Source organism: Castor canadensis, chromosome 8 (genome assembly GCF_047511655.1).
Source record: "Castor canadensis chromosome 8, mCasCan1.hap1v2, whole genome shotgun sequence".
Classification (NCBI taxonomy): domain Eukaryota; kingdom Metazoa; phylum Chordata; class Mammalia; order Rodentia; family Castoridae; genus Castor; species Castor canadensis.
This window is the reverse complement of record NC_133393.1, coordinates 95,718,734-95,790,822: the sequence shown is the minus strand read 5'-3', so window position 1 is coordinate 95,790,822 and position 72,089 is coordinate 95,718,734. Positions and strand designations below refer to the sequence as shown.

General features: G+C 35.4%; 4 pseudogenes; 1 reads left to right on the top strand and 3 right to left on the bottom strand.

The window, feature by feature from the left end:
- Positions 1-23,143: 23,143 nt before the first annotated feature.
- On the bottom strand, positions 23,144-24,060 carry LOC109674721 (olfactory receptor 2AP1-like; annotated as a pseudogene).
- A 10,264-nt stretch (positions 24,061-34,324) lies between these two features.
- On the bottom strand, positions 34,325-35,263 carry LOC109680632 (olfactory receptor 2AP1-like; annotated as a pseudogene).
- A 13,974-nt stretch (positions 35,264-49,237) lies between these two features.
- Positions 49,238-50,201, bottom strand: LOC141425943 (olfactory receptor 10A7-like; annotated as a pseudogene).
- A 9,462-nt stretch (positions 50,202-59,663) lies between these two features.
- LOC109680633 (olfactory receptor 10A4-like) lies at positions 59,664-60,624 on the top strand (annotated as a pseudogene).
- The last annotated feature ends 11,465 nt before the right edge of the window (positions 60,625-72,089 follow it).

Below are 72,089 nucleotides of genomic sequence, written 5' to 3'. Positions count from 1 at the left end.
TGATATAGGAAGTAAATATTAAATTGTATGCTTGCTCCACTTGTAGGAAACTGTTCTATTACTACCATATATTAATTGTACAAAGTAATGGATCTCACTATAGACATTTCCAAAATGCAAACATTATGCTTTCACCATACTCACCCCCTGTTACCCTTTCTAATCCTCCTCCCCATTCTCCATTTTCCTGTTACATCCCTAGTAACCCCTATTTTATTATCATGTCTTTTTCTTTTTCCTTTAAATTTCACAGGTGTGAGAAAATGTGATACTTGTTTTTTGTGAATCTGGTTTATTTTGCTTAAAATTACCGCTTTTCCCTTCTATTTTTATGGTAAATAACCTAATTTTGTTCCTCTTTATGATTGGATAAAAGTCCATTCTGTTTAGGTATCACAGGTAACTTTCATTATAAATAAAATGCAACCTGAAGAGATCACTCTTGATGTTGTTTGGCTGTTTCTTATTCATATTGGAAATAATTGTGTTCCTAATATTACACACTTGTAATATAACAATGAATTTTATTATTTTGATGTTTAAGGCTAATTTGAAAGTATGAAATTACTACTAGATGAAGATATTAATGTTAAGTATGAATTCATTTATATTATTAACTATATTTAACATATCTATTAGGAAAAATAATATCAGTTATGTCACAAAAGCTCCTTTCTTTAGAAGAGTATGAGCTACTTGTAAAGAAAAAATATATTTGAAACCGAAAGCCAATAAGTATGTTTAATTGTACTAAGTACTCATAACAGTGATCAGTAAAGTTTAGTAAAAGTCTTATCTCTATTTTTAAATATCATTTTATAAGAAAATGAAAGAAATGTTAAATGATATCATTATGAGGCAAACCATCCAATTCAGTATATCATATAGGCAATAACAAAACCCAACTTATTGAAAAATCAAAAGGATAGAAAAAAGAGTAGGAAAAATTGTTATAGATTATACAAAATTAAGAGAAATTTATCAAGTGCAGTGTATAGACTTCACATTGATATTAATTTAACCAAAGAAATTGCAAAATGGTATTTCTTAACTGTTTAAATCATTTTTAAAAATGTATCAATAGGAGGGAGAGGGGAAAGGGAAGTATTTGGGATGAAGAGGTTAAAGTCTGTTACATATCTTTTTTACAGTTTATTTTTACCATTTTTGCATTTACTTACATGTGTATACATTATTTGGGCCACCCTCCATCTCTCTCCCCAGTTGTGGGCAGAACCTGTTCTACCATCTTGTTCTCTGATTTTGTTGAAGAAAAAAAAAGATAATAAAAAAAGCCATGGCATTTTTGATAGTTTGAGATAAAGAAGCTATATAGGGAGATTCCTTGTGTTGCTTCCATGCACATGTATATTACAACCCCCATTGGTTCATCTCTACCCAGACCTCTTCACTACTTTCTGGTCACATATCCATAGCAGCCTCTGCCAGTTTAAGATTAGTATATTTGCTCCTCTACAGTGAGCACATCACCCACTTTCAAGTTTTGGTTTCCTTCCCTTTCCCTATGCCTCCTGTGCATGGTCTCCACTTAGTGTGTGACCCATCTCCAACAAGATTACTGATATTTGTTTTAGGTCTATAATTTGCATATGAGGAAAAACGTGATTTTTGGCCTTCTGAACCTGACTAGCTTTGCTTAAGATGATGTTCTCCAGTTCCATCCATTTACCTATAAATGACAAAATTTCATTCTTCTTTGTGGCTGAATAAAATTCCATTGTGTACAAGTATCACATTTTCTTAATCCACTCATTGATAGTGGGGCATCTTGGCTGTTTCCATAGCCTGGCTATTGTGAATAGTGCTATAATAAACACTGGCATGCTGGAAACCTTGTAGTAACCTGAGTCACATTCCTTCGAGTATATTCCTAGGAGTGGAATTGCTGGATCATATGGCAGATCTATTTCTAGTTTTTTTTTAATTTTTATTTTATTCATATGTGCATACAATGTTTGGGTCATTTCTCCCCCCTTCCCCCTCCCCCTTCCTTATTCCCCCACGTCCCTCCCTTACCACTCTTACCCCTCGCTACCAGGTAGAAACTATTCTGCCCTTATCTCTAATTTTGTTGAAGAGAGAGTATAAGCAATAATAGGAAGGACCAAGGGTTTTTGCTAGGTGAGATAAGGATAGCTATACAGGGAGTTGACTCATATTGCTTTCCTGTACATGTGTGTTACCTTCTAAGTTAATTCTTCTTGAACTAACCTTTTCTCTAGTTCCTGGTCCCCTTCTCCTATTGGCCTCAGTTCCTGTAAAATATCTGCTTTAGTTTCTCTGTGTTTACCACAACAAATGCTATCCAGTTTTTTGGGTATCTTACCTATCCTCATACCTTCATTGTCCTCTTGTTTTATCATGTGATCAAAGTCCAATCCCCTTATTGTGTTTGCCCTTGATCTAATGTCCACATATGAGGGAGAACATACGAGTTTTGGTCTTTTGGGCCAGGATAACCTGACTCAGAATGATGGTCACTTGTTCTATCCATTTACCTGCGAATGATAACATTTCATTCTTCTTCATGGCTGCATAAAACTCCATTGTGTATAAATACCACATATTCTTTATCCATTCGTCAGTAGTGGGGCATTTTGGCTGTTTCCATAACTTGGCTATTGTGAATAGGGCTGCAATAAACAAGGGTGTGCAGGTGCCTCTGGAGTAACCTGTGTCACATTCCTTTGAGTATATCCACAAGAATGGGATTGATGGATAATGTGATAGATCAATGTTTAGATTTTTAAGTAGCCTCCAAATTTTTTTCCAGAGTGGATGTACTAGTTTACATTCCCACTAGCAGGGTAAGAGGGTTCTTTTTTTTCCCACATCCTCACCAACACCTGTTGTTAGTGGTGTTGCTAACAATGGCTATTCTAATGGGGGTGAGGTGGAATCTTAGTGTGGTTTTAGTTTGCATTTCCTTTATTGCTAGAGATGGTGAGCATTTTTTCATGTGGTTTTTGGTCATTTGAATGTCTTCTTTTCAGAATGTTCTGTTTAGTTCACTTGCCCATTTCTTTATTGGTTCATTAATTTTGGGAGAATTTAGTTTTCTGTGTTCCCTATATATTCTGGTTATCAGTCCTTTGTCTGATGTGTAGCTGGTAAATATTTTCTCCCACTCTGTGGGTGGTATCTTCAGTTTAGAGAACATTTCTTTTGTTGAGCAGAAGTTTTTTGGTTTTATGAAGTCCCATTTACCTATGCTATCTCTTAGTTGCTGAGCTGCTGGGGTTCCATTGAGAAAGTTCTTGCCTATAGCTATTAATTCCAGAGTATTTCCTACTCTTTCCTGTACCATCTTTAGAGTTTGGGGTCTGATATTAAGATCTTTGATCCATTTTGAGTTTATATTGGTATAGGGTGACAAACATGGATCTAGTTTCAGTTTTTTGCAGACTGCTAACCAGCTTTCCCAGTAGTTTTTGTTGAAGAGGCTGTCTTTTATCCATTGTATATTTTTAGCGCCTTTGTCAAAGACAAATTGGTTATAGTTGTGCAGCTTCATATCTGGGTCCTCTATTCTGTTCCACTGGTCTTCATGTCTGTTTTTGTGCCAATACCATGCTGTTTTTATTCTTATTGCTTTGTAATATACTTTGACATCTGGTATTGGGATACCTCCAGCATTGTTCTTTTTACTGAGAATTGCCTTGGCTATTCGTTGCCTCTTGTGTTTCCATATAAATTTAATGGTAGATTTTTCAATCTCTTTAATGAATGTCATTGGGATTTTGATGGGAATTGCATTACACATGTAGATTACTTTTGGGAGTACAGACATCTTTACTATGTTGATTCTACCAATCCATGATCATGGGAGATCTCTCCACTTTCTATAGTCTTCTTCAATCTCTTTCTTCAGAAGTTTATAGTTTTCCTTGTAGAGGTCGTTCACATCCTTTGTTAAGTTTACATCTAGGTATTTGATTTTTTTTGAGGCTATTGTAAATAGAATTGTTTTCATATATTCTTTCTCACTTTGTTCATTATTAGTGTATAGAAATGTTAATGATTTTTCTATGTTGATTTTATATCCTGCTACCTTGCTATAGCTATTGATGGTGTCTAGGAGATTTTGAGTAGAGTTTTTTGGGTCTTTAAGGTATAGGATCATGTCATTTGCAAATAGGGATATTTTGACAGTTTCTTTACCAATTTATATTCCTTTTATTCCTTCTTCTTGCCTAATTGCTCTGGCTAGGAATTCCAGTACTATGTTGAATAGGAGTGGAGATAGTGGGCATGTTTGTCTAGTTCCTGATTTTAGAGGGAATGGTTTCAGTTTTTCACCATTAAGTATACTACTGGCTATAGGTTTGTCATATATATCTTTTATAATGTTGAGGTACTTTCCTTCTATTCCTAGTTTTCTTAGAGGTTTTATCATGAAATGGTGTTGAATCTTATCAAAGGCTTTTTCTGGATTTTTTGACAATATCAAGTGGTTTTTGTCTTTGCTTCTCTTAATGTGGTTTGTTAAGTTTATTGATTTTTGTATGTTGAACCACTCCTGCATTCCTGGGATGAAGCCTACTTGGTCATAGTGAATGATCTTTTTGATGTGTTCTTGAATTTGGTTTGCCATTATTTTATTGAGGATTTTTGCATCAATGCTCATTAAGGAGATTGGCCTATAGTTCTCCTTTTCAGAGATTTCTTTGCCTGGTTTTGGGATAAGTGTAATACTGGCTTCATAAAATGTGTTAGGCAGTTTTCCTTCCCTTTCTATTTTGTGGAACAGTTTAAGGAGGGTTGGTATCAGTTTTTCTTTAAAAGTCTGATAGAATTCAGCAGAGAATCCATCAGGTCCTGGACTTTTGTTTTTAGGTAGACTCTTGATTTCTACTTCAATTTCATTTTGTGTTGTAGATCTATTCAGGTGATTAATATCCTCTTAGTTCAGTTTTGGGTGATCATATGCATCTAGAAATCTGTCCATTTCTTTAAGATTTTTGAATTTATTTGAATATAGGTTCTCAAAGTAGTCTCTGATGATTTCTTGGACTTCCATGGTGTTTGTTGTTATCTCTCCTTTTGCATTCCTGATTTTACTAATTTGGGTTTTTTCTCTCCTCATTTTAGTCTGGTTTGCCAAGGGTCCATCAATCTTGTTTACTTTTTCAAAGAACCAACTTTTTTTTTCATTAATTCTTTGTATGATTTTTTTGGTTTCTATTTCATTGATTTCAGCTTTTATTTTTATTATCTCTCTCCTCCTATTTGTTTTGGGATTTGCTTGTTCTTGTTTTTCTAGGAGTTTGAGATGTTGCATTAGGTCACTGATTTGAGATCTTTCAGTCTTTTTAATATATGTATTCTTGGCTCTCAACTTTCCTCTCAGGACTGCTTTTGCTTTGTCCCATAGGTTTCAGTAGGTTGTATTTTCATTTTCATTGAGTTCCAGGAACTTTTTAATTTCCTCTTTTATTTCATCAATGACCCATTGTTCATTAAGCAATGAGTTATTCAGTTTCCAGCTATTTGCATGTTTTTTGTCTTTATTTTTGTTGTTCAGTTCTAGTTTTGTTGTATTGTGATCAGATAGAATGCATGGTATAATTTCTATTTTCTTATATTTGCTGAGGCTTGCTTTGTGCCTTAGGATATTATCTGTTTTTGAGAAAGTTCCATGGGCTGCTGAGAAGAATGTATATTTTGTAGAAGCTGGATGAAATGTTCTGTAGATAACAATTAGGTCCGTTTGATCTGTGGTGTATATTAGATTTAGGATTTCTTTAATGATTTTTTTGTTTGGATGACCTATCTATTGATGATAATGGGTTGTTAAAGTCTCTCACAACCAGTGTGTTGGAGTTAATATGCTTTTAGGTCCCTCAGGGTATGTTTGATGAAATTGGGTGCATTGACATTGAGTACATATAGGTTGATAACTGTTATTTTCTTTTGGTCTGTTTCCACTTTTATTAGTATGGAATATCCTTCTTTATCTTGTTTGATCAATGTAGTTGTGAAATCTACTTTGTCAGATATACGTATTGCTACTCCTGCCTGTTTTCAGGGTCCACTGGCTTGGTAAATCTTCTTCCAGCCTTTCATCCTAAGCCTATGCTTATTTCTGTTGGTGAATTGGGTCTCCTGCAAGCAACAGATTGTTGAATCTTCCTTTTTAATCCATCTCATCAAACGGTGCCTTTTGATGGGCAAATTAAGTCCATTAACATTAAGTGTTAGTACTGATAGGTATGTGGTGATTCCTGTCATTTAGTTGTCTTAGTTGTTTGAAAGTTTGATTGTGTGTACCTAAGTTGAGGTTACTCTCTACTGTCCTGCTTTTTCTTTTCCTGTAGTTTGGTGCTGCCTGTCCTTTCATGGTTATGTTGGATTTCACTTTTTGTGTGCAGAATCCCTTGAAGAATCTTTTGTAGTGGTGGGTTTGTGGTCATATATTGTTTTAGTTTCTGCTTACCGTGGAAGACTTTTATTGCTCCATGTATTTTGAATGATAGTTTTGCTGGGTAGAGTTCCTAGGGTTGATGTTATTTTCATTCAGTTCCTGGAAGATCTAACCCCAAACTCTTCTTGATTTTAATGTTTCTGTTGAGAAGTCTGCCGTGATTTTGATGGGTTTGCCTTTGTATGTTATTTGTTTTTCTCTCACAGCCTTCAATATTCTTTCTTGAGTCTCTGTACTTGTTGTTTTAATGATAATATGCTGTGGGGTAGTTCTATTTTGGTCAGGTCTGTTTGATGTTCTGGAGGCCTCTTGCATCTGTATGGGCATAGATTTCTCTAGATTTATTTTGTTCATTGTATTATGCATTCCCTTTGCTTGCACCTCTTCTACTTCTTCAATGCCCATGATTCTCAGGTTTGATCTTTTGATGGAGTCAGTGAGTTCTTGCCTTTTCTTTTCACAGGTCTTGTGTTGTTTTGCTAATAGTTCTTTGGTTTTTCCTTTAATTACCATTTCATCTTTGAGTTCTGAGATTCTGTCTTCTTGTAGCTCTATTTTGCTGGATTGGCCTTCTATTTTGTTTTGCATTTCTGCTTTGTTCTTTTTTCTGAGGTTTTCCATATCCTGAGTTGTTTCCTCTTTAATGTTGTCTATTTTTGACCTGAGTTCATTTATCTCTTTATTAATCGTGTTCTTTGTTTCACTTTGGTGTTTATGCATGCTTCTATGGTTTCTCTTATTTCTTCTTGTGCTTCCTCAATTCTCTATTTTTGTTGTCTTGGAATTTCTTGAGTGTGTCCTGTATATTTTGGTTGACCATACCCAGTATCATCTCTATAAAATTCTCATTGATTACTTGCAGGATTTCTTCTTTCAGTTTGTTGTGGGCTTCATTATGTTCTTTGGCATAGTTTATCTTCATTTTGTCAGAGTCTGGATCTGAGTATCTGTTTTCTTCATTTCCCTCTGGTTCCTGTACTAATTTTTTGCTGGGGGGAAACTGGTTTCCCTGTTTTTTCCATCTTCCCATCATTGCCCTTGGTATTGTTACTGTCCCTGTACTGTGTGCAGTTAACTATTTTCTAGCTTGTAATAATAGCACTGGTGATATTTAGAATGGAAGGGTGAGAGGAGAGGGAAAGCAAAGAAGGTAAAGAAAAAGGGAAAAACAAATAAACAAACCAGTAAAAACAAGCAAAATAAACAGTGTCAAAGAAATAGACAGGGAGAGATAGTGTACTAATCAACAGTAAACTAAACAGGCATTAGTGAGACAGAGAGGATTAAAAAAAATTCCCAAGTTCAAATGCAATTAAGTTTCAGTCTTAATAATTTTGGTGTTAGTCCCTCAGCCTCCAATCCTGGGGATGGTGTCTCAGAAGTAGTTCTGTCATGTCTCATCAAACGGGAAAAAAACCAAAAAAACAAAAAACACAACAAAGTATCCCAAATTCAAATGCAATACAGTTCAGTAAGTCTTTCACCATGCAGGTGTAGTTCAGTTGTTGTCTCATCAAAGGAAGAGAAAAAAAAAAGAAAAAAAAGGGTCTGGAGATAGTTCTGTGAATGTCTATTTGAGGCTGCAGCTCACCTGCCCTCTGCTGTCAGCTGGCTGTTGCTGGAGGCTTTATTGATTGCAGATCTCACGAGTGAGCTTAACACTCACCTAGCACTGCAAGATTTGTTTATTTAGGGTTCTTCTGGGCGCAACCACCACTGTTACAAGCTTTCCCTTTTCCAAGCACACTGGGAGAAGTGGTGCTACACCTGTCTTCTCCAGATGGCTTGTTTATTTACAGTTCATGTGGGAAGCATCCTTTCCCCCTTCTCCAGTGGAGTGTTCCTCACACCACCACTTTTACAAAATTTCCCACTCCTGGTTGCTGGGCAGATGCTGCCACTCCTGCCTTCTTCAGCCGTCTTGTTTATTTACAGTTCCTGTGGGAAGTGCCCCTTCCCTGCTCTCCAGTGGAGTTTTCCTCACATTGCCACTTTTACAAGATTTCCTGCTCCAAGATTGCTGGGCAGGTGCAGCCACTCCTGCCTTCTCTGATAGGCTTGTTTATTTACAGTTCTGTGAGGGATTGCCCCTTCCCCCCTCTTTGGTGCTCAGGGCACCCCATCCTCTTTGCTACATGTCTTTTTTTTGTTGTTGTTATTCAGTTTGTTTTCTTTCTCTTTTTTTCCTGGGTGGGAGTCAGTCTATCCAAGGGGCTATGTTGATCTGGCCCAAGGTTTGCTGTAAGAGTACCACATGCCGCTTACCTCACCTGGTGGTCTGCATCTCTCAAGCCAGTAGGAAATGGCATCTGGCAGCATGGGAGCCCTCCTGGTTTATCCATTTACAAAGAAGTGGGGATGCTATGTGCGGCCTGGGAGTGTGGAGGAGTCAGAGGTTTGCCTCTTCTTGGTGGTTTTTCCTGTAAGGTTTATCTCCAGTGTCATCCAAGATTTTATTTTGGAAGCATGCTTTCTGCTTCCTCCCTCTGTTCGCCATCTTGGAATCTCCCTATTTCTAGTTTTTTAAGAAGCCTCCATATTGTTTTCTATAGTGATTGTACTACTTACATTATCTCTATCTATCTATTTATTATCTATCTATCTCATCTATCTATTGTCTTCTGTCTGTCTATCCACATAGTTCTATATGAGGACAGCATAATAAAACTCACCAAACACCATTTGAAAAAGAAAGAAGGAAGTGGGGGATCAGGGGAATGTAATAGAGGGGCTGAACTTGTTCAATGTACACTGTACACATCTATGGAATTCTCACAGCTAAATCCCCTTATGCTATTAATTTATGCTAGTTAAAATTTTTAAATGTGCAGTGTGTTAATAGTATTAGAATTATATTTTTTTAATTCCTTGTTGTTTATATTTAAACAGCCAGTTATTTGTTAGTGAAATCATGTATGTGACTTGTTTTAGAATTGTGCACCCAAAATATTAAGGAGAAATGCACTAAATAAGAATAACATCATGTTTATGATCTCAAATCTGAATGATGGATTCATGAATGTTCATTATACTATTCTATCTACAGTATATATATATATAAATTTTAATAATAAATATTTTATAATAAAATCTGCCTTAGGAAAAATTTTACAATAAGGAAGACAACCATCATAAGACTATTGTAGAAAAAGTGAAAGCCAAATTGCATTATTTGTATGAAAACTCTTACTCCTTTTTGTAATGCTTATTTGAATCAGTAACCCCAAATTAAAAGCCCTGGATAGCCTCACTTCTATACCTATTACATGTGATTCCAAGATAGATACATATGAATAGTAATCACAGGCAGTTTTTGTTTATGAACAAAGCTTCCCTCCCAAATCCTTAACTGCAGCTTCCTAGGATGAGGTATATTAGAAAATGTTACCTGGATTACTAATAAAAATTATTTCTTAAAGATCAATCTGTACTAGCATCATCCTGGATATAAATATATTCTACTGAAAATATCAATAACTAGAGAAAGTAATACAAATTTTCTTCGGTTTTTTGCTTGAATTTTTTTCTTTGTATTTTTTATTTCTATTGGCATGTATTAATTGTATGGGGGCTTAATGATGACATTTGGTACTTTGATTACAATGTATCTTTTTAACATTTTTCTGTGTGTGGGTACATTTTACATTGTGGCATTTACAAAGTTCTTGTAATTTATCAAATATATCTTACTTGACTTCACCCCCTCCACCCTATGTCCTTTATCCCCCCATTCCTGAAATGGGTTCAGCAGGTATCATTTTTGCACTTACATACATGTGTACACATGTTTTGAGCTATATGCATCCTCCTGCTCTTTTTCCCCACCACCTCCCCCTCCCATTGGTACCCCTCCCCAACTTGGGCAGGGCCTGTTTCTCCCTCTTGTTCTCTGATTTTGTAGAAGAAAAAAGAAAAAAATGACATTTTTTTTGGTTGTTTGAGAGAAAGGTAGCTACCCAGGGATTTTCTTTGTGATATTTCCATGTAAATGTGTATTATAATCCCAATTGGTTCATCTCATCTATTTTTCTTCATTCTACCTTAGTCCCTTTGTTTTTTTTCTTCAGTTCTGGGGTTTGAACTCAGTGCCTCAGGCTTGCTAAGCAGGCATTCCACCACTTGAGCCACTCCACCAGCTGCATACATTAGTCCCTTTCTTATGGTAGTTTCAGTCAGGTTTTTTTGTTTTGTTTGTTTGTTTGTGAGTGATACTGGTTTGAACTCAAGGCCTTCACATTGATCCAGTCCACCAGCCTTATTATGGTGAAGGGAGTTTCAAGATAGGGACTTGCAAACTATTTGCCCAGGCTGGCTTCAAACAGCAATCCTCCTGATCTCTGATTCCAAAGTAGCTAGGATTACAGGCATGAGCCACCAGTGCCATGCTTCAGTCAGTTTAAGAATTATGTATTCATTTATATATACAGTATATCAACCAAATTTATCTCCTTAGTTTCCTTCTTTTACCCTATCCCTCTCATATGTGACCTCCTCCCCTTAGTGTGAGCAGTTATTCATAATACAGCTTTTTAAAATTAGGTCTATATTTTACATATGAGAGACAACATGCAACTTTTGGTCTTCTGATACAATGCATCTTAATGAGATTCACCCTTTCCATCATTATCCCTCATCACCATGCCCCCTTCTTAGAACAATTTTAACAGATTTCATTGTTCTATTTTCATACACAAATACACTATACGTTGACCATATCTGCTCTCCTTTACTCTTTCCATCTACCCTCCCCTGTCTCACTGATACCCACTCTCAGATAGGACCTGTTTTATCTTCCTGCCCTTCATTTAAAAAATGTGTATATTGCTGTTAAATGAGGTTTTGCCAAGGTATTTTGCAAATGTGTGCATTGTACTTTAATCAGATTAACCCTTTCTATTGCTTGCTCTTTCTCTATCTCCCTGCTCCCCTATATTATTCAACAGTTTTCAACGAATTCTCTTATGCTATCTTCATACACAGATGAAATATATTTTGATATTATTCACTACCATTCTCTTTTCCTGTCCCGCCTCCCTCTAGTTCCTGCAGACAAACCCACTATTACAATCATGTTCAATGTCTCACTCACTCATAGATGTATGTTTATGCTAATTAAAATTTTTAAATGTTCAGTGTTTTAATGGTATTGGAATTATATTTTTAAAATTCTTTATCTTTTTATTTGAATATATATACATACATGCATACATATACACATATATATTTGTGTGGTGTGTATATATACATGATCATATATGTATACATACATTTATCTTTTAGGTCAAGCTTCATTTATGAGGGAAAAAAATCTGATCTTTGCCCTTCTGAGCCTGGCTTACTTCACTTAACATCATGATATCCAGTTCTATCCATTTACCTGAAAACAACATAATTTCATTTTTCTTTATGGTTGAATAACTCACCATTGTTTATATATCACCTTTTCTTACTCCATTCTTAGTTGTGGGGTATCTGGGTGGCTTCCAAATTGTGGTTATTATGAGTAGTGTTGCCATAAATATTGGTATGCAAGTGGCTCTATTGTGTTCTGGCTTACATTCCTTTGGGTATATTCCCAGAAGAGGTATTGCAATCATCTGGTAGGTCTATTTTGTTTTTGAGGAACTTCCATACTGCTTTCTACCATGGTAACAATAATTTACATTCCTACTAATAGAAAATAGGGATTCCTTTTTCCTGGCACCCTTGCCAGCATCTGTTGTTGTTTGTGTTATTGATTATAATAACCATCCTTACTAAATGGAGGTGAAATCTCATTGTATTTTAGATTTGAATTTCATTTATGGCCAAGGATATTGAGCATTTCTTCACATATTTATTAGTCATTTGTACTTCTTGGAATTGTCTATTAAGTTCGTTTACTCATTTGTTCATTGGGTTGTTGATTCTTTACAGGATTAGGGTTTTTTTAGCTTCCTGTTTATTCTGGCTATTAACCTCTTGTCAGATGTATAGCTGGCAAAGATTTCTCCCATTTTATAGGTCGTGTCTTCAATGTAGTGACTGTTTCCTTTGCTATGCAGAAGCTCTTTAGTGAGATGCAGTCCCAGTTGTCAATCCTTTGTCTTAATTATAGAGCTATTTGAGTTCTATTTAAGAGGTTTTTACCTATGTCTATATGTTCATTTTTCCTAGTTTCACAGTTTCAGATATTACATTAAGATCTTTGATACATTTTGAATTGATACTCTTATAAAGTGAGAGACTGCTATCTAGTTTCAATCTTCTACAGGTAGATATCCAATTTTCCCAGCACCATTTGTTGAAGAGGCTGTCTTTTATCCAACACACAAGTTGGGTTCCTTTATCAAATAGGGCATTCTTATCTATTCCATAGATCCTCACATCTGTTTTGGTGTCAGAACCATAACTGTATTACTATGGCTTCATAGTACAGTTGGAATTCAGGTATTGTGATTCCTCCCACATTTCTCTTTTTGCTCTGGATTGTATTGGCTACTTTAGGTCTTAGTGCTTCCATATAAACTGTGGATTTGATTTTTTCTATCTCTATGAAGAATGCCATTTTAATTTGAGTGAGATGTGCATCTAACATGTAGTTTGCTTTTGGTAGTGCAGCCATTCTCACAATACTGATTCTTTTAATCCATGATCATGGGATGTCCTTTCATATTCTAGTATCTTCTTGGTCTTCTTCTTACATGATTTATAGTTTTCATTGTAGAGGTCTTTCACTTCCTTCATTAAATTTGCTCCTAGATATTTTCATTTTTTCATGCTGTTATAAATGGTATTGTTTTCCTGATTTTTCTTCAGACTGTTCATAGTTGGTGTATTGAAATGCTACTGACTATTGTGTTTGGATGTTGTATGCTGATTTGCTGACTGTGTTTATGAGCTCTAAGAGGTTTTTTGGTTGAGATTTTAGGGTCTTTCAAGTACAAGATTATGTCATCTGCAAATAGGGATAATTTGACTTTGCCAATACAACAGTTGCTAACGTATGGGTCTGACTCACCCATACGTTATCTGGATATCTGGATGTAAACATTCATTTCTTATTGAATTACTCAGGGGTCAGAATTTCATTCCATTCTGATGATGGAGTGCTACATGACTAGGAGGATCAGACAACATCTGGTTCATGTTGGGCAAGTCACATGGAAACTTGGTTAAACAATTATTCTGTACCCAGTCCCAATAGCAATCCAAAAGTGGGTTTTGAAAAGGAAGATAAATATCCATAGAAGATGGCATGGTTTTCTCCAAATCCTAAATTTCTGTACTGTGATTCACCTATAAGGAACTGTAAAAGAATACATACAACATGCATGTTTGCCAATGCAACTTCATGCAGCATCGAATCTACTGGATCATAAGATCCACATGGCATAAGTGCTTGCACAGAAGCCTGGACCTGAGGGAGAGAATTCTCTTATTCTGGATGCCACACATAAAAGTATCAAAGAGTTGTGGTATTCATGACTCTCGGTGAAAGGGGGCCCAATGGGTGGTGTAGCACTTTCCTGGTAGTAGGAGGGACCATATATAGTAACTTGTACTTCAGTTTTCAATGGATATCTTAACATCTTCCAGAACAAGAGATCTCTAGAAATTTCACTAAAGTGACAGAACCATTAATTGTTGAGTTATACTCCACCTTTCAGCTAATCTGTGTTTTATAAATGTGCTGGATTCCTTACCACTTCCTGCTCACAAGGTCTATTCAGTATACACTCATCAACCAAATGAAAAATCTGAAGAAAAAAAGGCAATCAGTTTCCCTAAGATTAGATTATGAGATATACTGGAGTTGATATGCATTTGTGGTAGGGTGGGGCAATGCATTGTTGTGTTAACCTTCCCAGCTGAACACTAGCTACTGATCATGGTATTTAATAAAACGTACAGATTGAGAAAACATTTATGTATTGATTTCCAGTGTGATGTATTGATTTTTCCTGCCACAAAGACACAACTTGAGCATAAGATTCAATGGAAGCCAACACCTGATTAAGTTTATGACAATTAGCTGTCATCCTCCAGGATTTATTGTTCTGATTCATAAGACACTTTGGAAATCTGAACGCAGAAATAAATGGAGAAAACACATCTACATTTTTCAAGACCTTGATGGTGACATTAATCTTTGTAATTTCTCCTAGAGTGCTATATATTTAATGCACTATTTTTTATTAGAAGTAGTTCTATTGGATTACACATGACCCTTCCTTCTGTAATCAACAAGAATTCAGAGCTCTAACAGAAACTACTTTGCAAAGGAGAGTTTTCAAGATATTGTCAAAGTTAAACACATTTGAGAGAAATTCTTGAATCATACAGGAATGTTAAAATTAATTCAAACATTCCCACAATGAAATATATTAATTTAATCTTGTGAATAATATCTATTACATGCATACTGATTGTTTTTAAAGACACACAGGCAATATACTCAAAGGCAGAATAACCTGTAATCATCATTTTCATATTTTCCTAATTTGTAAGCTGAAATGTAGCTTACATATAATTTTGAATAACATTTATTACTGCTTAAAGAATGTCTGGCTAATCAAGTTGATAGACTTAGTACTAATTCATCTTTTCTGTAATTTTTATTGGCTACTAGTTTTCTTCCAGATGAAAGTATAAGTTCAGTTAATTATAATTTCACTAATATATATTAATTGTACATATTAATGGAATTCACTGTGTGATATTGCAATATATGAATATAGCATTCACTAAATTGGCTACTTTGACTTGGCTTTCAAAATGTGTTTGGGTGTACATGCACTTGTGTGTTTTAAAAGAAAAATCTCTATTATTAAAATGCATAGGTACTTTTAATTCCTAAATCTGTCTTTTAAAACAGAATATTTTGGGTGGCTATAGTTAATATACTGATTATAGTGTTTAAAACAACAAATAAACCAATGAGTGAATTCATGACTCAATTATGTGTCTGTCTAAAACAAAAAGTAACAAATTAACTCATTAACATCAACTATATGTTAGATATTTATATGACTTTATATATTTATGGCTAGTGACACTGGAATTGTCAAATACATTTTTTGGTTTATTTATTCATTTATTCAAACGTGCATACATTGTTTGGGCCATCTCTCCCCCTTTCCCCCCACCGCTGCTCACTCCTCCCTACCCCTTTGCTTGCAGACAAAACCTGTTCTACTTTCTTCTCCAACTTTGTTGAAGAGAAGAAATAATCAACAATAAGACATAGCGTTTTGGGTAGTTTGAGGTAAGTATAGCTATACAGAGTGATTCCTAGCATTGCTTCCAGGCATATGTGTATTACAACCCAAATTGATACATCTCTACCAAACCTCTTCACTACTTACCAGTTACCCTCCCATAGTGACCTCTGTCATTTTAAGGTTGATATATTAGCTCCTCTGCAGTGGGGACATCAAACACTTTCAAATTTTTGGTTCCCTATCTTTCCCTATTCTTCCTGTATGTGTTCTCCCCTCAGCATGTGTCCCATGTCCAATAATATTACTGTATTTATTTTAGGTCTAAAGTCTGCATATGAGGGAGAACATATGATTTTTTGGCCTTCTGAGCCTGGCTAACTTTGCTTAAGATGATGTTCTCCAGTTCCAACCATTTGTTGGTGAATGACAAGACTTCATTCTTCTTTATGGCTGCGTAAAATTCCATTGTGTATAAATACCACATAGTCTTAATCCATTTGTCAGTAGTGGGGCATCTTTGTTGTTTCCATAACTTGGTGATTGTAAATAGAGCTGCAATAAACATGGATGTGCAGGTGCCTCTGGAGTAAACTGAGTCACATTCTTTTGGGTTTGCTGGGTCATATGGCAGATCTATGTTTAGATTTTTAAAGAAGCCTCCATATTGTTTTCCAGTGTGGTTGTACTACCTTACATTCCCATCAGCAGTGTACAAGGGTTCCTTTTTCCCCACATCCAATCCAACATTTGTAGTTGGTAGTGTTTTAATGAAGCTATTCTAACAGGGGTGAGGTGGAATCTTAGTGTGGTTTTGATTTGCATTTCCTTTATGGCCAGAGATGAGGAGCATGTTTTTTGGCCATTTGAATTTCTTCTTTTGAGAAATTTCTGTTTAGTTCAGTTGCCCACTTCTTTATTAGTTTATTGATTTTGGGGTAGTTTAGTTTTTTGAGCTCCCTCTTTATTCTGGTTATCAGTCCTTTGTCTGATGTATAGGTGGCAAATATTTTCTCCCACTCTGTGGGTGGTCTCGTCAGTTTAGACATCATTTTTTTGTTGTGCAGAGACTTTTTAATTTCATGTAGTCCCATTTGTCCATCCTTTCTTTCTCTTAGTTGCTGAGCTGCTGGGGTTCTATTGAAGAAGTCTTTGCCTATACCTATTGCTTCCAGAGTATTCCCTGCTCTTTTCTGTAGTAACTTCAGAGGTTTTGGTCTGATATTAAATGAATCAAGTGATCCATTTTGAGTTGATATCAGTACAGGGTGAAAAACATGGATCTAGTTTCAGTTTTCTGCTGGCAGATAATCACTTTTCCCAGCAACATTTCTTGAAGAGGCTGTCTATTTTCTATCACGTGTTTCTGGCACCTTTGTCAAAAATAAGATGAGCATAGATGTTTGGATTCATATCCGAGTAATATGTTCTGTTCCACTGGTCTTCATATCTGTTTTTGTGCCAATACCATGCTGTTTTTATTGCTATTGCCTGGAATATAATTTGAAGTTGGGCACTGTGATACCTGCAGCATTGCTCTTTTTTCTCAGAATCGCCTTGGCTATTCATGGTCTCTTGTGTTTCCAAATGAACTTTTGGGTAACTTTTCAGTCTCTGTGATGAATGTCATTGGGGGATTTTGATGGGAATTGCATTAAACTTGTAGATTGCTTTTGGTAGTATAGCCATTTTTACTATGTTGATTCTACCAATCCATGGGCAAGGAAGATCTTTCCACCTTCTGTAGTCTTCCTCAATCTCTTTCTTCACAGGTTTGTAGCTCTCCTGGTAGAGGTCATTCACATCCTTTGTTTACTCCTAGGTATTTGATTGTTTTTTGAAGCTATTGTAAATGGAATTGTTTCCATATATTCCTTCTCAGTTTGTTCACTGTTGGAGAATAGAAAAGCTAATGGTTGTTGTAAGTTGATTTTGTATCCTGACACCTTGCTGAAGCCGTTTATGGTGTCTAGGAGTTTTGGCACAGAGTATTTCAGTTTTTGAGGTATAGGACCATGTCATCTGCAAACATGGATATTTCGACTGTTTCTTTACCTATTTGTATTCATTTTATTTCTCCTTGTTGCCTAATTGCTCTGGCTAAGAATTCCAGGCCTATGTTGAATAAGAGTGGGGATAGAGGGCACCTTTTTCTTGTTCCTGATTTTAGGAGAAATGGTTTCAGTTTTTCTTGATTATGTATGATGTTGGCTATAGGTTTGTCATACATTGCCTTTATAACATTGAGGTACATTTTTCTAGTCCTAATTTTCTTAGAGTTTTTATTTTGAAGTGGTGTTGAATCTTATCAAAGCCTTTTTCTAAATCTATTGAGATGATCAAATGGTTTTGTCTTTGCTTTTGCTAATGTGCTGCATTACATTAATGTATTTTCATATGTTGAACCACCCCTGCATCTCTTGGATGAAGCTGACTTAGTCTAGGTGAATGATGTTTCTGATATGTTGTTGAATTCAGTTTGCCATTATTTTATTGAGGATTTTTGCGTTGGCATTCATTAAGGAGATTCGTCTATAGTTCTCCTTTTTGGAGGTGTCTTTGGTTTTGGGATGAGTGTAATATTGGCTTCATAGAATGAGTTAGGCAGTTTTCCATCCCTTTCTATTTCATGGAAAACTTTAAGAAAACTTGGTATCTGATCTTTTTTTAAAGGTCTGATAGAATTCAGCAGAGAATCCATCAGGTCCTGGACTTTTCTTTTTTGGAAGATTCTTTATTGCTTCAATTTCATTTTGTGTTAAAGATCTATTGAGGTGGTTAATATCCCCTTGGCTCAATTTTGGATGGTAATAAGTATCAAGGAATTTGCCCATTTCTTCAAGATTGTCAAATTTATTGGAATATAACTTCTCAAAGTAGTCTCTGATGATTCCCTGCATTTCCATGTGTTTACTGTTATCTCCATTTTTGTGTTTCTGATTTTCCTGACTTGGGTTTTTTCCCCTCCTTTTTTTAGTTGGATTTGCCAGAAGTCTGTCAATCTTTTTTATTTTCTCAAAGAACCAGCTTTTTGTTTCATTGATTCTTTGAATGTTATTGTTCTTTCTTTCTTTTTGGTATCTACTTCATTAATTTCAGGCCTTATTTTTATTATTTCTCTCCTTTTGCTTGTTTTGCATTTTGCTTGTTCTTGTCTTTCTAGGAGTTTGAGCTGTACATTGATTTGAGATCTTTCTGACCATTAATATATGCACTCATGGCTATAAACTTTCCTCTTAGGACTGCCTTTGTTGTGTCCCATAGATTCTGGTAGGTCATGTTTTCACTTTCATTAACATCCAGGAACCTTTTAATTTCCTCTTTTATTTCATCAATGACCCATTGATCATTGAGTACTGTGTTGTTCAGCTTCCAATTGTTTGCATATTTTCTGCTATTGTTTTTGTTGTTGAGTTCTAGTTTTAATGCATTGTGATCAGATAGAATGCAGGAGATTATTTCTATTTTCTTATATAGGCTGAGGCTTGCTTTGTGCCCTAAGATATGATTGATTTTGGAGAAAGTTCCATGGGCTGCTGAGAAGAATGTATATTGTGCAGCAGTTTGATGAAATATTCTGTAGACATCAGCTAGGTCCATTTGATCTATGTTGTGATTTAGTTCTAGAATTTCTTTATTTATTGTTGATAGGGGGGTATTAAAGTCTCCCTCTACCACTGTGTTGGAGTCTATATGTACTTTTAAATCCTTTAGAGTATGTTTGATGAAATTGGTTACACTGACATTGGGTGCATATAGATTGATAATGATTTTCCTTTTGGTGTATTTTCCCTTTTATTAGTATGAAGTATCTTCTTTATCTCATTTGATCAATGTAAGTTTGAAGTCTACTTTGTCTGAGATAAGTATTGCTACTCCTGATTGTTTTCATGGGTCATTGACTTGGCAAATCTTCCAGCCTTCATACTAAGCCAGTGTTTGTTTCTGTCAGGAGATGGGTCTCCTGTAAACAACAGATTTGTTGATCTTCCTTTTTTACCCAGTTTGCCAAAAGGTGTCTTTTGATGGGGGAATTGAGTTCATTGACATTCAGTGTCAATATTGATAGGCATGTGGTGATTCCTGACGTTTAGTTGTTTTTGTTGTTTAAAGGTTTCGGTGTACAGCTGAATCAATGTTTCTCTGTGATTCCTTGTCTTTTCTTCTTCTGTGGTTTGATTTGGTCTGTCCTTTCGTGGTTTTGTTTGCTTTCTTTTTCTGTGTGCAGAAATCCTTGAAGAATCTTTTGTAGTGGTGGCTTGGTGGCCATATATTGTTTTAGTTTGTGCTTATCATGGAAGACTTTTACTGCTCCATCTATTTTGAATGATAGTTTTTCTGGGTAGAGTGTCCTAGGGTTGAATTTATTTTCACTCAGTGCCCAGAATAGCTCACTCCATGCCCTACTTGCTTTTAAGATTTCCATTGAGAAATCTGCTGTGATTTTGATGGGTTTACCTTTGCATGTTATTTGTTTTTCCTCTCTTCCAACCTTCAATATTCTTTCTCTAGTCTCTGTACTTGTTGTTTTAATGATAATATATCATAGGGTAGATCTATTTTGGTCATGTCTGTTTGGTGACCTGGAGGCTTCCTGTACCTGAATTGGCATAACTTTCTCTAGAATTGGGAAATTTTCTGTTATTATTTTATTGAATATGTAATGAATCCCTTTTGTTTGGACATTTTCTGCTTCTTCAATGCCCATGGTTCTCAAGTTTGGTTTTTTGATGGAGTCAGTGAGTTCTTGCATATTCCTTTAGCAGGGACTTGTGTTGTTTGACTAATAGCTCTTCAGTTTTTCCTTCAATTTCCATTTTACCTTTAAGTTCTGAGATTCTGTCTTCTGCTTGTTCTAGTTTGCTTGAGAGGGCTTCCACTGTGTTTTGTGTTTCTGTTTGATTCTTTTTTCTGTGGTTTTCTATATCATGGGTCACTTCCTCCTTAATATTGTCTATTTTTATCTTTAATTCATTTATCTCCTGTTTATAGTGTTCTCTATTTCACTTTGGTGTTTATTTAGGGCTCCTATGAGTTCATTTATCTGTTTCTGTGTCTTCTCATATTCTTTATTTTTGGTGTCTTGAAATTTCTTGAGTGTCTCCTGAACATTTTGGTTTACCATGTCTAGTATCATCTCCATGAAATTGTCAGTGATTACTTGCAGGATTGCTCCATTGAGAGTGTTCTTGTGGACATTGTTGGGTTCCTTGGTGTCATTTATCTTTATTTTGTTGGGGTCTGGAGCTAGCTATCCATTTCCTTCATTTCCTTCTGAATCATGTATTGAATTATTTCGGGGGGCTGACAATGGTTTCCATCCTTTTTACTTCTTCCCATTGCTTCACTTGGTACTGTGCATCTATGATCTTGATAGGGTAGTTGGTAATTTCAGTCACCTGTTTTCTTTCGCTTGATTTAATGTTCATTTTGTGGCTATCTTGGTTTTTAGCTAAGAGTGTGTGTTTTATTTCTGTCCCTGGTCTGAGTGTAATTTAATATTGACTAATTCACAGGTTTAATACTCTACCAGTAGTTTATGTGTTATATAGAAGATCCCCTGGTGGTAATAGCTATAAGCAGCAGGAGTTGGGGGGGTTAATGTTTGTAATGCTATCTATAGAAATTTGGGGAGTTGGATAGGGTGGCACTAAAGGTGGAGATGGGAAATGCAGAGGGTGAGTGAGGAAAGCAGTGTGGGGGCTGCTGTTTTTGTGGTGTTTATGTGTGTTTGGATATATTTCTGTTATTGTAGAAGAGGGTATTAGTGTTAGGGATTGCAGGGATTCAGGGTTGTGTACAGTTTGTATAGTAGGTTGTTCAGTGGGTGAGGAGTGTAAGGAGGGAGGAATAGTCTGGTAACACGTTTGGGGACAATGGGAGGGGAAGGTGAGGTGTGGGGGAAGAGAGTGGATGAGAGCAGGCAGAATGAGTTGTTTGATAGGGGAGCAATGGGTTTTAGCACAGGAGAAGTATGGAGAGTGAAGGGGGTGAGAGTAGGAATGAGAGGATGATGACAGTTAAGCTGACAGTATAGAAAGAAAAGAAAAAAAGAGAAAAAAGATACTAGGAGTAAAAGTAAAAAAGAAAACCCACAATAATAAAACTAACAACAACAACAAAAAAATCCCAAAGAAATCATTGGGATAGATGAACAAACAAACAAGAAACAAAACAAACAAACAAAAATCTTCAGGTTCAGGAACAGTAGAATTTCAGCCTTAGTTTAAGTTCTGGTGTTACTCCTCCAGCATCCAGACCTGGTGTTCGCGTATAAGCAAAAGTTCTTTCATGGTCTCCCCAGGTGATTTTCTGGGTTTTATTCTTCTGTCTTTCAGCAGCAGCTGCTTGGTCATCTTTTCCCTCAATGAAGTGTGGCATTTAAGTTTGTATGCTGTCCTCAGTTTCAGGAGATCAGCTCTGTAGTCCACCAGCTGTCTTGTTTTGGAGGCAACATTTTGTTGTACTTGTTTACTAGGGATTTGTTTCTTTGTTTCACCCTCCTTCTGTTTGTCAAGGTCAGTCTCCCCTGCTTTTGGCATGATGTGATGGTTTGCTGTTTGTTTTCAATTTTGCAGAGCTATTTGACTTTGGGTGTTGCTCACTGGCTCAGGAGATGGGCTTTGTGGTCCACTACCTGCCCTACTTCAGGCAGTGGCTTATCACCCGCCCACTGTCCATGTTCCTGCCTTTCCAGCCATTTGTTTACTGATAGTACACTTGGAGATTAGCTCCTTGCTCCTCCCCCCTTCTCTGGTGCGCTTTCAGTGCACTTACAGACACCCATTCCACTGTGTGCTAGTTTTCAGCTCATTGTTTATTGTTCAGGTTTTTTTGGGGGGGGCAATCTGGCCAGGGGGTTATGCTGGTTTATCCCAGGGGTGGCTGGTGGAATACTGCATGGCAGTTGGCACTCACCTGTTTGGTCTGATGAATGTCTCCTAAGCAGGTTTGGAGCCAGCAGCCACAGTGGTGGTAGCTGCAGTCCACCTGTTTTTTCAGTGTAATGTGGTGTGGAGAAGCTTTTTACAGGCTAGGGATTCAGGGTGTCTAAATTTTGATTCTCCTTGGTGTTTTATTTCCACCAAGTGAGGCTCCAGGGTCTCAGCAAGATTTTGGAGACACAGAGCATACACTTTCTTGATCTGCACCCTAGTTGATTTTAACTCTTCTTCTAAATAGATAAAAATAACAATAAAGGGTTAGAGGACACAAACACATCTGGATATACATTTTTTTTAAATTTTGGCAAGGATTTGTTTGAGAAAAACAGGATAAAAAATAGGGGAAATGGGGGGAAAATTCTCCTCCATCCCACACAGTAAATGGAATACATCTGGATGTTTTTAAAAGGAGCAAAATGAAAAACTACTTTTACCATATCAAGGTATAAATAGGAATAATGATTACAAAATGGGGAAAATATATTTGAACTGCATGACATTACAACTATGGTCTTCTAAACATTTCTTATATTAATAATGAGCTTCAAAGAGTTTCACTTTTTAAAAAACGTTGCCATTTTATTGACCATATCTTTGAAGGCTATTTTCACTTGCTTGTTCCTTAGAATATAGATGAAGGGATTCAACACAGGTAATGGAGGTGTTTAAAACAACCACCCTCTTATTAAAATTTTCTGTATCCTTACAGAAGGATTTTTGTACATAAAGATACAGCTTCCATAAGAAAGTAAGACCACAATCATGTGAGAGGAACATGTAGAAAAGGGTTTTTTCCTCTGTTGAATGAAAGGGATTCTCAGAATGGTCCTGATAATGCAGGTGTAGGAAAGAATCACCAGAAACAAGGTGAGGATTAGGGTCACCGCAGCAAGCACAAAGTGAATCCTTTCTACAAAATGTGTCTACACAGGACAAATGCAATAATATAGTCTAATCACAACAATAATGATTGATGACATTGGATGCACAGAAAGGCAGCTGATAAGTCATTACATGTGACACAATGACAACCACAAAACCAGAGAGCCAGTAACTTAGGACAAGTTGAATGCAAAGTCTCTTGCTCATTATAGCTGTGTAATGCAAGGGTCTACAAATGGCAACATAGTGATCATAGGACATGGCAGCTAAAAGGTAAAATTTGGTTGCTCCCAGAAGGATTGCAAAAAAATACTGAGTGAAGCAACCAGCAAAAGAGATAGTCTTGTCTCCAATTCCAATATTGACTAGAGTTTGGGGAACAAAGACAGAGGTAAAAGATATTTCCAAAATTGCAAAATTTCAGAGGAAGAAATACATAGGTGTCTGGAGACAATATTCCAGTAGGGTCAGATTCCCCATGGTATAAGAAATAAATTAGAAGCAGAAAAAGGAAAAGCACAGCTTGAAGCATGACATCATCTGTCAGTCCAAGAAGAATGAATTCTGTCACTGATGTTAGGTTTCCCATCATTAACTTCAGGAAAGTCAAGGTAGAGAATAGGAACAATGATAAATTGTAATAAAACTGAAGGCTCAAATTGAAATGTAAAAACAGGACCAGCAAATAACTAAAAACAAATTTTAATCTCTTAATCTGTCTATACAGATTGAAAAAGAATTATACCTAAACAAAAATTCCAATGCATTGACTTATTTTATTTTATGGGTAACAAAAGCTCTGCTTCTTAGGGCAAAGTTAAATCATTTCTTCTAAACTGTATCAGTACTTTTTTAAAATCATTTTCCCACTCATTTTTTTTCTTTTCTTATTCTATCTATTCTGATTTTTCTCTCTTAAATTATTGCATATTGTCACATTTGCATAGAAAAAAATCTAAAATAAATTTAAAGAATTTTTTGAAACTTACTCTTAAATCAGTCTCTTAACATTTATTAGTTAACAAAGTAATCATTATCCAAGTTATGTAAATGTTACAACATACCCATACCCACCACAATAATAAAAAAGTGCTTTTTTAAAAAATAAAAGAATAAATTGAACTCAATTGTTTTCTACCTTTTGTTGATTTGTATTTTTTGTTTCTACTTTGGGAGTGAGTACTGATAAATCTGTGTACCTACTGATGCTGAAGCCTGCATAGAGTACTTCTTAGCTGTTGATAGTGCCCAGTATTTGTGTCAACTGCTGTTCCTGGCTAATGATAAGGACTTAAGCAAAATCAGGACCATTTAATGTAGGCATATGGCTTAGTTAGCTCTTGGTGAAATGTTGACTTACAATAATCTCACTGATTATATTGTCTTGCTGTATAAATGATCTTCCTATCAACATACTACAATTTATTAAAACATCAATGCAAGTTCGGCTCTGCACATAAATTTTTTTCTAACAAACTCAATCTATAATAACTATTTCTCCACCTTTTTTTACAAACATTTACTACAACATAACACTGGGTCTTAAAGCCAAATTATTTTCTAGTTGCTTCAAGTAGAAATAACTTTACCTGCTTATCTGTTTAACTTCAAAATAAATTAATTACCCACATGAATAGGCTCCTGTTTAGTTGTACTTAGTTACAATTAGGAGGAGAATAATGAGATAGTATCCATGGGAAGCAAGAATGAGAATAGTAGAAAATGTAATTTGATTATTTACTCTACCACTGAGCTCTAAATTGTGTAAAAATGTTGTAACAATATCTAACTAAAGCTGCATATGTATGATAAAATCTTATGGCTTGGATTTTACCTATATTTGTACAAAAAATCAATATTTGTAAAGAGATAAATCAATATTTGTTCAGTTATACAAACTAGATGAAAGAGAAGACTATCTGTAGTTTTTTATATATACCTATATATATACACATATATATCACTATCTATGCATCAGTAGCTGTTACTGTAAAGGCTTTTTATCCTTTTATATGCTGAAAATGTTTGATATAAAATTTTTAATGTGAAATATAAGATTTCTACAAAATATCTGATAAGTATTCTTGAAAAATGTCAAAGTCACAAAATGCAAGTAAAGACTGGAGAACAGAGTAGGGAAGAGTAAGGAGAAAAAAAGAACTGAATGTAAGTGCAGCAGTCACCAAACCTCTCCTACTCCAAGGAGGTGAATCAGTTCTGTCTTAGTTCCTTTTGTGACTGAGTTGGAGAATATAAAGGCTTAGGATCCTTTAGGAAATGATCTCAGGGCCATCAGAAGGCAAAAATCTACACAAGAAAGTTATATGAAAATGAACGTTAAGTATGAAAACTATATAAACCTATTTATTCCACTTCCTTTATTTCTATAAACCACTGTACACCATGTTACATATTTTCCCTGAGCTTTGAATGTTTGTTAACTTCCACATCAATCAAAAAATTTACATGAACAAAAATACATGTTTTCCTGATAGTTGGCATGGTGGTGATAGTGTAGGGAAATGTCCAATGGTGTGGTGAGATATTTCAAAATTTCAAAATTTTACTCATAAAATAAGCCAACTTGTCATGAGTTGTTTTCTTAAACCCAGTAGTTACATTATTAAAAACTTAATCTTTCCATCAATGTTCCAAATTAAATTAGTAAACTTTACTTCCGTTTATGTTATTTTGTTATATGAAGATATGATTGTTTGCAGGACTGGGGAGGGAAAATACAAACAGATCTTGGAAATTCTTATAGTTCCACAAAGAAGGGAAGTGACTTTAAAAGCTTTGTCAATACAGCAGTAACAACATACAAAAGTCTAGTATCTTCTTGGTCTCCCTTCAGTGATTTATAGTTTTTACTGTAAAGGTCTTTCACTCTTATATTAAATTTGTTCCTAGGTATTTTAATTTTCTGATGCTATTGTGAATGATACTGTTTTCTTGATTTCCTTCTCAGGCTGTTCATTTGTAGTACATAGAAATGCTACTGATTTTTGCCTATTGATTTTGTATCCTGCTAGTTTGCTGAATGTGTTTCTGAGGTCTAAGAGGATTTTTTTAATTCAATTTTTAACGCCATTCATGTACAAGACTGTATCAGATCCCGGATAGTTTGTCTTCTTTTCCTATTTGAATCCCTTTTCTTTTTTTCTCCTGTTTTATTTATCTGGCTAGGAATTCCAGAACTATATTGAATAAGAGTGGAAAGAATGGACAAATTTGTCTCATTCTTGATTTTATAGTTAATGGTTATAGTTTTTTCCACATTAGTATGATATTGGCTATAGTTTTGTCAAATGTACCCTGTATAATGTTGGGGTATATTCATTCTATTCCCAGTTTCATCAGAATTTTTATCATGGAAGGATGTTGAATTTAGTCAAAGGCTTTTTCTGCATCTATTGAGATGATGATGTGGCATTTGTCCTCCATTCTGTTTATGTGGTGTATTGATTGTATCTTGTACCACCTTCACATTCTTGCAATGAAACCTACCTGATCATGGTATATGAACTTTTAAATGTGTTACTGAATTCAGTTAAGCATTTAAATTTTTTTATTCATTTATTAACAGGTACATACATTGTTTGGGCCATTTCTGCCCCCTGCCCCTTCCCTCTATCCCCATCCCCCCTCGCTTCCAGGCAGAACCTGTTCTGCCCTTATTTCTAATTTTGTTGAGGAGAAGATATAAGTAATAATAAGAAGGACAAAGCATTTTTGCTGGTTGAGATAATGATAGCTATACAGAGAGATTCCTAGCATTGCTTCCATGTACAAATGTGTTACATCTCAAGTTGATTCATGTCTACCTGACCTTTTCACTAGTTCCTGATCCCAACCACATATTGACCTCTGTCACTTTAAGGTTTCTGTATTAGTTCCTCTGTAGTGGGGACATCAAACACTTCTATGTTTTGGGTTTCCTACCTATCCCCATATCTCCCATATGTGCTCTCCCCTTAGCAAGTGACTTAAGTTCAACACTTTTTTGAGAATTTTTCCATATAGGTTCATCAGGGATATTGACCTACAATTTTTTGGTGTAACTTTATCTGATTTTGGTATTGGAGGAATATTGGCTTTGTAAAATGAGTTTGGTAGTATTCCTTCCCCTTGTGTTTTATGGAATAACTTGAGCAGCATAGGTTTTTGTTCTTTAAAGTTCTGGTAGAATTCAACAGTTAATAAATCCAGGTCTAGCCTTTTCTTTGTTGGGAGGTGCTTGAATAGCCATCTCATTGCTTGTTATAGATCTACTTGTTTATGTCTTCTTGGTTCAATTTTAATAAGTCATATGTCTCAAGAAATTTATCTATTTCTTCTTGATTGTCCAGTTTGCTAGTATACAGGTTTTAGTATCCTTTACTTGGACTCTAATTTTAGAGTATCTCTTATGATATTATGCATAGTTGTTCTTCTCTGGTCATGTCTATTTGGAGTTTGAAATGCCTCCTATACATAGGTGGCTATATCATTACATAGAGGTGGGAAATTTTATTCTATGATTTCATTGAATAGGTTTCCTATGCTTTTAGTTTGTATTTCAGCTCCTTCTTCCACCCCATGAATTATTAAGTTTAATCTTTTGAATTGTTTTAGACAGTCATTTCTTCTCTTAGTGATGGTCTGCATACAATTTCTCCTCAGTCTTGTCCTCCATCTATGATATTCTTTCTTCTGCTTGCTCTTGTATACTGATTATATTGTCCACTGGGGGTTTTATTTGACTTATGGTACTTTTCATTTGTAACATTTCTACTTTTTTCTTTACATAATTTCTGTTTCTTTGCTGAATTTCTCTTCTAGGTTACTTTCTTGTCTAGGTGTTGAATTGATTTCCAAATTTCATTTATATGTTTATTTCAATCCTCTTTGAGGTCATTCTGCATTTTTCAACAGTAGGATTTTGAACTGTCTGTCAGACATTTCAGCCAATTCATTATTTTGGATTCAGTTGCTGTGCTGCTGTGGGATTTTGGAGGGGAGACACTGCTTTGGTTTTTCATATTTAAATTTCTATGCTATGACTTGCACATTTGTTGTGCTAAATTTCTCTTTTACTTCTTCACATAATGGAGGATCTACTGCAGTATGGGGATCAACATTTCAACATAAACTAAATATTTTTATTAGTAAGAAACAATTTGAACCCTTAACACTCTCCCTACTAAGGTTGTATGAAAACAAAACTCTAGTTCCTAGGGGATGATCTGGGAGCTTAACACTGCTTTAAAGGTATAAGTATTGGAAATTGAGTAATATAGGGGATAGACATGGGGAAGAGAGAGAAGTAAGAAGAATTTTAAAAAGAAGAGGTAGGTATAGGAGATAAAAGGATGGGAGAGCACTTGGGGTAGAAGCTTTTGTTTCCCCTTTTCCCAGGGGAGCTGAGGCTGGCTGAAGCTGCAAGCTGTATCCTATTCTGTTGCCTTTCTGTTTTGTCTTCCTGTCTTTGGCTCTTTTGTGTGTACTCTCTTCTTTGTTATCTAGACTCTTATTCATGGAGTTCAATGGAGAAAACTCCTCTACCATTTTGTCTCTATCATCTATCCTGGATTTTATCTTGTGAACAAAAAAGAGATTTAAAGAGTTACAGCAAATAACCAGGGACACATAACAAAGAAGAAAGAAAGACAGAATTCAAATTCACTTCTGCTAGCCTTCTTAGACTATGTTCCCTCTAGTGTCAGCACTCTACAAGCACACCATAGAAAAGAGTGGGTTATAGCCAAGATAATGCTGGCTTTAGCACTCTCAGTTTTATCTGATTTGTAGCTGGAAAACTCTGTAATGTGGCAATTATATACCTTATGGATGTTTTTTACACTTTTAGCAAATGGCCTGGTACATATTCAACTGCCTTGAAGAGGATAATTATTAGTCTATGCCTAGGATAGTTTCATAATTCTCTCCTCATTCTCTCTCTCTCTCTCTCTCTCTCTCTCTCTCTCTCTCTCTCTCTCTCTCTCTTTCTCTCATTCTCATTTTTTATTCTTTTTTTCATAGAATAATTTCATTCTTGGACAGGTCTATAAACCACTGTTAGTCAATCACAGCATTAGAATCTCTAGTTATTGTTGGTTATTGTGAATAGTTGATGGTTGTGTTTCTATAAGAGACTTGTCAAAGGACCACATTCTGTCTATAAATAGAATACAATTAGAATTGGGGAGGTGAACAAATTCATTTGAGAAAAGAAAAAAGAAAAGAAGGTCAATTAAATAAATCTACACATTAGTGAGCTCATACTTTTCTGCTATAATTAGAGCTGTGAAAAAATAAGCTTGATTCTTCTAGGAAATCATTCAGCAGAGCATGTTTTCTTGACTCTGAAGCCAGAAAATTAGAGCCAAGAAAAGGACTAAAAAAGTATGAACACCAATGATTTAATGTGATTTCTTGTATTGAACCATGGCAAAAACTAAGCACTCTTATAATTTCAGGTTGGATTGTCTACACTAGCAACTTAAAAGCTCCTATCTAATATTTCTCTCTAATAAATGTTCTCCCTGCTCCACTGTACTTCACAACTGTTGATGACTTTCCAGACTTTTCTTGTCTTTGGTAGCAAAGGTTTTTATCTTGTCTCCTTTGAGTTATCGTAGGAAAACAAGTCCTAAAGCATTGAAGAAGCTACTTTCATGACATATTATATGAATCAACTAGATCTAAGTGATGTAATCATTGGACCATATCACTTGAGAGACTCTATCAGCAAACATAGTAAAGAGAGAAAATGAAAAATTAGAAAAAAGTTTACTTCCCATATCACTTGTCAATTAATATTTTCCCTGCTGGTTATGAGAATGCCATTGAAATAAATATTTCTATATTTACAAATTGAAATTCAAAGTTACAGTTGTTCTCCCACCAATGACATCATATCTGTTCATCTTGGGCTTAGAATGCTTACATGCTGTTACATGTATCTCCTTTGTAAATAAGGCTATCTCTGCCATATCTGCTTCTGCTGTATTCTTTGCCCCACTTATCCTTCCTTAGGATGCAAGAACAATTGTCTTATTGGCCAGATTCTGCAATGCAATATCTGTATTTTCTAGCAGGTCAATTTTCTTTGTGTTAATTAGTCACATACATGAATTTGATCTTTCATTTGCTATTACTTCCAAATCTATTGCCAAGTCAAGATCCACTCAAAACTCAAACGATTTACTTTTTTTTGTTTCTCTTCACAAATAAATAGTGTAATGATTAGGGGCTATATATAGTTATCCAACTAAAAGGGATATTGAAATATATCAGAAGCACTGTGCTAAAAGTTACCACCTGCTGCTGTGTACTGTGATCCACAGATGCTCTTCACAGAAACTTGCCAGTGGCCTGGAGTAACTGGAGGAGCTTTTCCTCACTTGTATATGATGTCTGTCTAGGTACAGCAAAAGGACTCAGCCAGATGGTTTTAGGACAAAACATCCTGCAGAATGATGCCCCATTCATCCAGGTTATCATCTCTGGCCCCACAATTGTGACTTCATTGGCCATTCCATTATTTTATTAGGTCATTTGCTTGTATTGATTATAGTCATAAAACTAATACTAAATTTCCTTCATGAAAATGGGCCCTGGTCCAATGAAATATTGTGTTGGATCCTACTTCTATGGCTCAGCCATTCTGTACAGCTTCTAACAGACACAGATAGTTTGATATCTGAGGTCCTACAGGCATGGAAGGAAACCTTATGATTAGAGTATTTATAAATTCCAATCAGGATCAATATCTGATACATGTAAGGTAGTAGGGATCCAATGTAGTGAACTTGCTACCAAGTGAATGAAGTAAATGTTTGGTATGTTTTTCTTCAAAACTGTGCCATATCATGAGTGCAGTGTTAGTGTGTGTTTCCTCTAAGCTTGACTTTAAGCAGCAACAGTAGCTAGCCCAGACTTGAGCAGAGTCCATGCTGTTGTGGCCACACATAGCCTCCATCACTTTCGTCATGAATATACCTCCATTAGACATTTGAGCCACAAATGATTTCCCACAAAGTCATAAATATGAATTGAAAAAGAATTATCAGTGCAATAGCTGGTACCATATGGATCTGACTCACCTGTTCTCTAAGCTTAGTTTATCCTCTGATCTTGCCAATGCCTGTCTCAATGTGTGTAGTCATCTCTTGATTACTCAGGGGACACAATGTCATTTCCATTCGATGATGGAATACTGCACAACTAGGAGAATTAGACCACATCTTGTTCAATCTGGTAAGTAGCATGGTAACTTGGTTAAACATTCATTCTGTACCAAGTCCCAATAACAACCCAAAATTAGGTTTTGAAAAGAAGGATAAGTATCCACAGAAGATGGCATGACTTTCTCAAAATGCTAAATCTCTGTGCTGTGATTCACCTATAAGGAACTGAAAAAGTATACATACAGCATGCCTATTTGCCACTGCAACTCATGCAACATCAATTCTGCTGGATCATGAGGTCCATGTGGCATAAATATGCTTGACATATTTATGAAGTTTGTACCTGAGGGAGACTTCTCTTATTCAAGGCAGCACAAATAGGAGAGTCAAATTGTGGTATTCATGGCTGCAGATAAAAAGGGGCCCAATGGGTTGTGTAGCACTTTCTTAGTAGTAGGAGGGACCATATATAGTAACTTGTACTTCAGTTTTCAAGTGATTTTAACATCTTCCAGAGCAAGATATCTGTAGCATTTCACTGAAGTGACAAGTCCTTTAATTTTACTTAGTTATTCTCCACCTTTGGTTAATATGTATCTTTACAAATGTGCTAAATTTCTTGCCACTTCCTGCTCACAAGGTCTTACTCAGTATACAATCATCAACCAAGTGGAATAGGGTGATGTTCTGATGAAGAAAAAGGCAATCAGTTCTCCTAAGATTAGATTATGACATAATACTGGAGTTGATGTGCACCTGTGGTAGGGTGGGGCAATGCATTGCTGTGTTGACCTTTCCACCTGAACGCTACTCATGGTATTTAAAAATAACAGATACAGATTTAAAGACATTCATATAGAGCTTCCAGTAGGATGTATTGACTTCTTCCTGCCGCAAAGCCAAAATTTGAGCATGAGCCTCAAGGGAAGTCAACCCCTGATTAAGTTTATGACAATTTACTGTCACCCTGAAGGATTTACTGGTTTTCTGTGTAGGCCACTTTAGCAAGCTGAATGCAGAAATGAATGGAAGAATCACATCTATGTCTTTCATATACTTGCTAGTGATATTAACTCTCTGCAATTTCTCCCTGAGTGCTATATATTTGATGCACTATTTTTTATTACAGGTAGTTCTTATTGGCTTACACTTGACTTTTCCTGTCAAAATTGTGAGCACTTCAGAGCTCAAACAGAAACAACTTTGCAAAGAAGAGCTTTCAAGATATTGTCAAAATGAAACACATTTGAGAAAAATTCCAGAGCCATATAGAAATGTTAAAATTAACTCAAACATTCCCACAATGAAATATATTATTTATTTGATCTCATGAATAATAACATTATCTTTTATATACATATTGCTAATTTTTAAAGACTCAAAGACACAATATTCAAAGGCAAAATAATAGTAACTTGCAATCACCATTTTAATATTTTCTTAATTTGTAAGGTGAAATGTAGCTTACATATAATTTTGAATAACATTTATTATTGTTTATAGACTAAAGATCTCTGGGTAAACAGGCTGATAGACTTCAATAGTAATCATCTTTTCTGCAATTTTTATTATCTACTAGTTTTCCTCCAGATAAAAGTGTAAGCTCAGTTAAATTTATTTTTGCTAATAAAGATTAATTATAAATATTAATCAGGCCCATTGTGATATTTCAATGCATTAATATAGCATGTACTAAATAGGTTACTCTGACTTGTCTTTCAAAATGTGTGTTTGTGTATACATGTAATTGTGTGTTTTAAAAGAATAATCTCTATTATTAAAATTCGTAACTGTACTTAATACCTAAATCTGTGTTTTAAAACTGAGCAACCACACAGTGAGATAATGTTTTAGTGGATATAATTAATATACTGATTATGGTATTTAAAACAATAAATAAATGTATGAATGAACTCATGACTCAATTACCCATCTATCTACATTACAAAATAACTAATCAACTAACATCAACTGTATGTTAGATATTTAGATGACATTGAAAAATTAAGGATAATTATACAGGAATTGACAAATAATACATTTTAAATCAATTTATTCTTCTACAGTTTACTGCAATACTCTATCAATGTCTCTACTATGTATTGAATTCTCCATTATTACTCAATTGAAAATATAGAATTCAAAATACAAATTTGGCACTACCTACAGACTGTAATAAAAGCTTGGTAAATCTCTAGGACTTATATTTCTTCATGTAAATGTTTAAAGGATTGGAATATAAATATCAGTTCTGACTTTACTCATGTCTTTTCTTTAAAAGTGATGTCTAAATAAAGAAAAATAACAATGAAGGGTTAGAGGACACACACATGCACATCTGGATACACATATGTATATGTATCTATATATACATGCATACATATATGTACATGTATATATAGAATTATTTCAAATTTTAGCAATAATTTATTTTTGTACAACAGGATAAGGTAGGGAGAAATGGGGGAGAAATATTCTGCTACATCCCACACAAGAAATACAATACATCTGGATATGTTTAAGGAGAGTAAAATGAAAAATGTCTCAATGAAAAAGTACTTTTATTGTGCCAGTATACATATTAGAATACTAATAATAAAATGTAGAAAATATATTAAAATTGCATATTACAACTCTGGTATTCTAAATATTTATTATAAAAACAATGAGCCTCAAAGAGTTTCACTTTTTAAAAAAAGTTGTCATTTTACTTACCATATCTTTGAAGGCTTTTTTCACTTGCTTGTTCCTTAGAGTGTAGATGAAAGGGTTCAACACAGGGGCAATGGAGGTGTTTAAAACAGCCACCCTCTTACTAAAATTTTCTGCATCCTTGACAGAAGGATTTATATACATGAAGATACAGCTTCCATAAGAAAGTAAGACCACAATCATGTGAGAGGAACATGTAGAAAAGGGTTTTTTCCTCTGTTGAATGAAAGGGATTCTCAGAATGGTCCTGATAATGCAGGTGTAGGAAAGAATCACCAGAAACAAGGTGAGGATTAGGGTCACTGCAGCAAGGACAAAATGAATCCTTTCTACAAAATGTGTGTCTACACAGGACAAATGTAATAATATAGTATAATCACAGCAATAATGATTGATGACATTAGATGCACAGAAAGGCAGCTGATAAGTCATTACATGTGACACAATGTCAATCACAAAACCAGAGAGCCAAGAACTTCGGACAAGTTGAATGCAAAGTCTCTTGCTTATTACAGCTGTGTAATGCAGAGGTCTACAAATGGCAACATAGCAATCATAAGACATGGCAGCTAAAAGGTAAAATTTGGTTGCTCCCAGAAGGATTGCAAAAAAATACTGAGTGAAGCAACCAGCAAAAGAGATAGTCTTGTCTCCAATTCCAATATTGACTAGAGTTTGGGGAACAAAGACAGAGGTAAAAGATATTTCCAAAATTGCAAAATTTCAGAGGAAGAAATACATAGGCGTCTGGAGGCGATGATCCAGTAGGGTCAGAATGATGATGGTCAGATTTCCCATAAGACTTAAGAAATAAGTTAGAAGCAGAAAAAGGAAAAGCACAGCTTGAAGCATGACATCATCTGTCAGTCCAAGAAGAATGAATTCTGTCACTGATGTTAGCTTTCCCATCATTAGTTTCAGGAAAGTCAAGGTAGAGAATAGCAATAATAATAAAGATTGAAATAAATTTGAAGGTTCTAAATGTTTATTGAACTATAAATCCAGGGCCAGCAAACAATTAAAAGCAAAATTTTAAAGTCTAAATTTTTCAATATACTTTATTTTGAAAAAGAAAAATGCTGACATTATTTTCCTTTAAGAGTAACAAAAGTTCTGCTTCTTAGGGACAAGTTTAATAATTTCTCCTAAACTATATTGGTACTTATTTTTCACCATTTTCACTTGTCTATATTTTCTTTTCTTATTCCTTGTATTCTGATTTTTCTCTCTTAAGTTATTGGCTCCTGTCATATTTTACAGAAAAATCTAAAATAAATTTAAATAAAGTTTTGTAACTTACTGTAAAAATATCCTCTTCACATGTGATTTATTAGCCAACAAAAATATGAACTATAAGAATAAGAATTAAATTGAATTCAGTTGTTTTTTTCTTTTTATTGATTTGTATTTTTTTTCCCATTTCACTAGTGAATACTGATAACTGTACCTACTGCAGTTCAAAGCCTGCATAGAGTTCTTTCTTAGTTTTTGACAATACTCAGTATTCACGGTAAGTACTGTTCTTCACTGATGACAAGGACTCAGTAAATGTCCTGTCCACTTAATGAAGGCATATAGATTAATTAGCTCTCAGTGAAAAGTTGAGTCAAAGGAATATCACTGATTGTGCTGTCATACTACATACATGATCTGCCCATCAACATACTACATTTTATTAAAACATCAATTCAAGTTCAGCTCTTGAACTTCTTGTTCCTAACAAACCCAATCAATGTTAGCTGTTTCTCCATCTTCTTGAGAAAAATTTACTACAACATAACAGTGGATCATCAAGTCAAATTAGTTTCTAGTTATTTCAACTAGAAATAGTATTTAACTTTACCTATTCCTCTCTTTAACTTCAAATAAATGAGTTACCCACAAGAATAGGCTCCTGTTGTTTTCTAGAAATTTGTACAGATTTGGTCAAAATATACTGCACTTCTCTTTATACACGAATCCCATCTTGTTGAATGTTAAAAAGGTTTTATTGCAAACAATGCACTCCAATTAAGTTATTAATATAATTCTTCAGGATTTTCATTTTAATATATCCCTTCAGCAGGTATGAAGAGATATTAATCAGATAGTGCTTTTTTGACTCAAAAATTATGATTCTTTTCATTTATCTACATATATTGTTATTTTCTCATCTTATAATATGCAACTAGTTAATCATAGTTACAAATGTTTTGTCCTTATCAAAGTAAGATTTCCAAAATTATTTAACATGGACAAAGGAGAATTTTTGACAAGTTAAGAAAAGTGATTGTGTAGTAGAATATATTAGAGAGGTTTCAAGTGTTCCTAATATTATAACATGAACAATTTATACTTTTGGAGTAAATAGTCCTTTGTTTAAAACTTCATAAGTTAATTGTAAGAATTAAGTACATTGCTATTTTAATAGTTATAATATACTCCACAGTTATAGGGTTTTAAGTTAGCACTCCAGAGGAATTAATACAGAAACATTAAAGTGACAGAGGTCAACACTAGAAGGGGATCAAGAACCAGTGTAAAGATCAGTTAGAGATGAATCAACCTTGGTTTTAACACATTTGTACATGAAAGCAATGCTAGGAATCTCTCTGTATAGCTGTCCTTATCTCAACTAGCAAAAATGCTATGTCTTTCTTATTATTGCTTATTTCTACTCTTCAACGGAAGAGAAAAGTGCAGAACAGGTTCTGCCTAGAAGGGAGGGCAGTGGGGAGAGGGTGGGGATGGCAGCAGGAGGGAGAAATGACCCAAACAATGTATGCACATGTGAATAAATGAATAATTTATAAGGTTCTGTTATAGAATAATCTGAGTCACTATAAATAATATAAATTTAACTGTTAATTGAAATTGTGGTTGTTCATGTCTGAATAGATTATCTAGCACAAATGATAATAAGTATACAAGCTGAATATGAATGTGAAAAATTAAAAATTATGTAGAGATAACAATTTTTGTTAACAGGTTTTATATTCAGAGAAATAATACTAAAGTATTTATAATCGTCCAACAGTGTGGTAAGACATTTCAAAAGCATCTGAGGAAAATAACCAACTCACTATGAGTTGTTTGCTCAGACTCAGTAGCTACACTATTAAACACTTATTCTATCGTTGTTCCAAATTAGTAAACTTCACTTCTGTGATTTCTTATTGTTTCATGGAGACATAGTTGTTTCCATGGCTGGAGGAAAATACAAAAGAATCCTAGAACTTCTTGTAGTGCGAGAAAGAAAGGAAGTGATTTTAAAACAGTTTGTCATTGCAGCAGTAACAGCAAAAACACAGAGAAGCTAATTTTAAGGAGCTCAGTGTCTGAAGTGGGACCCATTTGAGCAAAAAAATACACAATGACATCAAATCAAACAAATAAACCCGAATTGTTTATTAGTGACTGAATAAAGAAATGAGGAGAAACATAACCTCTTACAGTAAAATTACAAATTAATTAGAGGGAAATAGAAAACAACCATGAGGCGAATACCACACAAAATTCTTTGTAAATAAAATCTAAAATTTGTGAACAGAAATTTGAGGAGGAGCAGAATTTACATTGCTGCAAACTCTCTATTAATTATTTAGCAACTTCAAAAGGAGATATAATGTCACAGTGTAGTAAACTGACTGACATCAGCCTACCCAAGAGAGCAAAATTTGAATCGCTAGTACAAAGACATCATGAACACTTCAGTGCAATGCACTTAGAAAAGAACACATTTCTGTGGAAATTGTGACAATGTATAACATCATTCCAATCATGTAAAAAGATGAAGTGAACCAAACTGAAAGATTTGCACAAAATAACTAATATTCTTCAAAAAGGAAAAGGGGACCAGGAACTAGAGAAAAGTTAGATCAAAAAGAATTAACCTAGAAGGTAACACACACGCACAGGAAATCAATGTGAGTCAACTCCCTGTATAGCTATCCTTATCTCAACTAGCAAAAACCCTTGTTCCTTCCTATTATTCTCTTCAATAAAATTAGAGATAAGGGCAAAATAGTTTCTGCTGGGTATTGAGGGGGTGGGGGGAGAGGGAGAGGGCAGAGTGGGTGGTAAGGGAGGGGGGTGGGGGCAGGGAGGAGAAATGACCCAAGTGTTATATGCACATATGAATAATAAAACAATAAAAAAAATTCTCAGTCATAAAAATGCAACTAAAGGAAAGAATTGAGAAGAGACTAGAGAAGAGTAAGGAGAAAAAACAATTGATTATAAAATTCAATCCTGGAATACAAAATGGATTCTGGTTGTAAAACAAGTGAAATCTGAGTAAGATCTTTAATCTAGTTAATAGCAGTTTTCTAATGTCAGTTTCTTGATTTTGAATACATTATTATCATATTAATCATATTGTACCATTAGGGAAATAGAGTGAAATGTTTAGGAACTACCTGAACTAATTACAAATTAGTTAAAAAATCTTTTAATTCTCATAAAATACAAATAAGAAAAGGCAAAAATCATAATCTGTCTGATCACCCAAGTTCATCCCCAAATCAAAGCTTCAGCAGTTTCTGTTGTTAAACTGAGTTTGGCCTAAAGTTGCCTCTGTACATAATAAAGTATAATCTAATTTAATATGAAAAGAAACTGCAACCTAACATAACAGTTCTTATACGCTTGTAACAACTAGTCAGTCTTAAGCATCATGGCAACCAAAGCATTAGCTAATCAGAAGCAGGAAGCTGTCAAAGAAGGCAAGCTCTGGACTGTAGCCCATCAGGTATTTCTGAAGGTCATTTCTAATTCTTTGGCTACAAGTAGAGTTTGTTAAAATGTTGAATGAAACATTATGAACCACTTTGCCACTGAGTGCCTTGCAATTCAGTAATTTTTCTCCTATTAAATTTAACTTGTTTTGGTGCTTTTCTGGCTTTCTGGGGTGTCTTTTCTTCAGTCATCACATGACTAGTTTCCTCATGCTACTCAGATCTCAAACTGTGCAAGCCTCAATGAGGTTTTCCCAACTGTACCATGAAAATAGCCACAGCTCACCTTAGCTTGCTAAATCTGTTATACTTACCAGCTTTTTTGTCCACATTTTCCTAAATTATATTATCCTAAATGATGTTATCTGTTTGTATGTTTTCTATCATCTTTACTAAATGTAATCTTCACTAAATGAAGGACTTCATTTAACATTTTATCTCTAGGACTTAAGGGTGAATAGCACATAAGCTACTTCAGCAAGTCATTTTGCCTTAAGTTTTTTGTAAGGATCAAAAGTCTTTGAATGATCGAATTTCTGAAAATGACCCAATATACTTGTGTAGCTTAAACTTTGAATAAATGTTTGGTTTATGTCAAATTTTTCAAATGTAAATCAGAAAAGGCCTCATCAATGTTCAGTTAAGGAAATAGATTTCACTTTAACATTCTCCATTCAATAGTAAACATTAAAGGAGATTTGTAATCTCTGCTTCAAAAATGATTCTAATTACTATTTTTCATTAATCCATGTGGATATCCATGCAAAAAACCCAAATAGCTATTTTTTAGAAAGAAAGTATTTCTACTTTAGGACTATTATAAATAATGTTACTATGAATATTTTTTATGTCTTTTGGTATAGAAATGCTTTCATTTCTCTTGGGCAAATACCTTAAACTGGAGTTGCTGTGCTGTATAGTAGAGTCTTTGAAATGTCACACAAAGACTCTTGTGTTAAAAGTTTCGTTGCCAGCTTTTGGGAAGTGGTTGAACCGTGAGGGCTCTAACCTCAGTGGTGGATTAATCTGTTGATGTATTCATAAATTGATGGCATTATTTCCAAGTGGTAGAAATTATGAGGTGAGACACTTTGCTCCACCACAGCTCCCTGCCATGATGTTCATCTTTGCCTCACAGGAACCCAGAAGCAATGGAGACAAGTGATGGTAATCTCTGACACCATGAGCCAATATAAATCTTTCCCCCCTTAAGTTGTTTATCTCAGGAATTTTGTCACAGTGATGAAAACCTAATACAAAGTGTATGCTTAACTTTGTAAAGAAACTACCAAACTGTTTTCCAATGTGTTCACAACATTTTACATCTCTTATAAATATGTAAGCAAGTTTCATTTTCCCTACAACCTCACTAACACTGGGTATAGACAGAAAATCTCTCTTTAGTTTCTCTCAGCATGTTTTCCTTTAGCTTTCATTGAAAAAGTATTGCAAACATTTTGTCAAATAATTTTAAGCAATTTACCTTTTTATTATTGGATATGGTATTTTTATAATTTTATTGTACATAAAGAGGAATGCAATTTACAGTAATGGTTGTTTCATGTTCACTTTTTATCCTACAACTTTTCTAAGTTCACCTATTAGTTTTAGAAGCTGTTTGTAAATTCCTGGAGACTTTTGTGTACAAAAGATCATAGTTTTTGTGGACAAAGAGTTTTCCTTCTTTCATCATAAAGTGGATACCTACTTAAAAATTTTTATTACTTTTTCAAGCTAACTCATACCTTAAGCATAATGCCAACCTGAAGAAATGAAGAAACTCTTTCACCATTAAGCATAATATTTGCAGGATTTGTCTGTTTTAGTTTTGTGCTTTTGTGTTGTTCTATTTACCAGCTTGCAGAAATTTTATTCTACTTCTATTCATCTGAGAATTTTGAATCAGTAGTACTGGTTGATTTATTTAAATGCTTTGCTTCATCTTCTATGATGAGCAAAGTTTTCTTTGTTATTCTGTGCATATGATGACTTCCATTATTAAATTTCCAATAGAAAAGCAAAATATCCATTTTTAGGAGGAGACTGCTTTGGTCATAATACATTTTCCCTTTTATATATTGTTAGGTTTAATGTGGCAACAATTTCAAAATGCATCTATGCTCATGAAGAATGTTTTACTCTAGTTTTCTTTTCTACTAAAGTTTTCTGGTTTTAGTCTAAGAATTGCAGGACTCGAATGACTTGGCAATTGTTCATTTGGTATTACTTCTTATTTAGATGGAAGTATTCATCAATGAAGCTGTGTAGGATGGAAGTTGGGAAGGTTTGAAAGGAGTAATACAATCTCATCTAAGTATGACGTTTTAGGTTGCATATTTCATCTTCAGTGAGTCCTACTAATCTATGGGTTTTGAGAAACATAGCCATCTCAATGAAGTTCTCAATTTCTTTGGAGCTGCTGTTCACAAATACTTCTAACCATTCTTTAAATGTCTGTAAAGCTATATAATCTGTAGTCCTCTCTTATTTCTCAAGTTCATGGGTGTGCCTTTTTCCTATTATTTTTCCTTATTACTTTGGGTAGCAGTTGATCAAATATTGATTTTGACTGAAACTGCTTTTGGTTAAATTGACATTCTCTTTCTGTGCTGTTTTATTTTCTATGTCATATACTTCTGCTCTTGTCATTTTTCCCCTTGCATACTTCAGATTTTTTTCATTCTGATTTACTGGTTTCTAAAAGTTTAAGTTTAGGTTATTGATTGATATGTTTTGTTGTTTTTGTTTGTTTGTGGCACTGGGGTTTGAACTCAAGGCTTAACACTTGCAAACTTGCAAGACAGGAGCTCTACCACTGGAATCATGCTTTCAGCCATTTTTTGCTCTGGTTATTTTGAAGATAGGGTCTTGATTTTTTCCCAGACTGGCCTGGATGGTGATCCTCCTATTTTACACTTCCTGCCATTCCTGTGAGGAAAGGCATACACCACCCCACATAGCTTTTTTCCTTTGAAATAGGGTCTCCCCAACTTTTTTTGTCAGGGCTCTGCTTGAACTGTGCTCCTTCCAATCTCTGACTCTCAAGTGGCTTGGAATGACAGGTGTGTATACTGACCTCCAGATATTGGTTGAGATGGCATCTTGCAAACTTTTGCCTGGGCTAGCCTCAAACTGTCATCTTCTGATCTTAGCCTCCCAAGTAGCAAGGATTACAAGCATGAGTCACCAGTGCTTCCAGCCTTATTTATTTTTCAATGCAGGTGGTTAGTGCAATAAATTTCTTCCTAAGCCCTGGCTTAGTAGCTGTTTTTGCTACTCTTACTCTGTTAGTTTATAAAGTCAATGAATTGGCTGAAGTTATAGTTAAGGATAAGCTCAATATAAGACTCAGATATAGAAAATAAGTAGAAATCTAAAGTGATGAGCCAGAAAAAAGATTTCATTCAAGTATAACCTAGAAAAATATTGAAAGCTTGAATGTGGAATTTAGATTTACAGAGACAAACAAGTGAAGATAGGAAGATTTCAGTAAGACAAGTACTCTAAATTTCACTTAGAGAGGAAGGAATAAGTTCAATATTGACATTGTTCAGTGCAATATAGTTAATAGCAATGTGTTATATACTTAAAAATTGCCCAAAAAGGAGATTTTGAGTATTCTCACAAAAAAATCACAAGTTGAGCTAATGCATATATTAATTAGCTCAGTTTGTCATTCTGCTTTGTAAACATATTGGCATACCTGTAATTCCAGCGCTCAGGAGGCTGAGGCAGGAGGATTGAGTCCAAGATCAGCCTGAGTTAAATAGAGCCTGTCTCAGAACAAACAAACAATATTGAATACATATTTTAATACATGTACTCTATAAATATATATATAAATTTTAGTTGCTTGTCAAAATAAAAATGATATTAGTAATGATAATCTTTCTGTACTCTAAAAGGTTGATGAAAAATACTGTAGGTCTAAACACAAAACAGTACAGATTTCAGCACCACCATTCTCCAAGTTCTCCAGAGAGAACCATTTCTCAGAACTTAATGACTATGAAATAATTCTTTAAAAGCTCAACAAAATTATGCTCAAAATAGTTATGGAAATGATCTGTGGCATTGATTGAGAATTGTGGCACCAGATACCTTATTTAGTTCTCATGTAAAAAAAAATAAAAATATTTAACTTCAAGTGGAAATTATTTGAACTGGTAATAAATTAATAAACCAATGCCTTATTTATTTCACAGAATAAAAAGGAAATACCTATACCAGACCTGTGTAGCTTTTCTGCATCATGAAGAGAAGTGGGAACAATTTCTGTTAAAGATTCAGGATGAATCTAACAAATGCAATTGTTAACATCATTACTAAAGTAGACTAAGCATCACTTATCCTTAACCATTCTGTGTAACAAATCTCACTTCACCTCACTGCCTGAAAACAATTCTGATTGTCTCCATATCTTTAAGAGTCAACTGGCTGTAAGATGGTCTAAAATGGACTCTGTGGGATTAATCAGGTCAGCTTCTAAAGGATTTTCCTTTTCCAATGAGCTTACTCTGTCTTGTTCTCATGTAGGTGTCAGAGAGAGGAAGAGAAAGAGGGAGAGGATGGAGAGAAGAGACGGGGGAGAATAAGAAGGAGGGCAAGAAGATGAAGAAGAAGAAGGAGGAGGAGGAGGGTTGGGGAGGGGATGGGAAAGGCAGGGCAAGAAGGAGGGGAAGGAAAGGAAGGGAAGAGAAGGAGGAGAAAGAGGGGGAGAAAAAGAGGGAGGATGCATGACCACAGCAGGTGGTCCAGCACTCCTCTTTTTATCCTCACTTTGCAAAACCAAGTCACATTTCTAGAGTAGATTCAAGGGATGAGAAAAAATACATTCTCCTGATGTGAAGACCTGGCAAGCCTTATTACAAAGGGCATGCCATGTTTCTATCCATCTACCTCATGGCTCATGAAGAATCACCTAATCACTACAGGGAGACTTAAAACAATAGAAATGTATTCTTTCATAGTTTGGAAATCCAGAGATCTGGTATTAGATGTCAACAGAGTTTCTTCACAAGACTCCACAAGAAAATATTCCATCCCTCTCTTCAGTCTTCTTGTTGTGGTCAATAATCCTTGGTGTTCTCAGAGTACAGCTGCAATACTCTAACTTCTGCCACCATCTCCACATGGTATTCTTCCCTGTGTTTGTGTCACTTTCACACTAAATCTCTTAAATTATATAAGGATACCAGTTACTGGGTTTATCACCTTCCCTAGTCTAACTCAAACTCATCTTAAATTGACTTGTTGTCTTCCAGTAGTGTGTTCCCATGTCAAACAGAAAGCATGCTTCTTTTTCAGCTAAACTCGTTTTGTAAATTTGTCATGAATTTTATGATCCATCACCTAACTATTTTGGTATTATTAATCCAAGTTATTTGTTGTCAAAATTTAGATTTTTATATTTTTAGAGTCTTCTCCTTTATAGATGGTCAAAGTGATTCCCATGTAGTTTCTAACCAGACCACTGTTAGAAAGATAGTGAAAAATTGGGGAAAACATCTGAGTTTTTTCACAACAAAAAATAAATATTTTTCCTCTAACAAATAGTCACTTTTACAAAATATGCTCATGGTTTCATATAAAGGAAACAAATCCAACTTATCTAAATTGAAAATACCATTATAATACTTATTGTATGTTCTTTATTATATTGTTATAATTTTCAAATACCTCCTGAAAAATGTTTCTGTCCTCTTTCCAGATGTCCCTAAAACAAACACAGAGAAGAGTATTCAGGTCTAGTTTATGATGAAGATAGATGTGGTCTTATCTTTACATATCATGATAATGCATGCTTGTGTGTGCGTGAACTCATATATTTAAATTATATTTGCATTTATGCAAATATAACCTTCTATAAGACTTCTGAATGAGACTTTTTTTTATTAAACTTACAAATTACTTGTACATCTTGATATTTGGTTTTGAGTCCATCAAGATTCTTCACTGTCAAAAAACTGAAATTGACTCTTGTTGACTTACACAGGAAAAAATGGTTGATAGGATAGGGAGGAATTCATAGAGCAGAAAATGGGAAGGGAAATATGGCAGAACTAGCAGCATCCAGGCCCACAGTGAAACATCCAAAACCATATTCCAGAATCTGTGGTGAGAAAAGGGCTGTGGCACCACTTAGGCTCACCCTCCCAGTCCTGGATTTTGAGAACCACCACCGCTCTCTCTGCTGCTCGAGGATGCTGGGAAACACTGGCATTATGTGAGTCTTCACTGACTCACTTCCTTACATTCTTACATCACAATTCAAATATTAACAGTTGAGCTTAGGTTATGTGCTCACAAATTACCTGTAAGGATCTGGTAAAATGTGTATGCATCCTTCATATCTTCTCCATGGGAAATGCCTCGGTCTTGCACTAATAAGACATTCAGAGGCTAAACAGGTCCCAGATGATCACCAAACTCTCTTTTCTGAATATATTCTTTTCTGAATATATTCAACTATCACAGTACAATGAAAACTTACATGACTTTATAAAAAGTTACTGCAAAAATAGTTACTCATGGATGATAAAGAATCTACTATTGTCACATTGTTATCTTGTGTTTTATTCTGAATTCAAACACAAACTCTGTGGGTTACATTCCACTGTGAAAGGTTATTATAATTTAGTTTCTATAACTTGTATTCTTTCTACTATCTAAAAATGTACAACACTCCCTGTCAGTATTAGTTTATAATACAGGTTTATAAGTTTACATGACTTTGTAGCATTGATTGTAGCAAGTGAAAAATTTGCCTTATTACTTCATTTATAATTATATTTTTTCTAATTGTACTTAAGTTTTCTTTCCTAACCAAATTTCAGACTCCTTTAGGAAAGTTTTATTTAGTGAATCTTAAAATATAAGTATAAACCAAGGTTATGCTTATATGTATGTCAGATCATATTCACTAATTTTACCCTAGTAACATTAAAGCAAATTGAAGACAGAAATTTTAAGCTACATTGAAATAGCAACAGTATTGATTGCCTTTTTTTCTGGCATTTCTATCAATTTTAATGAAACTATTTGAAGCATAATTATCAATTCCCTTTTAAAAGCATTGGAATGCAAAACACTTAGGAGATGTACTAGGTACAAAACCTGTAAACCTTTTTGGGTTTTACCTGGTAGGAAGAAATTAGTTTTACACTTCAATCAATACATGATATATACATAACTCAAATCGTACCATTTTAATTAGGAGTATCTATTCTATATTTTCTAAATTATATTGAGAATAATAACAAATACCCAGACAGTGTTTGCTGTGTGCTAAGAGCACACAGAGTATTCACATATTGCTCATTATTCTATTCTATGTTTTACTGTGCTAGGCATTAAACTTGCACATGCATAATCAAATTGAGATTGAGTTTACAATCCCACAATCTAGTCATGAGTTATATACAACTAATAGAAAACCATTGTGATAGCATCTTCCCAGATGTTCACTGACTTAGTAACATTTCTTCAAGAATATTTGAATTAGTCTTTAAAAAATAAAAGTCAGTTAGAGGATAAAGATTTAAAGGAAGAGATATTCCATAAATGCTCATTACACTTCATAAATATGAGTCTCATCAAATCACAACTAAACTAAAAACAATGATCACAAGTTTAAAATTTGTAGTAGCTTTTACAGGTTCTGAAAAACTGGCAAAGAATGATAGATTGTGGTAACTGGTTGAAGGAAAAGATGTGCAATTTACAGAAGCAATGCCTAACAAACTGTAGAGGAAGACACATTTATGCCCAAGTTGCAAATCAAAGCCAATATATGCTTGTACTGATTACCCAAAATTAAATTTTACTCATATCATGTTATTTTCTCTGTTCTTTCATAGCCAAATTCTCATGTAGATGGTGGCTTTATCAAGATAAAAATATGACTAGAGATTTTTAAGAGATTAATATATTGGATTTCAGATTTAGACAGACTGGATTCAAATTATTGTGGCCACCTCTCAATAAATCTAGTTTGTCAAATTACATACATTCTTTGATTCTCATGTGTCTTTTATGTAATTTACATATTTAATAGGATCTTTCCCTTGAGTTGTTACAGGAGTATGTGTTAGAACCAGTGTCTCAGTATATCATGTTTGCCATTATTATCACTCTTTTGATTTACTATGCTGTTAGGCAAGTGTTTGTTGTTTGAATTATGAGAACAGCTGCTTATACCACTCTTGGGGATATACCCAAAAGACTGTGACACAGTTTACTCCAGAGGCACCTGCACACCCATGTTTATTGCAGCACTATTCACAATAGCCAAGTTATGGAAACAGCCAAGATGCCCCACCACTGACTAATAGATTAAGAAAATGTGGTATCTATACACAATGGATTTTTATGCAGCCATGAAGAAGAATAAAATGTTATCATTCGCTGGTAAATGGATGGAATTGGAGAACATCATTCTAAGTGAGGTTACCCTGGCCCAAAAGACCAAATATCGTATGTTCTCCCTCATATGTGGACAAACACAGCAATGGGATTGGACTTTGAGCACATGATAAAAGCTAGAGCACACAAGGGAGGGGTGAGGATAGGTAAGACACCTAAAAAATTAGCTAGCGTTTGTCGCCCTTAACGCAGATAAACTAAAGCAGATACCTTAAAAGAAACTGAGGCTGATAGGAGAAGGGGACCAGGAACTAGAGAAAAGGTTAGATCAAAAAGAATTAACTTAGAAGGTAACACACATGCACAGGAAATTAATGTGAGTCAACTCCCTGTATAGCTATCCTTATCTCAACCAGCAAAAACCCTTGTTCCTTCCTATTATTGCTTATACTCTCTCTACAACAAAATTAGAAATAAGGGCAAAATAGTTTCTGCTGGGTATTGAGGGGGTAGTGGGGAGAGGGAGGGGGCAGAGTGGGTGGTAAGGGAGGGGAAGGGGGCAGGGGGGAGAAATGACCCAAGCCTTGTATGCACATAAGAATAATAAAATAAAAAAAGAAATAACAATAATAAACAGTCATGTTTCAAAAACAAAAAAGAACAGCTGATATAGCCAATGACCAAACATGCTCACACTCATGTAAACAAATATAAACATTAAGATAATTTTATTAAATAACTCTTTTAAATATGTAAAAAATGTAAATTTCCATCATGACTTCTTGACATCTGTAAAATTCATCATTTTGTACATTAAAAAATTACTTAAAAACATTGCAAGATTCACTGTTACATCACATTAGCTGCAGAAATGTATAGTGGTCTGTGGTGGACATTTATATTTTCCCTTCATATTTTTCTTGCCCCTCTCCATCTTGCACTCTTCCCCTGAAGGGTAGCGTTAATGCACTGATTAAGGGATATTATTACCCTCTGACTCAAATTTGGTTTGTTCAAGGACAGAAGTCAACTCTTTATTGAAAGGCAGAACAGAATAAGGCTGAATGACTTCCTTTCTCTAGTAAAGAACAGAGCTATTACATGCCTTTTTCTTATATATACAGTTCCAAATTTATGATGGTTTGACTTACTATTATTCAACTTTGTAACAGTGCAAAAGTGATAGTTAATTGTCAGTCAGGTCACACAATACAAATTCCATAACTTTTTCTGATTCCAAGTAAGTTTCAATAGAAACATACTTCAAATATTTAAGGTTTTTATCCAAACCAAGTTTAAAAATCCTTTAGGGCAGTGTACTGTGTATCTGGGCAGTGCAGCGAGCTGCTGCTCACAGCTGGCCATGGGATTATGAAGGTAAACAACCAGTCTTCTGCAATGTACTTATGGCTTATCTATGATGCTCACAAGGTTGGGTGCATTTTCATCATATGGTATGTTCAACTTACTATATTACCATTTATTTACATCATAAATTGAGGTGCATCTCTTAGTTGTACATTTGCAAAGTTAATAAACACACCTACTTGGAATCAGAAAAAGTTATGCAATTTGCATTGTGTGACTTGACTGGCAATTACCTATTCTTGCCTACAAATATTAAACAGTCTTTTCATAAAGCTTTCCTCAGTTACTCCCAACTTAGGGTTTTCTTTCTAAGATCGAATGATGCTCTGGGAGGCACCCACCACAGTAAATGACAGAGAAGAAGAACAGCTCTTCTGCACCTTCCTTTTATGCTACTTGAGTGGGTTCTGCCACTCATACTTTATTTGGAAACACTCTACATGAGGGACTTAAACTTGTCCAACTTCTGCAAGATGTTTCTAATGACTGTTCTCTTGATGGCTCCTTTTACTTCATTATTCCTTAGGCTATAGATGATGGGGTTTAACATAGGTGTAATGACAGTGTAGGACAAAGACAGTAGCTTCTTGCTCTCCAGAGACTGACTGGATTTGGGCCGTAAATAGATCAGACTGCTTGTTCCATAGAAGAGGGATACCACAATGAGGTGTGATGAACAAGTAGAAAATGCCTTCTGGAGACCAGTAGCAGATGGCATCCTCAGAATGGTCACAATAATGTGTGTGTAGGAGACCAAAATAAGGGAAAAAGGAAACATGATAAACAACAGTGTGGATGCAAGTGCTTGCATTTCATACATAGTTGTATCTTCAGTGACTAATTTCAAAACTGGAGGACCATCACAAAAAAAAATGGTCTATAGCATTTGGTCCACAGAAAGGAAGGGCCATCATCCAAGCAGTCTGTAGCATAGACACAGGGACACCTGACATCCAAGAGCCTAGGACCATCCACAAGCAGAGGGACCTGTTCATTATCACTGAATAATGGAGAGGGTTACAGATGGCCACAAAGCAGTCATAAGCCATCATAGAGAGAAGAATGCATTCAGAGCAACCAAAGAAGAAGAAGAAGTACATCTGGGTACCACAGCCCACAAAAGTGATGATTTTCCTTGGTGACACTAGATCTATCAACGTCTTTGGCACCATGACCATGGTGAAACACACTTCAAGAAGTGACAGGTTTCGGAGAAAGAAGTACATGGGTGTTTGAAGAACAGGATCCACACTGGTAACTATGACAATAAGAAAGTTCCCCAACAAAGTAATGGTGTAGATGGCCAGGAACAAAATGAAGAGGAAAATTTGCATTCCAGGGTTGTTTGTAAATCCAAGAAGAATAAATTCAGTATCTCTTGCGTGGTTTTCACAAATCATATCTTAGACATGTTTTTCTTTAAGAATCAAGGTGTGTCCATCAAAAGGCTTTCTATCAATACAGATATAATTTCAAAAATAACAAAATCCACAAAACCTCTCTGTTCCCTTTCATCTTATCCTTCTTTTTCCATAAACCACATGTCCTTTACAATTAGAAACAACTAAAGAGAAATATCTTGAATGTATCTTACTTAATTGTCACTTAGGTACAGTTTTCTTCTCATCAGCAGAAATTTTGTAAGTTCTTTGCATCAATAGAGACATGCTGTTTTGAGTGAGTAGAAGATTTTAGATGAATTAAATTTAAAGTAGAATTAGTAATTTTGTAATGATTTAAGGTTTCAATTAAGATAAATAATGAGTTAGACTTTTCTACCTTTGGCAATATACATCATGTTTCTACAGAATGTTGTACATTTTTCACACACACACACACATATATATGTAATATTTATTTTTCTACTAACACACATACACGTATATAAAAGAGAAGTTTGGTAAATACACATATGCTTAAAATTTTCATTCCTTTCCAGTCTCCATGGGACTCTAAATAATGACATTTTTGGTCTTTTATCTTGAAAAATTCAATTAAAGTGCTCCCATTTTTATTATACACATAATTAGTCATATTATTTTAGGCCTAAATCTCTTTTGAGCAAGTATAACTTCCAACAGAGAAGGCATGCTCCCAACAGTCACTGCAGGTCATACTCATTGACATAGGTCTGCTCATGATTATGCAACTTCCCCAAAAATACATAATGAGAAGTGGAAACTCATCACTTCTATGGTATGTATGCTAATATATATACTTACTATTGTATGTCTGCTCATAAAAGTACTAATTCACTCATTATGATATCAAACACTATATCTCACTTTGAATAAAACATTTTGATCTAGAAGAGTATACAAAATTCTAATGTGCACATAATTCCTAATAACAATATATCAAATATTATAACATTCATTTGGTGAATAACTGTTCATGATGATGCAGTGAGTTGAATGATGGGTTTTTTTTAATATTGAGTTAGGTAAATGTTAAATTAATTTTATATTACACTTTTTAAATTTAATTCAGAAAAACCCTTATGGACAAAATATTATTTAAAAATCAATTTCTCCTCCAAAAGTAAGAAGTTGAAAACCAATAGCTTACAGATTCATACTGAAACAAGTAGCTCGTTTAACGAATACTGCGTTTTAATTCTACTCTAAAGATAGGCAATTTGGGAACATAATACCTGTTTGTATATTGTAAGAGTATTATAAGTTCCCAAGCCAGCATCCTCAGCATAAGGAAAGGATGAACTTTGGCAACCTCAGGCTCCTCACCCCTGAAATTTCCAGGACATAGATGTGACAATATACTACATGTGACATTGATTTCAACCACAATTCTCCTACCAGTCTCATCAAACATATTTCCCTACTGTTCTCATCATCATACACAGCAGCAGCAACAGCAGCAATAGTCTTAGGATATAACAAAACTTATGAAAAGCTTCCTAGGCACTGTTGTGCTCACCTGCACGTTGGAAAATACTAAGCTTGTTATGGATCTAAAAATAGTCTTGTCATTTGTTTTGTAAAAACGTGGAGTGATGGACAAATCAAGACTTTGTGGCACGGTATTTAGTGTATCTTGTAATGCCTTAAACCATTACTGTGTCTCCAAATCCTGGAGGCTGAAACCAATACTAGGATGAATGTCTCATCTTTGAGTAATATCATGTACAGTGTACCACTCCATGTGAAATAGGAAGTGTCAGTCTTTTGATAATTACTAGTGCACATTTTCTACCTTGCCTGATCACATTTAAATTTATAAGTTTTGAGAACTAGAGCTTTATTGTTTCACAGAATGCACCTCCATATATCCTACTCAGTCTTTCCATGAGCTAAGATACTTGTAGATTATGTTGCATAAATCCCCTAAGCAAAGGTGTTCCTTAGCAATGATGATGGAATCACTACCAAAAAAATCATGCTGATGTCTCTTTTTAACTTAAAACCTGTTGTTAAGTTGCCATGATTACTACATATCTCTAAAGAATGTGCTATTTTACTTATTGCATGGCATTTTAACAATTTAATAGTTATTAATTGTATTAACTTTGTTGATTAGGTCCTAATGAGGCAAAAAAGTATATTCAGTCCCATTAAGCAACTCAACTTCGACCTTTTTCTACCAAATAGATTTTTACCTCCCATTCTAGTTATATCTCTTGAAAATATGTATATTGTCATTAGAATAATTATATTTTAATGATTTTTGGTAATCACTAAAATATCAGGATACATGTGAAGCTAAGATCAATATTAAATTTGTCTGATTTAATTTATTAAATGGAATAGCACTTTCAAAAACTTCAGTGTAAATAGGTAAGTAAACTCAATATGTGAATTGAAAAGGCCTTTGTTGTAATAATCCACAGCATTCCTTAGCTACATAACTATCTTTTTCTTGATGCACTATTCTTTAGCATTCTATAGATTTCTGGATAATACAACAGCCCCCATTATTCTTTGGGTTTTTTTATTTTAATAAAGCATAAAGCTGTTCCACTTCCATAATTAACCAAGGTTTCTTTATTTATTTTTCTTACAATGGTTTTATAATAAACAGAGGGAAAAATAAAATAATGTGTTAAAAAGTGAAGCATCCAAGTCTTGTACTATCTCCAGCATTGAAAATTTTGCTCAAAAAAATAGGCATGAACATAAAAGAGGGACTGTTTCAAGGGGGAACCAGCAGTAATGGGGAGGTAGAAAGGAGACGGTGATGGGTTGTGTGAATATGATCAAAGTATATTACATGAGTGTATGAAAATAAAACAATAAAATGCATTAAAAATGTGAAAAGGAGGGAAGGGAATTATAAACAGTATAGAGGGGATGAATTTGATCAAAGCAATTATATGCATATACGGCAATATCACAACGAAACCCCTTTGTACCATTAATATGCACTAATAAAATTAATAAAAAATTAAAAATAAAGAAGAAAAATGAAAATCTTAAAGAAATCTCTGGACATATCTTACCAAATAAAATCCCATATTTCTTCCTTAACTAGAAGTTTGGTCATTTTTTGAAAAGTTGTGTGATACTTTCTGAGAAATGGTAAATGATCTTGAAATTTATCAATAGTACACATCTTCAGAATGAAGCATGTTGCTTTGCTTTGGCACTACGTGATTGATATACTTTAGTAATAATATTTAAAAGTGTGACTAGCCTTGGGGAAATGATCCCTGGGACATTACAAAGGAGTAGAGTTAATTAAATAACTCTTATCTCATAGGGGAGAAGGTAGAATGCTTATGGAATTATCTATACTTTGTTGAAGTCATCTTTGCAACTCAATCTGTATTAAACAATACTAGTTCTTTGTGCTGGGCTACTGAACACACTGAGTCCTTTAGGTATCACAACTATTCAATGTGCCAAGACTGTGGGAACAGTACAGATTTTAATTTTTCCTATACACTTTTGTAGTAAAAATTCTGGCTCAATTTTGATGGAAATTTATAGCATGCACAAAAAACGTATACAATTTTACATTTTTGTATTTAATTTATTTTAAAAAATATTATTTTAAACATTTTTGTAATAATCTTTGCAAAGTGATAAGCTATATCTAATTAAGTTAAAATTTATCATACTTTATTTTTACTGTTTTTTATACCTTAAAGAATTTGGCTTAGTTTTTTTCACATTGAGAACATTCTTAGGTTATTATTACATAGAAATAGTATTTTGTAACACTATCATGGTTAATGTCTTAAAGTAGTAAAAATTTTTTTCTCTTGTATTTTAATCTTTGGAATTTTTATCAACATTTATGAAGTCATATAATCAAGAGAAATATTAACTTGAAGTATAATAAACAAGAACCTAGAAATAATTCCTTGTATTTCATTATAAATACATTTGTTCCAAATTCAAATCTTTTAATTAAATATAAATTTAAAACAGTCACATATTAGTATAGTGGGAATAATTTTTTAGAACAAATTCTACTGAAATCTTTAGGGGTGGAAAAGCTTTGCAATGGTCCCAGGAGTTTAAGGTCAACTATGCATGAACAGGAGTATTAACAAACAGCCAGGTAGGAAGGCTGGCCATAAGTGACCATCCCCATCCCCACTCCCAGAAGCAACAGCATCCCCTGTCCTCACCCCCACCAGTGGTATTGACCTTTCCATCTTTTCTGAAGGAATTAACTCTGCATTGTCTGAGGAAGCAATAATGGCCTCTCCTGAGATGGGTACCTAGCAAGGCAATGCAGATTCTCCTCAAAACCTATCCCTACCATTTCTCTTTACTTCTAGACATATTACTAGACTCAAGTCCCAGCACCTTTCAAAAGAGGAGATGACCCAGAAGAAGGTATACCTACCTCAAAATAACTTTTTAGGTTATACATATATTATGTATATATATACAGAGAACATTAATGGGAATAGATTAATTGTTATAGTGAAATAATGAACTTGAGTTTGGATCTGGTCAAGTTAATTTATATGGGCCTACTAAGCAGAGTTCTGCATTTAATGTAGCAGCATGAGGAGTTAGGAAAGTTTGGAATTATTTGGTTGATTGTCTGAGACATGGATCAAAAGATGCGCCAACTGGCTAAACCAGAGATGCCCATCTCCCATGGTTTACAGTTGATGATGGGATTGGAAAACTTAGAGAGGTTGAAAAGCAGGAGTGTATTTCTCATGTATTCACCCACACAAAGAGGGTCCAGAGACATACTTTTCATCAATACTTGGAGAAACAGATTTGTGATGTGAACCCAGGGTGATTACTCTTCTCTGTGGAGCATACCTTACAGCAGAAAACATGGTCACTCATTTGAGAAAGTTAAATGTATTGGGAACAATTGGATCCAGTGTGGCAGGGGCCAAGTGGTGGTGCTCAGTCATGAAAGGCAAAGTGACAATAGTTATAATGGAGAGCAAAGGCAAAGCAACAATAAGAGTAGTCTGATTTGTATAGATCTATGGCATTGACTAGTTAACCATTCTGTTCCTAGAAGTGAAATGGGAAGCCTACTAAATTCTTGATCTATGTAAGCAAAAGCCTTTAGGTCAAGTGAAGAAAGAGTAACTTGAATCATATAAACAGAAGCACAGCTTCTGTTCCCATGCTTGAACTATAACAGGAACTCTAAGAATTAGCATCCCTACAGAAAATGCCATGTTTTTGGCCTACCCCAAAGGCCCTGGCACCATGAAAAAGACTTATCTCCCAAAAGAATGACTGTCTGTTAATTCCCCTAACTGGGGATCACATCTAAATCTACATACCCATATTTCCTGATTTTGTTTCATCTTATCTAGAGGTTGTAATATTTCTATGGTAGAAATTATTAAAATTTTTTCTTTTTCCAAGCACCATTAGTTCACAACTATAATCCTAGCTAATCAGGAGGCAGAGATCACAAGGATCACAGTTTGGAGACAGCCCAGGCAAATAGTTCGTGAGACCCTGTCTTGAAAAACCCTATCACAAAAAAATTGGATTGGTGGAGTGGCTCAAGGTAAAAACCCTGAATCCAAGCCCCAGCATGGAAAAAAAATTAATTTTTTTTTTCTTTTTCCATTCTTGGCCCAAATTATAAATTCATTTTCATTCCTTACATATAGTATATATTTTCTCTTCATATGTGCAAGTGTTTAAACTGAGGCCAAACTTCATGTCAAGGACTTCTAGTACCAAGGCAGTTCACAAAATCAGAACCCCTTGAATGAAGGGGATGCAAGGTCCATTTCCAGTAAGGATTCTTTTACACTACCAAAATTTGATACTGTTTGTCTTTCTTCCATCCTTCCCTAAAGGGACCTAGAGCCTTTTACAAAGGTAATTGTTCATTGTGAAAATGGAAACAATCAGAATCTGGGGAGTCTACTGGATGCTGGGTCTGACCTGACATTGAATCCAGGAAACAAAATACATCACTTGGCCTTCTAGTTGTAGTAGGGCATTATGGAACCCAGGTGATCAATGAAGTTTTATCTCAGGTCCAACTTACAGTGGGTCCTCAAACCATCATATAGTCATTTCCCCAGGTCTACAAGGCAAAATTAGAAGTGAAATGCTTTGAAGTTGGCAGAATCTCCATATTCATTCTTTAAGCTGTGGAAATTTGATTATTATCATGGGAAAGGCCAAATGGAAGCCATTGAAGCTGCTTCTACCTCAGAAAATAGTTATTAAAAAACAATATTGCATCAACAGCCAACATGCCTAAGGTTTCCTCATTTTGATGTGTTACTTTAGTCTACCAAATAACTTGAAAAGCTGTTAACTTGAATGGGCCCAGAATAGACAGCTCTGTGACAGGGCCAGGCCACTGTGCAAGTTGTTCTGCTACTTGGGCCATAAAAACTTGAGATTTTAAATGGCAGGCAGAGATTCTGTTTAGAACCTTTGACAGGTCTCAAAGGTGAATTGTAGTGAGGGCTCAGAGCATTTTGACTAAAGCCATACAATGTTCACAGGTAAATACTCTCCATTTGAGATACACTTTTTGTCTAGATAATGGGCTTAGTAGAAATTAAATGCTTCACTATAGGCTACCAAGTTGTGATGTGACCTGAGACATCTATCATGAACTGAGTGTTATCTGACCCATCAAGACACAAAGTTGGCATGTATGGCAGAATTCCATCATCAGGTGGAAGTTGTTTGTACATGATTGGGCTGAGCAGGTCCCAAAGTCACAGGTAATTCATATGAAGAAGTGGCTCAAATGTCCATGGTTCCTACTTCTGCTACACTGCTTCTCCCAGTCTGTGCCTAAGGCTTCATGATCAATTGATAGAGGAAGAGAAGACTAGGATCTGGTTTACAGATGGTTCTGCAGGTACCATCCAAAAGTGGGCAAACTGTATCACTACAGCCCTTATCTAAGACAGCAATGAAAGGAAATCATCTCAACAGGCAGAACTTTGGGCAGCTCATGTCATTGTACAATTTTCCTTTAAGGAGAAATGGCCAGATTTCAAATTGCATACTGATTCAGGGGCTATAGTCAAAAATTTGGCTGGATGGTCAAAGACCTAGATAAAAACTGTTTAGAAAACTAGTGACAAGGAAATTTGGGGGAATGGTATATGAATGTCTTCTGAATGGGCAAAAAATGTGAAGATATTTGTATTCCATGTGAGTTATCATCAAAGAGTGATATTAGCAAAAGACTTTAACAATCAGGTGGATAGAATGGCCCAATTTTTTGGATAGTAGTCAGCTTCTTTGTCCTATATCCCCTGTTATTTCCCAATGAGTTCTTGATCAAAGTTTCTATAGTGGCAGGGATGGAAGTTATGACTGGGCTCAGCAACATGGACTTCCAGTCATCAAGGCTGAGCTTGCCAAACCCACTGCTGAGTTTCTAATCTGCCAGAAACAGAAACTCACAATTAATTCACATCATGGCATGATTCCCAGTGGTGATCAGCCAGCTACATAATGGCAGGTTGATTACATTATGCAAATTCCATCATGGACAGGACAGTGTTTTATCTTTACTGGAATGGTGCTTACTTTAAATATGAATTTTCCTTCCCTGTACACAATGCTTTTGTCAAATCTGGCATCTGCAGGCTCCAAGAATGATTTATCTATCATCATGATTCCATACAGCATTGCTTCGGACCAAGGAACTCATTTCACAACCAAAGAAATCCTCTCAACAGGCAGAACTTTGGGCAGCTTATGTGGTTATCCACTTTTCCTAGAAGGAAAAATGGCCAGATTTCAAATTACATACAAATTCAGGGACTATAGTCAATAATTTGGGTGTATTGTCAAAGACTTGAATAGAAAATGATTAGAAAACTGGAATGAAACTTAGGGGAATGGTACATGAACTGTCTTCTGAGTGGGCAAAGATGTGCCCTATGTGAATTATCACCAAAGTGTGATGTTAGCAGAAGTCTCTTTCTCTCTCTCTCTCTCCCTCCCTTTCTCCCTCTCTTCCTCCCTCTCTCACTCCCTCTCTCCCTGCATCCCTCTATTCCTCTCTTCTTGTCTCTCTCTCCCTTTTCCCCTCTCTCTTTCTGCTCGTGAATTGTTTGCTCTAGAGAATTCTAACTACTATGGACTCTCCTATTTGCTTGCACAAAGTAATTGTGGAATTAAAAAAACAGCTTTGTAAGCTATATATAAAACAATAGCTTAAAAACAGGTCTCTCAACCTTCCTATTTACTCCCCTTACTACCTATGCCAACAAATTTAGAATATTGAACCTGGCAGTGAAAAGTAAATGTGTTTTGATTAAGGAACATGTTTTTCATTTCCTGAAATTAAACTTTTAGTTTTAATAAACATTAACTATGTCCATCAGAAATTTTATATTTCCTCACCATGTTGATTTTTTATGCTTCTAATAATCAAATAAAAGTAATGAATGAAGTGAATATGTCTGTGGGATTTATGGAGCCTATATGTATCCTGTACTGTGCCCACTTGTATTACAAAGACTTCAGTGGCTATTGTCCAGTGGAGCTACAAAAGATTACTATGTAAATATTTGCAAAGTTCAGTAATTGTTGAAGCTGTATATGAGTATCAATTAGAACTGTTACAGTATTGAAACTTTACTGATGTAACTGACAGCAATGCCTCATTTCTTGCAATATATCCCAAAATACAAAACCAAATTGCACATGGAGCATTCGTTGCTGTTTTTGAACATACTACTCATGAGATTAATATAATTATGTCATGTAGTGGATGTAATCCCTGTGGTCTCTAGCCAGAATACAAATACTGCCTACTCCAACTTCATGTTATAGTTTGGAATCACATGAACTCTGGAAGCCCAAAAAGGAAAACAAAGTTTACCTTTAATTCTAGGTATGTCCTCCCACTCACAATTTCCTGAAAAATTATATTATAGTTGTGGAGAGAAGATTCTATTGGTTTTGGTTTCCTTGGATCTTGTTACCAAATCATTTACTTATTCTGTTTAAATAAAAATGATAAAAATATTTATATAAATCTATAGATAAGTGACTGAAATATTACTTCTTATCAGGTTTAAGTGTAGCTTTAAGGAAGGTTGTGGAGTTAAGAAGATCAGAGTATAATGCTTTTATATTTTATTCTATATATTAGGTTTTATAGGACCCTTTATAATTATAATGTTTTCATCTGTTAATCATATAACAGATTTGCATATAATTAGAATATCTGATATTAAATTGTTCTCTATAAATTTCCATGAAAATAAAACAAGATCCACAACTCAAATGAGGAAACAGTATGAATCCATTTTAATTGGGTTGTTTTTTAGATTTAACAGAGAATCCAGAAGTCTAGTGACTCATCTCAGACCACTGAGTCTAGGAGAGCTGTGCTGCTGAAGCTTGATAGACACCTGTGTGAGATGACCAGATTCTAGGTACTATCCACCTTCTCTGTTGCCTTCACAGATGCCTGGCCCTGAGCCCACAGTGAGTGGAAACCAGTCCCTTTGCACTAAGTTCACATTTGTGGCTTTTTCCTTTCTAGCAGAGCTCCAACTCATACTCTTCACTGTGTTCTTCATCATCTATTTATTTACTGTGGGAGGAAACCTCATCATCATCTGTGTGATGCGGGCCACCTCTTCCCTGCACACTCCCATGTATTTCTTCCTGGTGAATCTCTCCTTTTTGGAGATGTGCTGCATCACCAGTGTGGTGCCTCAGATGCTGGTGCACCTTCTCTTGGAGCCCAAGACTATAAGTGTGGAAGGCTGTGCAGCGCAGATGTATGTATTTGCCATCCTGGGATTGACAGATGCTGCCTGTTGGCAGCCATGGCTTATGACCGCTTCATAGCAATTTGCTACCAACTACATTACACTCTCCTGATGGGCCCTCAGGTTTGTTTGACATTGGCTGCTGCATCGTGGATCACTGGAGTGGTGGTGGAGTCTGCCTAAATCACCTGGATCTTCACTCTGCCCTTCTGTGGAACAGGAAAAATTCAGCACTTTTTTTGTGATATCATGCTTGTCATGAAAGTGGCTTGTGTTGATATGTCCCACAATGAGATTGTGTTGTTTGCTATTTCCCTGATCTTCATCATGAGTCCCTGTCTCCTGATTCTGTGCTCTTATATACGCAATTTTGCCACCATCTGGATAATCCCTTCGCAACTGGCAGACACAAAGCTTTTTCCAGGTGTTCACCTCATGTCCTGGTTGTTTCTCTCTTCTATGGCACAGCCTTATTCACTTATCTCCAACCCAAGAGTGCACACACTCCAGACACAGACAAAGTAACTGCACTCGTGTACACAGTGATCACACCAGCTCTAAATCCTGTTATCTATACTTTGAGGAACAAGGAAGTGAAGGAAGCCTTTCGAAAGGTAACACACAGGAGCCTTCAGAGACAAGTAGCCTAATTTAACCATGGTAGCTGAATCTTTCACCACCACACAGAGAGGTCATCCAAAGTTTTGTGATTCTTCTATTAATATATATAAATATATCTGTCTGTATATACATATACACATATTTATAGATAGATGGTAGATAGATTGATGAATAGATAGATAGGTAGATATTGTAGTAAGTCTACACTTTTCAGTGCTAGCAAGCAAAGAGTAATGGGTGTTAGCATCATTAAATTGTTTAATTACTCATTCACTCAACTATATTTACTGACCATCTTCTGTGTTTTGATTAAGGAACACATTTTTCATTTCTTGAAATGAAATTTTCAGTTTTAATAAACATTAAATATTTCCATCAGAAATTTTATATTTCCTCACCATGATGATTTTTTTATGCTTCTAATAATTGAATAAAAATAATGAATGAAATGAATGTGTCTGTGAGATTTATGGAGACTGCATCTATCCTGTATTGTGCCAACTTGTGTTATAAAGACTTCAGTGGTTACTGTCCAGTGGAGCTTACAAAAGATTACTATGTAAACATTTGCAACTTTTGTATTTTTTTTAATTTGGTGGAAAACTTTAAAATTTAATCTTGGAGGGGAATAGTATAAAGTACAGCATTAAGACTTATTGCCCTCTATATCCAGATAGATAAGGGGTATATATGTCTTTTGTCACAAAGCATTGCCTAAGAGTTGATGAAGGGAAGGCTAACTCTGACACTACTTCCTGTTACTGGCTGTAGTCAACTAATTGAAATGCCTTCAGATACAGTGAATTGAAATTTTGGAGACTGGAAAGCATATGGTTTTCAACCTTAGAAATTGTAAGTAAGGTTGAATGGACTTTTCAGACATGGAGGTGACATTTTCAATACAATCTAGAAGTTTACAATATGGAAATATTTTGAACACCTGTATTTATAATCCTTGAAAGCAGGTGAAATACAGAAGTTTGTGATAAAGAATTAGTTTGAATATAGAATAACTAGTCTTAGCTCAATAATCATTTTTCTCTCTTTTTCTTTCTCAGGGAAGCAGAATGTCAATTCTCAAAATTCAGAGCTAGATGTCTATATTACAAAGAATTTTACAAGGGAAAAATAGAATCATGTGATCATTTGGATAATTTCTTATCATTCAACTTTCTCTTGAAGCACTGATTTATTTTGTAAATGTCTAAGTCTATTTTTTTCTTAAAATATCCTTAAGAAATACAAATATAACATTTCAAAATCATCAGCATGCTTTATTAAGTTATCATTGCAATCAAATTATCCTTCAGGTCCTGAGCTTCAGGATAGTGAACAGCAGAACCTTGAGTGTTTATCAATACAATTACAATAAAAAGAGATAGACATGATGACTTTTTCTGTTTATTATTATCATGCTATTGCTATACTTGAAGTACATTGTGACATTTTCAAAAGTTCTTACAATCTGTCATAGATGAATTCATCCCCTCCATCATTCTCCTTTATCTCCTCTTTTCCCATTTCCAGAATAGTTTCAACAGGTCTCATTTTTTTTTCCATTTTCATACATGAGTGAATAATATTTCCACCATTTTCACCCTCTTACACCCTTTCCTTATATCTCCTCACACACCAACCCCCTAGGCAGTACCTGTTTTATTTTTGTTTAAGATAGCTACACAGGGAATATTGCAACATTTCCATAATGATTTTAAATGCATAGTCTAAACATGGCTGAAATTAGAAACTCTTCTGGAGAAAAAGTGAGTGTTTATGATCCTCTGTGAGGTAGAAAGTCACCAATTTAAGATGAGGGAAAGTTCAGAATAGTGGCATGTGTAAAGGCTAATAGGTGCTTCCTGCATGATAGCAACAACTTCACCAATTCCAGGTTGTTTCTCACAAGTACACATGTATGTTCATGTACATGGACTCCACTCCAAATCCTTCCTTCCATCATGGGGCATATGATACTTTATATTGTTTTCCTCTCAGTTTTAAATACCTAGTGCTTGGCGATACTACTTAGAGAAGTTTTGCTGTTTACTTACTAAATCAATAGGGAATCCATGTGTGGGTCACAAGTAATGTTTCTAAATATTCTCAAATCTCACTCCACTGGGATTTGAGAATGGCACCACATTCTCAAGAAAGAAATGAAAGAGATAGCTTTACCAAACGTGTGTCACATTGATTGCTTTGTTGTCAAAGCAGTTATTCTCTGAGTTAAAATTTTAAAGAATAATTTTTGTGCATATCAAAAGAGGCAAATCAATATCACCTGTTCATTTAAAAAATTGTGGAGAAAAACAAGCTTGAGGATCCAAAATGGCAACTGGAGGGCAGAAGCAGACAGCATGAGCTCCATAAATCAAAAACATGCTGAGATACTGGAGCCACACTTGGCAGAAAAAAAACACCAAGAAGAATAAAAACTCCAACACCCTGAATCCTCAACTTGTACAAAGCTTCTCCACACCATATTACACTGAGAAAGTAGGTGGGCTCTCATGCCACCAGGTGCCAGCTCCAAACCAGCTTGGGAGACACAGACCAACAGGTGAGCAAATAATTGGCACATAGTACTCCCACAGCTTCACCTGGGATAACCAGCATAGCCCCTGGACAAACTGACACCCCCACCCCACAAAAAAAAAATAAACAAGGAACTGAAAAGGGACATACAGCAGAGGGTGCGCTGTGTTCTGAGCACAGTGGAGAAGGGGGGAGAGGGCAAGAAGCTTATCTTCCCATGAACTTTCAGTAAACAAAGACTGGAAAGGCAGAAGGGCCAACAGTGGGCAGGTGATAAGCTGCTGCCTGAAATAAGGTAGATAGAAGTCCACAACTTGCATCTTCTGAACCAGTGAGCAACATCCAAAGTCAAATGACATTAGAAAATTGAAAAACAGTCAACAAACAACCATAACATGCTGACAATAGAGAGCTGGCTGAGTGATCTCTGACCTTGCTTCAGAAAAAGGGTGCAAGGCAAAGAAACAAGCCACTGATAAAGCAAACAGTGAAAACCCAACTCCAAAACAGGACAGCTAGTAGGCCACAGACCTGATCTCTGGAACCTGAGGACAAGCCACACCTCACTGAGGGAGGAGCTGACTAAGCAGCTGCTGCTGAAAGACAGGAAAAGAAACTGGCCAATATCCCCAACCACCTTACAAGACTAAGAGAGAGTTTCTGCTTAAATAACAACACCAGGACTGGATGCTGAAAGACTAACACCAGAACTACTAAGACTGAAATTCTATTGTTCCTGAACCTGGAATTTTTTTTTATGTGTTTGTTTTGTTACCTGTTTGTTTCTCCACCGCCTCTCCCTGTGGATTTATTTGGTTCTCTTTTTTTTTCTCTCCTTTTTTTTCTTTCTTTCTTTGTTTAGTTAATTTTACTATTGTAAGTTAGCTAACACTAAATTACACACAGACCAGGGACAGAAACAGCGCCATGTGGAGCAATGGAAAAACGAAGAAAGGATGGAAACTATTCTCCCCCCAAAAATAAATTAATACAGGATTAGGAGGGAAATGCAGAAAATGGATACCCAGTTCCAGACTCCAACAAAACAAAGATGAACTATGCCAAGGAACCCAATAAAGCCCACAAGAACACCCTGAAAAAAGAAATCCCGCAAATAATCACTGAGACTCTCATGGAGATGTTACTAGACATGGTCAACCAAAATGTACAGGAGGCACTCAAGAAATTACAAGAAAACAAAAGTAAAGAATATGAGAAGACACAAAAACAAATAAATTAACTCATAGGAGCCCTAAATAAATACAAAGTGAAACAGAAAACACCATAAATAGAGAGATAAATGAATTAAAGGTGAAAATTGACAATATTAAAGAGGAAGTGAACTTTGATAAGGAAAGTTTCATCCCAGGGATGCAGGGGTGTTTCAACATATGCAAATCTATAAATGAAATACAGCACATTAATAGAAGCAAAGACAAAAACCACTTGATCATCTCAATAGATGCAGAAAAAGCCTTTGACAAGGTCCAATTCCACTTCATGATAAAAGCTCTAAGAAAACTAGGAATAGAAGGAGTGTACCTCAACATTGTAAAGGCTATATAGGGCAAACCTACAGCCAACATCATACTTAATGGTGAAAAACTGATACCATTCCCCCTAAAATCAGGAATGAGATGCTATCCCCACTCCTATTCAACATAGTACTGTAATTCCTAGCCAGAGCAATAAGGCAAGAAGAAGAAATAAAAGGAAAACAAATAGGTAAAGAAACTGTCAAAATATCCCTACTTGCCGATGATATGATCCTGTACCTTAAAGACCCAAAAAACTCTACTGAAAAATTCCTAGACACCATAAACAGGTATAGAAAGGTAGCAAGATACAAATCAACTCAAAAAATCATTAGCTTTTCTATACACCAACGAACAAACTGAAAATGAATATATGGAAACAATTTCATTTACAATATCCTCAAAAAAAATCAAATTCCTAGGAGTAAACTTAACAAAGGATTTGAATGATGACCTCTACAAGGAGAACTACCAACCCCTGAAGAAAGAGATTGCAGAAGACTGCAGAAGGTGGAGAGATCTCCCATGCTCATGGATTGGTAGAATCAACATAGTAAAAATGCCTACACTACCAAAAGCAATCTACATGTTTAATGCAATTCCCATCAAAATCCCACAGAGATTGAAAAATCTACCCTAAAATTCATTTGGAAATACAAGAGACCATGAATAGCCAAGGCAATATTCAGCAAAAAGAGCAATGCTTAGGTATCACAATACCTGAGTTCAAACTATATTACAAAGCAATAGTAATAAAAACAGCATGGTACTGGCACAAAAACAGATATGAAGACCACTGGAACAGAATAGAGGAATGGGATATGAATCCATACAACTATGCCCACATTATTATTTTTTTAATTGTTTTATTATTCATATGTAAATACAAGGTTTGGGTCATTTCTCCCCCCTGTCCCCACCCCATCCCTTACCACCCACTCTGCCCCCTCCCTCTCCCCACCACCCCCTCAATACCCAGCAGAAACTATTTTGCCCTTATCTCTAATTTTGTTGAAGAGAGCGTATAGGCAATAATAGGAAGGAACAAGTGCTCCTGGTTGAGATAAGGATAGCTATACAGGGAGTTGACTCACATTAATTTCCTGTACATGTGTGTTGCCTTCTAGGTTAATTCTCTTTGATCTAACCTTTTCTCTAGTTCCTGTCCCCATTTCCTATTGGCCTCAGTTGCTTTTAAGGTATCTGCTTTAGTTTCTCTGCGTTAAGGGCAATAAATGCTAGCTAATTTTTTAGGTGTCTTACCTATCCTCACCCCTCCCTTGGGTGCTCTTGCTTTTACTATATGCTCAAAGTCCAATCCCCTTGTTGTGTTTGCCCTTGATCTAATATCCACATATGAGAGAGAACATACGTATTTTGATCTTTTGGGCCAGGGTAAACTCACTCAGAATGATGTTCTCCAATTCCATCCATTTATCAGCAAATGATAACATTTCATTCTTCTTCATGGCTGCATAAAATTCCATTGTGTATAGATACCACATTTTCTTAATCCATTCGACAGTGGTGGGGCATCATGGCTGTTTCCATAACTTGGCTGTTGTAAATAGTGCTGCAATAAACATGGGTGTGCAGGTGCCTCTGGAGTAACCTGTGTCACAGTCTTTTGGGTATATCCCCAAGAGTGGTATTACTGGATCAAATGGTAGATCAATGTCTAGCTTTTTAAGTAGCCTCCACATTTTTTTCCAGAGTGGTTGTACTAGTTTACATCCCCACCAACAGTGTATGAGGGTTCCTTTTTCCCCCGCATCCTCACCAACACCTGTTGTTCATGCTGTTGCTAATGATGGCTATTCTAACAGGGGTGAGGTGGAATCTTAGTGTGGTTTTAATTTGCATTTCCTTTATTGCTAGAGATGGTGAGCATTTTTTCATGTGTTTTTTGGCCATCTGAATTTCTTCTTTTGAGAAAATTCTGTTTAGTTCACTTGCCCATTTGATTATTGGTTCATTAGTTTTGGGAGAATTTAGTTTTTTATGTTCCCTATATATTCTGGTTATCAGTCCTTTGTCTGATGTGTAGCTGGCAAATATTTTCTCCCACTCTCTGGGTGTTCTCTTCAGTTTAGAGACCATTTCTTTTGATGAACAGAAGCTTTTTAGTTTTATGAGGTCCCATTTATCTATGCTATCTCTTAGTTGCTGTGCTGCTGGGGTTTCGTTGAGAAAGTTCTTGCCTATACCTACTAATTCCAGAGTATTTCCTACTATTTCCTGTATCAACTTTAGAGTTTGGGGTCTGATGTTAAGATCCTTGATCCATTTTGAGTTAATATTGGTATAGGGTGATGTACAGGGATCTAGTTTCAGTTTTTTGCAGACTGCTAACCAGTATTCCCAACAGTTTTTGTTGAAGAGGCTGCTATTTCTCCATTGTATATTTTTAGCTCCTTTGTCAAAGACAAGTTGGTTATACTTGTGTGGCTTCATATCTGGGTCTTCTATTCTGTTCCACTGGTCTTCATGTCTATTTTTGTGCCAGTAGCATGCTGTTTTTATCATTATTGCTTTGTAATATACTTTGAAGTCAGGTATTGTGATACCTCCAGCATTGTTCTTTTGACTGAGTATTGCCTTGGCTATTCATGGCCTCTTGTGTTTCCATATAAATTTCACAGTAGATTTTTTGATCTCTTTAATGAATGTCATTGGAATTTTGATGGGAATTGCATTAAACGTGTAGATTACTTTTGGGAGTATAGACATTTTTACTATGTTGATTCTACCAATCCATGAGCATGGGAGATCTCTCCACTTTCTATAGTCTTCCTCAATCTCTTTCTTCAGAAGTTTATAGTTTTCCTTATAGAGGTCATTCACATCTTTTGTTAGGTTTACACCTAGGTATTTGATTGTTTTTGAGGCTATTGTAAATGGAATTGTTTTCATACATTCTTTTTCAGTTTGCTCATTGTTAGTGTATAGAAATGCTAATGATTTTTCTATGTTGATTTTATATCCTGCTACCTTCCTGTAGCTATTGATGATGTTTAGGAGCTCCTGAGTTGAGTTTTTTGGGTCTTTAAGGTATAGGATCATGTTGGCTGCAAATAGGGATATTTTGACAGTTTCTTTACCTATTTGTATTCCTTTTATTCCTTCTTCTTGCCTAATTGCTCTGGCTAGGAATTCCAGTTCTATGTTGAATAGGAGTGGAGATAGTGGGCATCCTTGTCTGTTTCCTGATTTTAGAGGGAATTGTGTAGTCTTTCTCCATTAAGTATAATGCTGGTTGTAGGTTTGTCATATATAGCTTTTATAATGTTGAGGTACTTTCCTTCTATTCCTTGTTTTCTTAGAACTTTCATCATAAAATGGTGTTGGATCTTATCAAAGGTTTTTCTGCATCTATTGAGATGATCAAGTGGTTTTTGTCTTTGCTTCTGTTAATGTGGTTTATTACATTTATTGATTTTCATGTTGAACCACCACTGCATCCCTGGGAAGAAGCCTGCTTGGTCATGGTGAATAATCTTTTGATGTGTTGTTGAATTCGGCTTGCCATTATTTTGTTGAGGATTTTTGCATCAATGTTCATTAAGGAGATTGGCCTATAGTTCTCCTTTTTGGAGGTGTCTTTTCCTAGTTTTGGGATAAGTGGAATACTGGCTTCATAAAATGTGTTTGGCAGTTTTCCTTCCCTTTCTATTTCATGGAACAGTTTAAGGAGGGTTGGTATCAGTACTTCTTCAAAGGTTTGATAGAATTCAGCAGAGAATCCATCAGGTCCTGGACTTTTCTTTTTGGGGAGACTCTTGATTGCTGCTTCAATTTCATTTTGTGGTATAGATCTATTCAGGTGATTAATTTCCTCTTGGTTCAGTTTTGGATGATCATATGTATCGAGAAATCTGTCCAGTTCTTTAAGATTTTCAAATGTATTTGAATATATGTTCTTGAAGTAATCTCTGATGATTTCCTGGACTTCCATGGTGTTTGTTGTTATCTCCCCTTTTGCATTCCTGATTCTACTAATTTGGGTTTTTTCTCTCCTTATTTTAGTCAGGTTTGCCAGGCATCTATCAATCTTGTTTATTTTTTCAAAGAACCAAGTTTTTGTTTCATTAATTCTTTGTGTGGTTTTCTTGGTTTCAGCTCTTACTTTTATTATTTCTCTCCTTCTATTTGTTTTGGGATTTGCTTGCTCTTGTTTTTCTAGGAGTTTGAGATGTATCATTAGGTCATTGATTTGGGATCTTTCAGTCTTTTTAATATATGCACTCATGGCTATAAACTTTCCTCTCAGACTGCCTTAGCTGTGTCACATACGTTTTGGTAGGTTGTGTTTTCATTTTCATTGACTTCCAGGAACTTTTTAATTTCCTCTTTTATTTCATCAATGATCCATTGTTCATTAAGTAATGAGTTATTTAGAGTCCAGTTGTTTGCATGTTTTTTGTCTTTACTTTTGTTGTTGAGTTCTACTTTTACTGCATTGTGATCAGATAGAATGCACGGTATAATTTCTATTTTCTTATCTTTGCTGAGACTTGCTTTGTGCCCTAGGATATGATCTATTTTGGAGAAGGTTCCATGGCTGTGTAGAAGTTGGATGACATGTTCTGTAGGCATCAACTAGGTCCATTTGATCTATTTTATATTTTAGATCTAGGATTTCTGTATTGACTTTTTGTTTGGATGACCTATCTATTGATGATAATGGGGTGTTGAAGTCTCCCACAACCACTGTGTTGGTGTTAATATATGCTTTTAGGTTTTCAGGGTATGTTTGATGAAATTGGGTGCATTGTCATTGGGTGCATACAGGTTGATGATTATTATTTCCTTTTGGTCTTTTTCCCCTTGTATTAGTATGGAATGTCCTTCTTTATCTCGTTTGATCAATGTAGGTTTGAAGTCTACTTTGTCAGAGATAAGTATTGGTACTCCTGCCTGTTTTCAGGGGCCATTGGCTTGGTAAATCTTCTTCCAGCCTTTTATCCTAAGCCTATGCTTATTTCTGTTGGTGAGATGGGTCTCCTGTAACCAATAAATTGTTGAATCTTCCTTTTTAATCCATTTTGTCAAGCAGTGTCTTTTGATGGGTGAATAAAGTCCGTTAACATTAAGTGTTAGTACTGTGGTGATTCCTGTCACTTAGTTGTCTTATTTGTTTGAAGGTGTGATTGTGTGTACCTAAGTTGAAGTTACTATCTACTCTCTTGCTTTTTCTTTTCCTTTGGTTTGGTGCTGCCTGTCTTTTCATGGTTAAGTTGGGTTTAACTTTCTGTGTGCAGAATCCCTTGAAGAATCTTTTGTAGTGGTGGCTTTGTGGTCACATATTGTTTTAGTTTCTGTTTATCATGGGAGGCTTTTATTGCTCCATCTATTTTGAATGATAGTTTTGCTGGGTAGAGTATCCTGGAGTTGAAGTTATTTTCAATCAGTGCCCGGAAGATCTCACCCCACACTCTTCTGGCTTTTAATGTTTCTGTTGAGAAGTCTGCTGTGATTTTGATGGGTTTACCTTTGTATGTTACTTGTTTTTTCTCTATTACAGCCTTCAATATTCTTTCCCTAGTTTCTGAACTTGTTGTTTTAATGATGATATATCATGGGGTAGTTCAATTTTGATCTGGTCTGTTTGGTGTCCTGGAGGCCTCTTGCATCTGTATAGGAATATCTTTCTCTAGATTTGGGAAATTTTCTGTTATTATTTTGTTGAATATATTACGCATATGTTGCTCTGGCCCAGGCTTGTCTGTGGGAGTACCGCGGTACCACAAAGCTCACCTTGTCCGCATCTTCCCAAGCCGTCTGGGCAGGCAACTGGCGGCCCGGGTACCCTCCTTATTTCTCCATTTAATGTGAAGTGGAGATTCTCTGTGCTGGCTGGAGGTGTGGAGGGGTCAAAGTTTTGCCTCCTCTCAGTGATTTTGTCTCCAGTGTCTCTCCAAGATTTCACTATAGGTTTGCTTTCTGCTTCCTCCCTCTACCCGCCATCTTGGAATCCCCCGCCCACCTTATTTTTGACAGAGGAGCTGAAAACATATTATGAAGAAAAGACAACCTCTGCAACAAATGTTGCTGGGAAAAGTGGTTATCTGCTGCAAAAAACTGAAACTATACCCATGTTTATCACCCTGTACTAGTATCAACTCAAAAAGTATCAAGGAACTTAATATCAGACCCAAAACTCTGAAGTTAGTAAAGGAAAGAGCAGGGAATACTCTGGAAGTAAAAGGTACAGGCAAGGACTTCCTCAATAGAACACCAGCAGCCCAGCAACTAAGAGAAAGGATGGACAAATGGGACTTAATAAAACTAAAAATCTTCTGCACAACAAAAGAAATGGTCTCTAAGATAAAGAGACCACTCACAGAGTGGGAGAAAATATTTTCCAGCTATACATCAGACAAAGGATTTATAACCAGAATATACAGACAGGGAACTCAAAAAACTAAATTCTCCCAAAATTAATGAACCAATAAAGAAATGGGCACTGAACTAAACAGAACTTTCTCAAAAGAAGAAATTCAAATGGCCAAAAACAAATGAAAAATTGCTCACCATCTCTAGCCATAAAGGAAATGCAAATAAAAACCTCACTAAGATTCCACCTCACCCCTGTTAGAATAGCCATCATTAGCAACACCAACAGCAACAGGTGTTGGAGAGGATGTGGGGGAAAAAGGAACCTTCTTACACTGCTAGTGGGATGCAAGCTGGCACAACCACTCTAGAAAAAATATGGAGGCTTCTTAAAAACCTAAACATAGATCTGCCATATGATCCACCAATTCCACTCCTGGGGATATACCCAAAGGAATGCAACACAGGTTACTCCAGAGGCACCTGCACATCCTTGTTTATTGCAGTGCTATTCACAATAATCAAGTTATGGAAACAGCCAAGATGCCCCACTACTGATGAATGGATTAAGAAAATGTGGTACTTATACGCAATGGAGTTTTACTTAGCCATGAAGAAAAATGAAATCTTATTATTCTCAAGTAAATGGATGGAACTGGAGAACATCATATTGAGCGAGGTTAGCTAGGCTCAAAAGGCCAAAAATCGTATGTTCTCCCTCATATGTGGACTTTAGATCTAGGGCAAATACATCAACGTTGTTGGACTTGGGTCACATGCTAATGGGAGAGCACATACAGGAGATATGGGGATAGGTAGGAAACCCAAAACTTGAAAGTGTTTGATGTCCCCACTGCAGAGGAGCTAATACACAAACCTTAAAGCAACAGAGGTCAGTTTGGGAAGGCGTTCAGGAACTATTGATCTGACTGAAAGTGATGAAAATCCACCCACTTCTTTTTGTTTCTTTTGGCATAGTCCAAACATAATTTTTGACACTTTAATTAAATTCCCTATGACCATATGGATATTACTCAATCTTTTCCAGCATGTAGTCATGGTGACAGTTTCAAAGCACAAAGTTCTTT